The 71,331-nt window shown below is 45.2% G+C and overlaps 2 protein-coding genes and 1 pseudogene across 3 annotated transcripts in view; 1 reads left to right on the top strand and 2 right to left on the bottom strand.

Moving 5' to 3' along the window:
* Positions 1 to 35,959: 35,959 nt before the first annotated feature.
* On the bottom strand, positions 35,960 to 46,458 carry LOC308275077 (polyunsaturated fatty acid lipoxygenase ALOX15-like; the record flags this gene model as incomplete). Its single annotated transcript, XM_080713095.1, has 14 exons — positions 35,960 to 36,139; positions 36,232 to 36,399; positions 36,518 to 36,618; positions 37,559 to 37,680; positions 38,719 to 38,888; positions 38,992 to 39,078; positions 40,570 to 40,779; positions 41,990 to 42,133; positions 43,060 to 43,220; positions 43,410 to 43,513; positions 43,612 to 43,734; positions 43,806 to 43,887; positions 44,512 to 44,716; positions 46,324 to 46,458. 14 exons carry the CDS (start codon positions 46,456 to 46,458, stop codon positions 35,960 to 35,962), a joined length of 1,992 nt encoding a protein of 663 aa, XP_080569221.1.
* Positions 46,459 to 53,500: 7,042 nt separating this feature from the next.
* LOC308275599 (protein FAM136A-like) lies at positions 53,501 to 53,832 on the top strand (annotated as a pseudogene). The gene has a single exon. The product of its transcript is annotated as a protein FAM136A-like (transcript).
* A 14,566-nt stretch (positions 53,833 to 68,398) lies between these two features.
* Positions 68,399 to 71,331, bottom strand: part of LOC308275597 (polyunsaturated fatty acid (12S)/(13S)-lipoxygenase, epidermal-type-like) — a gene marked incomplete at both ends in the record, with an annotated part of 7,282 nt that continues 4,349 nt past the window's right edge. The window contains 6 exon segments of the mRNA XM_080713958.1: positions 68,399 to 68,578; positions 68,678 to 68,845; positions 68,929 to 69,028; positions 69,394 to 69,516; positions 69,612 to 69,781; positions 69,952 to 70,038. Of these exon segments, the coding sequence (XP_080570084.1) occupies positions 68,399 to 68,578; positions 68,678 to 68,845; positions 68,929 to 69,028; positions 69,394 to 69,516; positions 69,612 to 69,781; positions 69,952 to 70,038 (828 nt within the window).

Raw genomic sequence — 71,331 nt, 5'->3', positions numbered from 1 at the left:
TCAAAGACCTGGTGGAACTGTCTGGGCCTTCCAGCTGAGACCTATGGAACAATATAAAAATAATGTGTGAAAACAAAGAAAATTAAAGGATTTCTGACAAGTCGCATTTGGTTTTAAGTTTTACTAATTTCTATATGTAAATAAAAGATATATGTTCGTGCAAGAAAAAAAAAATAAAGGACTAAGGAAAGATCACCAATATTTTGGTCCTAGTCCTCTATGGTCAAATACAACACAGGGAATAAATGACGGGACTTCTAAGGGATTTGTAAATTCTGAAAATGCACCCATTCCCCCAAGAAGGGAGACTGTGGAGACCCCAGAGAAGGAGCCACCAACATATACTCTGCAAAAAAGGATCATCCGCGAGGAACATGTCCTCGGTGCTTCAAGAGAAGGCAAGTGGTCAGCAACGCCATGACATGCCCTGTCCTGAGATGGCACGACTGGAAAGGTGAAGTCTCATCAAGTCCCTAAGAGCACCCTGAGGAGCCCTGACTGACCTTAACGACACAGTTGTTAAAAGCATATGTTTGCCAGCTTGGCTTAGAATTTCCAGAAAAACAGTATAACCAGAGGCAAATGTGCTATTTTAAGGGTGACTGAAAGGATCTGTACTAAAGCCATTTATACAATATTCCTACCTTTAAACCTACAAAACAATAAAATATGACACCAAAACTCAAAATCTTCCTCCACCTAAGTCCTTATAAGATGCTGTAACATTAAACTTGTTGTTCTTGAACTTGTACAGGTCCAGGACCATCAAACTTCTACCAAAAAGTGGAAGTTCTTATTTCTGTAAACTCATAGAGAATATGAGGCCTCTTCAAAATCCTACAGACCCAAAACCTGTTTGAGCTAAGTAAAGGATAACATGCTGCATCTTTTTCAAGATTTGTGCCACAAAAGCTTTGCAGCATTAACGTATAATTACTCATGGCCTGTTGCAAATGGGTTGGCTACCTGGCCCCCAACTTGGAATGCTAACAAATAGATGGACAAGGTAATAGGCTATGACAAAACTATTATGGCACGATATCTGGATTACCGTAAGGGATTTTCCATGGAGATGCGCACTGAACCCCCCAAAATGACTTTGAGCCAAAATAACCAGACTCTTTCATCCTTCCAGCTCCAGATGACTACGACCAACCTTGTTACACGGTGCCCTCAATACCCTCATCCAAACTTGCTTCTCTTCACCCCGCCTTGCTGTCCATGCCCTTCACATTTCATCCCTTGTCCATATTTCCCGTAACAGATAAACTAGGGCAACAAAGGAGAGCCTGCTCTTACTTTTGCATTTGGGATGCCAGGAATTTCCTTGGATGTGTTGTTTTAATAGTACCAATAATTCAAAAGCATAACCAGTTATTTATTTATTTATTTAGGTACTGCAGGTGGAACCCAGGGCTTTTCTACCTCCAGGCTATATTATTATACCAATTTTGTAGTTTATTAGGAAACAGGGTCTCACTAAGTTGCTGAGAGCCTGACTAAGTAGCTGAGTCTGGCTTCGAACCTGTGTGGACCTCCTGTTTCATCCTCCCAAGCGCAGGGATTACAAGCGCACACCAACTCGCCCGGCTAGCATAACCAGTTTAATATATAATATGTAACAACAACTGGACAATACTTAATAATCAAATAAAATCGTTGGGAATGAATCCTCATGGAGGGCGTGGCTCCTGCGGTTTCTAACTCCTTTACTTGTTTTCTTCCTCATCCTACTCATTGGGCCATGCATAATCAACATGATTAGGTTGCAAATCAAAAAATTCACTAACCGCTCTATAGATGAGGTTCATCTCTTGCAGACATAGGCCAGTACATCCTCCTCCCAAATGCACAGGACCTCTGAAGCCCCTCACAGTGCCTGCAATGCAGCTCCTAGGCCTTGGCCACAGTCTTCTCTCGGCTCAGGACTTTAATGACAAACTCCAGCTTGCCCTGGAGTCCACAACCACATCGCTCACCTCCCTACAGGACAGGTGACCGCAGTGACCCAGGTTGCCTTACAAAATAGGCAAGCTCAAGACCTTCTTACAGCAGAAACGAGGAAACCTGTCTATTTCCACAGAAAGAATGTTGCTACTACATCAATGAATCTGGTCTGGTGAAACAAAACATACACACCTTAGTCAAGCTGGGCGAGGAGCTGGGAGCAAGATACCTGAGGGCTGACTCTTTCCTTTGCTGGTTTCAACCCCCCTGGCCACTCGGATCCTACCCATAATAGGGCCAGTGATCCTAATCTGTCTCTCTTTACTTTTAGCCCCTTACCTCTTAAGATTCATCTGTTCCTAAGTTGAAGAGAAATCACAAGTGACCATTAGCCAACTCCTGCTACGGCCTGCACCTGCCTGCCGTGGACCCTTGACTCCCTGACCTGGCCTATAGTCCCTAATTATACTCACCCTGGCCAGAAGGAAGTAGTTTGTGAGATGTGGCACCCCCTATCTTCAAAAGGCCGGGATGTTAGGTTGAAGCAGGGACGAGGCTGCCTCCCAGCCCTGAATGTTCGGTTCGCTGATGGGTGTAACTGCCTTTAAACAACAGTGGTCTTAGTGCCTTGGCCGATGCGTACAACCAAACACCGATGTCACCCAGTTCCTGACACAGGCGTTGCCTAGTTCCAATGACTTTGATATGGATCCTTGCTCAGGAAGTAACAACCTACCTGCCCAGAAAGCCCCTAAATCACCACTCTCCCCCGCCCTCAGGAAACAGCCCCACAATAGTTTCAACCTGCCAACCCAAGGTGCACTGGCCCCCCCTTTGGACTAGTGAACCTCACCCGGGAGTGCAGAATAAAGAGTTTCTTGGTTTTTACTTGAACTACTTGGCTCACTCCCTGCGTTGCAACTTCACACAGATAATCCATTGTTTTCCTGTTATCAAGAATTGCCTGATGTTCCTCACCTAGTTCACAGGCCTGGCTGGGCATGATGATACAGCCTGTAATTCCAATACGTGGGACCATGAGACAGGAGGATCACAGGTTCTAGAAAAACCTCAGCAAGTTAAGGAGACCCTGAACTTGCTGCAACTTACTGATAACCTGTTTCAAAATAAAAAATAAAAAGGACGGGGTGTAGCTTGAAGGTAAAATGTCCCTGGGCTCAATCACAGCACCACAAAAAATATAAAAAAGGTAACATTGGCCAGTTAGAGGGGCTCAGGTCAACCGTGGCCTCCCTTATTACAATGAGAGCAAAACGTTCACTATTAAGATGTTGACTGGTGCTTCCGCTGGGGCAAGAACCACTCTGGTTGCTGGGAGTTTCATGTCCAGCCAGGGGGCAGACAGTGAAGGTGTATCGAGCATTTGGGCTGTGACACCTATGGCGCAGCGAGCGCAAGCCGCGGGGTGCTGGCGTGTGTAGAGCAGGAGGTCAGGAATGGTGCCTTGAAGAGCTGACATGGAGGCTGAGAGGAGAGGAGGCAGCCAGTGAGGGACCCGGCCAGCGTTCAGGGCTCTCGGAACAGCCCAGGCAAAGGCCCTGATGGGCACCCCTGAGTATGGCCCCTTTGAAGAACAGAAAGGTGAGAGATGGAGAGAGGGAGCAGATGAGGTTGTGGGGCAGCCAGCTCAGACCGCACTCTCTCAAGGGTGCAGTTGTGTCTTCCCAGGGGAGAGTGAAACACCACTGGGGGACTGCAGGAGGACTGCAGGGTTGAGGCCAGTCTCAGCAACTTAGTGAGATCCTGTTTCAAAATAAAGATGGTTGTGGGTGTAGCTCAGAGGTAAAAATCCCCTAGGTTCAATCCCCAGCACCAAACAACAGCAACAGCAACAACAGTAACAACAACAAAAAACAACAACAACAAAAAACTTCTTAAATCCTCCCCTCAAAAAAAAAATTTCATAAGGGGGGAGAAATTAGAAAAATAATTTCCCAAAGGCTTCGTAGGGGCTGTTCATGAGGAAAAAAAATGGTTGAAGAACATTGTTCCAGAAGAGAAATGTGAAACGGAAAGAGAATGGTTTCCTTGAGCTGTGATGAAGCGCTAAGTCAGGGTGTGAGGTAGGGATCAGGCAGTGAAGTCAACCCTGAGCCCGGCTGTGCTGTCCCTGCAGACCCGCCTTCCCCTTCCCAGCCTGTGTCCTGCAGGCACCTGCCACTGCCCCACTCTTACTTTTCCTTTTTTTTTTTTTTTTTTTTTTTTTGCTTCTCTCCCCCCAGCTTATAATTCCTGCCTAGGCACCTGTCCCTTCTCCCTACCTCCGTCCATCTCTTCTGCCCTCACCACTCAGGTCTCCCCTAGGGCAAATAATAGCCACATCTGTAAAAAGCCATTTCAAGTATGTAGTAGAGTGGGGGATATATTGCTCCACACCTTTTATGATTCCTTTTCTCCTTCCCTATCTTGTTGCTGGGGATTGAACCCAAGGTCATTCTATCCCCGGTCTTATTCTATTTTCTATTTGGAAACAGGGGCTGCAGAGAGCCACTAAGTTGCTGAGCCTGGCTATGAACCTGCGATCCTCCTGTCTCAGCTCCCAAGTCCTGGGGTTACAGGCCTGTACTTATCTTTACAGGCCTACTGCTGATCTTTCTCAAATTTGATTTCAAATCCAAATTGAGTTTATCAACAAAAAGACACTTTACGCTAATGATATAAAGGAACTTAGACAAAAAATTTTAAGTAAATATTGGCAGAAGAATATAAAGCATGCCATTTTTTCCTCCTTAAAAAGTGTGCTGAAACCAGATACACCCAAAGCAACCATGGGAGAATCTCCATATATTTTGATTCTCAAAATTTTCAGGTTGTGGTTCACTTAGAGAGTAGAAATAAAAGGGCAAAGTTGAAGAAGATGGCACTAGCTGGATATATCTGGTCTCCAAGCTTCAGCAAGAGTTTCCATATCTATAACTTTGCCAGTCACCAGGTGGAAAGCTCCAAATTAATGTAATCAAGTGAAGATTTCCAAATGTATATTGATTATCTTTCTGCAACAAGGATTCAATAAAAATTCAACATCATTATTGAATAAAATTTAGAAAAAGCAAACTTGGGAGTTTTATTTCTTCATCTGATAATTTGTAGCCATTTAAAAATAGAATCAGGCCGGGCATGGTGGCGCACGCTTGTAATCCCCACGTTTGGGAGGCAGAGACAAGAAGATCATGCAGGTTCGAAGCCAGCCGCTCTGGCTTAAGAGACCCTGTTTTCAAATACAAAAAAGTATAAAATAGGTCTGGGAGTGTAGCCTGGAGGTAGAAGGGTTTCCAGGAGCCCCAGTACCACCAAAAATAAATAAATAAATAAATAAATAAATAAATAAATAAATAAGCATATATCTGGCAAAAAGGAAATTTTATTCCAATCTGCCTATGGTGTATATTCTTAGGTGTTTCCAGGTAAAAATCTGGCAAGTATTTTCTAGATTTTGGTCTTTATCTGGCAAAACATAATTGCCTGCCCAGGGCACAGGTCTCAGAACAGTCTTTTGCATTCTTTTCAATGTTCCTCAGTCATCAATTGGGCCTGCAAGCCTCTGTCTGGGCTACAGTTTCCAGCTAAAGCTGGGTGAAAGAGCACAGCGATTTCCCTGTGGGTTTCTATGCATCAGAGCTGGCGGTATGTGTGGGGTCTCTGCTCACTCTTTTGCTGGATGGAGCAGGAGGAAGAGGGGGAGGGGCAGACCTGAGTGACCCCAGATGCCCAGACTCTGCCCCAGGGGCCATTTCCTAGCCAGGCTTCCCCGGGCCCTCCAAAGGTGAGTTGGGTTTAAACTCCTGGAGGGTTTCATGGGCTATTCCTGGCAGGAAACAGAGTGGACAGGCCCAGAGGCAGCAACAGGAAGGCTGGATCCAGCCAGAGCAGAATGCTCGGAAGTGAAGGCTAAGTCCTAGCTCAGGCTCTTCCTATATAGGGTCCTTAGGAGAACAGAGGTGTGGCCAGTAGCAGGGCTAGGAGAGTCATGTCCAGGAGAGGGCATGGCTGGTAGGTTAAGACCAGCTATTTTAAAAGTTGCAGCGCAAACAGGGCCCAGTGGTGCATACTTATAATCCCAGGACTAGGAGGCTGAGAGAGGGGCATCACAGTTTCAAGGCCAGTCGCAGCAACTTAGTACAACCCTGTTTGTAAATAAAACTAAAGTAGGGCTGGGGTGTAACTCAAAAGTAGAACGCCCCTGGATTCAGTCCCAAGAAACACACACACACACACACACACACACACACACACTTTGCCAGCACACATACAAAAAAGTACATAAAAAAATAAAAGCACAGCAAAAGGAAAATAAATATTTGTTGAGCTAAGGTGAGGAGCCTTTCTGACTCTGCCATCTGTTTCTAATCCACCGAGAACAATGCTGATAAAGAGTTGATTTGCTGTGAAAAGCTGCATTGTGTATTAGCTAGTGTAGTTCATACTGATTAACAAAGATGACACAAAGTGCAATATCTCACTCAGAGAGAGTGGGAGGAGTGGGAAATTTCTTTCTTTCTAAAAAAATCACAAAATGTACTTCAGGGATCTGGGGACAAATACAACCCCAGAACTAAGATCCTTTCTGTTTTCTTTTCTTCCACATCACAGGGTGTTGTCTTTGGCTTCCTGTTTGAAGCTGAGTAGTGGTCAGAAAACACTGATTATATATTTCAGAAAAGTAAGTCACCTGGGGAAATCTACTCCCAGGGAGGCTGGGGAATGTGGGTAACAGGGCAGCAGGTGGCAGGCTATAATTACAGTGTTGAGAAAGGAGAGACTGGATCTTGGAATGCTTTGTGCCACACACTAGAAAAGAAGAAAATTTTCTCTGTGGTTACTGCCATTATTTTAAATCTAGTAGCTTTTGCTGAAGGGTGCTGAGTATGTGTTCAAGGAATACAGTTGAAGTCTTATAAGCAATTTATCAGCATTTGGTTCAGGGGAGGAGTTGAACATTTGAGAATGATTGATTCTGCCTTTTAGCATTACTTAGATGATAATTTTACCAGAATTAAGGCAAGTAAGTTTTCTCATTTTGAGGATAGAGAGTTGATAAGAGGGAGAACTGGTAAAGTTACAATTTTGTTTAATTGTAAGATGTCATGCTTATTTATTTATTTATTTATTTATTTTTTAGTGGTACTGGGGATGGAACCCAGGGGCTTTCTATCTCTGGGCTATACCCCCTGCCCTATTTTATAATTTATTTGGAAACAGGGTCTAAGTTGCTAAAAGCCTCACTAAGTAGCTGAGGCTGGCTTCGGACCTATGCAATCCTCCTGTCTCAGCCTCCTAAGTGCTAGGATTACAAGTGTGCGCCACCATGCCCAGTTTATGCTTATTTTAATTCATTTCAACATCAGGGGACTTCTAGCCTCCTGCAGGACAAAATGTGAACAATGCTTCTTGCTAAGCCCAAGGTGGGTTTTTCCTTCTGAATGAATGTTGTAGTAGCCAGCTTCTATTACCATTGTGAAATGCCTGATATGACTAACAGATAAAGTGAAGAGCTTTATGTAGTTCACAGTTTTGAAAGTCAATCAAAAATAAAATTAAAGACAAAGAAAGAAAGGAAGCAAGGAAGAAGGAAAGAAAGGCCGCAGAATCTTCCAAGTTCAACTGCACCCCTATTTTGCTATAAGAAGCTTCCGTTTTGTTTTTGGTAGTGGTACCAGGGGTTGAGCCAAGGGCATTCTACCTGTGAGCTACAACCCCAGCCCTTTTAATTTTTACTTTGAAACACTGTCTCACTAAGTTGCTGAGTGTCTTGTTAAGTTGCTGAGACTGGCCTTGAACCTGTGATCCTCCTGTCTCAGTCTCCCAAGTACTAGGATTACTTGTGTGTACCACCACGCCCAGCTCAGTTTCTGTGTGTGGGGGGGCTTTTTTTTGCCAACATCTAAGATAAAAGATCCCAAAGGCCATCTGGGGGAACTGGGCAAGTAGAAATCCAGCCCCAACTCCTAATGATCTAAAATGCTAATCCTGTAAGAAACTCCCTTCTACTTGGAAGGAAATGAAGTGATCACCAAAGGAATGTCCAATGCTTACAGGGACAGAAGGTCATGGTCACAGAGTGAGCCTGGGACTGGCAAGAGCACACTGGACGATGTGTATACATTAGACTTAAGGCCCTGGGTCAGTTCCAGTCCTAAAAGGCAGAGGCCAGGTTGAAATGAAATGTTAAAAATGCTTTCTAGGGAACCATTGGAGGGGAGATGCAGGAGCAGGTGGAGGCTCAGACCAGGACACAGGCTCAGCACCAGGGCAGGCAGTGGGGCAGGGGCTGGGGTAGGAGGAGCTGCACACACCAAGGCCTCCAGAAATGTGTTGGTCAGGACATCCTGTCAGAGGATGGCAATGTCTTGGTCAGGGGATGTCTTGGTCAGGGCATCTTGTCAGAGAATCCTGTCAGGGCATCATCAGCAGAGATGACCCCAGGGGAGCGCTGTGGTGGGCAGGAAACAGCAGCTCTGCTGTCCCCATGCACAAGTCCTTAGCTGGGATCAGCTTGGAGAAAGCCCAGCCAAACCATGAAATCCTCTCTCTCTCCTCCCCTCCCCTCTTCTCTCTCTCCTCTCTCTTCTCCTCTCCTTTTTTCTCTCTCTCCTCTCCTCTTCCTTCCCCTCTTTTTTCTCTCTTCTCATCTCTCTATCCTCTCTCCTCTCTTCCTCTCTCCTCTCTTCCTCTCTTCTCTCTCTTCTCTCTCTCCTCTCCCTTTGCCTCCCCTTTTCTCTCTCCTCTCTTCTTCCTTCCCCTCCTTTTTCTCTCTTCTCTCTCTTCTCCTCTCCTTTCCTTTCCTCTCCCCTCTTCTCTCTCCTCTCTCCTCTTCTCTCTCTCCTTTTCTCTCTCTCCTCTCCCCTCTTCTCTCTCTCCTCTCCCCTCTTCTCTCCCTCCTCTCCCCTCTCTTCCTCTCTTCTCTCTTCTCTCCTCTTCTCTCTCTCCTCTCCTCTCCCTCTCTCCTCTTCTCTCTCTCCTCTCCCCTCTCTTCCTCTCTTCTCTCTCCTCTCCTCTTCTCTCTCTCCTCTCCCCTCTTCTCTCTCCTCTCTCTTCTCCTCTCCTCTCCCTCTCTCCTCTCCCCTCTTCTCTCTCTCCTCTCTCCTCTTCTCTCTCTCCTCTCCTCTCTTCTCTCTCTCCTCTCCTCTCCCCTCTCTTCCCCTCTTCTCTCTCTCCTCTCTCCTCTTCTCTCTCTTTCCTCTTCTCTCCCCTCTCTTTCTCTCTTCTCTCTCTCCCCTCTTCTCTCGCCTCTCCCTCTCTCCTCTCCCTCTCTCCTCTCTCCTCTTCTCTCTCCTCTCCTCTCCCCTCTTCTCTCTCTCCTCTCCTCTCCCTCTCTCCTCTCTTCTCTCTCTCCTCTCCTCTCCCTCTCTCCTCTCTCCTCTCCTCTCTCCTCTCTTCTCTCCTCTCCTCTTCTCTCTCTCCTCTCTCTTCTCCTCTCCTTTTTTCTCTCTCTCCTCTCCTCTTCCTTCCCCTCTTTTTTCTCTCTTCTCATCTCTCTATCCTCTCTCCTCTCTTCCTCTCTCCTCTCTTCCTCTCTTCTCTCTCTTCTCTCTCTCCTCTCCCTTTGCCTCCCCTTTTCTCTCTCCTCTCTTCTTCCTTCCCCTCCTTTTTCTCTCTTCTCTCTCTTCTCCTCTCCTTTCCTTTCCTCTCCCCTCTTCTCTCTCCTCTCTCCTCTTCTCTCTCTCCTTTTCTCTCTCTCCTCTCCCCTCTTCTCTCCCTCCTCTCCCCTCTCTTCCTCTCTTCTCTCTTCTCTCCTCTTCTCTCTCTCCTCTCCTCTCCCTCTCTCCTCTTCTCTCTCTCCTCTCCCCTCTCTTCCTCTCTTCTCTCTCCTCTCCTCTTCTCTCTCTCCTCTCCCCTCTTCTCTCTCTCCTCTCCTCTCCCTCTCTCCTCTTCTCTCTCTCCTCTCCCCTCTCTTCCTCTCTTCTCTCTCCTCTCCTCTTCTCTCTCTCCTCTCCCCTCTTCTCTCTCCTCTCTCTTCTCCTCTCCTCTCCCTCTCTCCTCTCCCCTCTTCTCTCTCTCCTCTCTCCTCTTCTCTCTCTCCTCTCTCCTCTTCTCTCTCTCCTCTCCTCTCCCCTCTCTTCCCCTCTTCTCTCTCCCCTCTCTCCTCTTCTCTCTCTTTCCTCTTCTCTCCCCTCTCTTTCTCTCTTCTCTCTCTCCCCTCTTCTCTCGCCTCTCCCTCTCTCCTCTCCCTCTCTCCTCTCTCCTCTTCTCTCTCCTCTCCTCTCCCCTCTTCTCTCTCTCCTCTCCTCTCCCTCTCTCCTCTCTTCTCTCTCTCCTCTCCCCTCTTCTCTCTCCTCTCTCCTCTTCTCTCTCCTTTTCTCTCTCTCCTCTCTCCTCTTCTCTCTCCTCTCCCCTCTTCTCTCTCTCCTCTCCTCTCCCTCTCTCCTCTCTCCTCTCCTCTCTCCTCTCCTCTCTCCTCTCCTCTCTCCTCTCCTCTCTCCTCTCCTCTCTCCTCTCTCCTCTTCTCTCTCCTTTTCTCTCTCTCTCCTCTTCTCTCTCCTCTCCTCTCCCCTCTTCTCTCTCTCCTCTCCTCTCCCTCTCTCCTCTCTTCTCTCTCTCCTCTCCCCTCTTCTCTCTCTCCTCTCCTCTCCCTCTCTCCTCTCTCCTCTCCTCTCTCCTCTCCTCTCTCCTCTCCTCTCTCCTCTCCTCTTCTCTCTCTCCTCTCTCCTCTTCTCTCTCTTTCCTCTTCTCTCCCCTCTCTTTCTTTCTTCTCTCTCTCCCCTCTTCTCTCTCTCCTCTCTCTTCTCCTCTCCTCTCCCTTCATCTCCCCTCTTCTCTCTCTCTCCTCTCCTCTCTCTCTCTCCTCTCCCCTCTTTTCTCTCTCCTCTCTCTTCTCCTCTCCTCTCCCTCTCTCCTCTCTCCTCTCTCCTCTCCTCTCTCCCCTCCTCTCCCCTCTTCTCTCTCCCCTCTCTCCTCTTCTCTCTCTTTCCTCTTCTCTTCCCTCTCTTTCTCTCTTCTCTCTCTCCTCTCCTCTCCCTCTCTCCTCTCTCCTCTCCCCTCTCCTCTCTCTCCCCTCCTCTCCAGGGTCATTCCACCTCTAAGCCACACCCCTAGTCCTATTATTTTCATTCTTTCTGTCTTAAACAGGGTCTCACTGAGTTGTGGAGGGCCTCACCATGTGGCTGAGGCTGGCTGTGCATCTGCAATCTCCCTATCTGAGCTTCCCAAGTCCTGGGATTAACAGTATGCACCCCACACTCTGCAAGGGAGCCCTGTTTTTAAAAAATCAGGGAAGGTGTATGTAGCTCAGAGGTAGGACGTCCCCTGGTTCTATCCCTAGTACCCTCCCAGTACACAGATGCATGAGCTTTCATCAAAATTAAGTTAGAACATTGCAACCTATGTAGAGCTTCAGCATTGCTGTTGAACATCCTATAAATGTCACTTGAATGCTTGGCCGCTTCCCTCCTGGTGAGAGAGGTAGTTGCGGGCTTCTTGGGACGCTGTGTGCAGGGGTGGAGTTGCTAGCAAGGCACCAGGCCAGCACTCCTTCGTGTTGATGGTTCTTTCTGACATGTGTCTGAGTCTCATTAAGTTTCTGAGGGCTTAACTTCCTTTGCTAGCCTCAAACCTGGGATCCTCCTGTCTCAGCCTCCCAAGTACCGAGATACAGGTGTGAACCACCTCACCTGGCTATCTTGAGTAGATGTAATATCTGGTCTGATTGCGGTGGGATTGGGGCTGCTTTATAAATGGCTGATTTATCGTTTTCATTAGCTGGTGAGTTTCACCTTGCCTTCAGGGGTCTTTTAATTTTTTGAAATGGACTGTAGGTGGAGGCTCTCTGCTTCATTGCCCAGGCTGATTTTGATCCCCTAGACCTCTTTCCTTGACCCCCTAGGTAGCTGGGATTACAGGCAAGCACCACTGTGTCCCATTTGCCTCAGGGATCTTGTGGTCTGTATAAGCTCACATTCTGAGCACCAGCCAGATCTTGTTCTATGAATCAGGCCTCTAGCAGGTCAGCCACTGGTTTCCCATTTTAATTAGTGTCTCAGCTGTATCTACAAGTCTTCAAGCTTTCCATAGCACACCAGGTCATTTAATACCAGGAAACTTGTCTACTAACTGCTACTTAGCTGAAGTGTTGATTATTGCATGACCCACAGATCCTAAGACTTTGCCTTGAGGAGAGGATCATATACTCTTCAGTTGAGGTGGCCTTAGGTGCCACACCCTCCTGGAGACCTCTTCCTGTAGTGCAGAGGCCACATCCACCCTCCAAGAAGGCAAGATAATATCTGCGAGAGGAAATTCAGCTAGATCAGAACCTGGAGTGTTAAAACTTGGGCAGTTGCAACATAGCTGTGTGGTCTTACTTGGGTTGGGAAAGAAATGGTGAGAAGATTAAGATTTTGATAAGGTTGGGCAGTAATATGAGAAGAAGAAAACGAGACTCTCATGAAGGCTCAGGCCAGCAGTTGAAAATGTTGGGTTATTTTAGCCAGAAGGATGTGGATGTATGGGACACAGAAGTGTGCAGTGTCTGCGACTGCACAGAATCAGGTGTGGACCAGTTGTGCTGTTGCCATGACTCCACAGGAGCAACCAAGGAAGGCCTGGGCTGCAGGGTAGTGTGAGAGGGACCGATCCAGAAGGCCTCTGGCTTTCTGTGTTCCTGACACAGGTCATCTGCAGCATGTCCTTGTGCCGCATAAGTCAATAGGGAGAAATACAAGGAATAGCTTGGGAATCTGAACATGGGAACAGAAAAGGCTATTTCAAAGAATCTAACGTTGTTACAGAGGACAAGTTCCACTGTTTGGAAGTTCAGAAACTATTGTTCTCTTATTTGGATACTGGGGATGGGACCCTGAGTCATTCTACCTCCCAGCTGCACCCCCATTCCTTTTCATTTGTTTATTTTTGTTTTGAAACAGGATCTGGCTAGGCTGCTAAGAGTCTTGCTAAATTCCTGAGGCTGGTCTTAAACCTGTAATCCTCTTGTTGTAGTCTCTCAAGTACTGGGATTACAGATGTGTGCCACCATGCCCAGCTCTACACACTTTCTTTAGTCATAGTCTACAAAAAGGAATGTGATAGCAGAGAAATTAGATATTATATCCTATAATAGCCAGTCTTATCAAGTCAAGGATTTGTCTCTTTGTTTAGATAAATGGCAATCGAGGATGATATCATTATGTCTTGGGACAAAGTTTTTCCATCAAGAGACATGTCCCCACTAAAGAGAGAAATATTATATTTTTATGTTCAAACATGTCTTTTGAGTTAAATCTTTTAAGTGTTGGGCATGTTTCAATGAATTACCAAATGTGTTAGAGCAAAGAATGAGGGTTCATCTACATGCTGAATGAGGGTTCATTCTCAAGATAAAACCGAATCCTTTACATTGACATTTAGAGCTGGACATGGTATCACACACCTGTAATCCAAGAACTTGGGAGGCTGAGACACTAGGATCCTAGGTTCAAGACTAGCCTCAGCCACTTAGTCACACTCTCAGGAATCTATCTATCAAGATCCTGTTACAATAGAGAAGAAAGAGAGGAAGAAAGAAAGAGAGGAAGGAAGAAAGAAAGAGAGAGAAAGAGAGAAAGAAAGAGAGAGAAAGAAAGAAAGAAAGAAAGAAAGAAAGAAAGAAAGAAAGAGGGAGGAAGGAGGGAAGGAAGAAAGAAAAGAAAGGAAGAAAAAAAGGAAGAAGACATAACAGATAAATACAATGACATTGGCTGTCTGGGGAAAATAAGGCTGTATACTTATGAGGAATAATAATCCAAGTGTATTGCAGATTTTGCCAGGTGAAGGCAACTGGGTGTTGGGAGTCAGAATGGAGGAAGAGTGAAGTAATTCATGTAAGGGGTATGGGATTGAGGATGGAGTCAGGGTTAAAAACTTAAGAGGAAATCTTGGCTTTATTAGTTTACTTATGGTCCACAGGTCTTAGACTAGTTGGTGTTCTTCTCATCAGATTTTTTAAAACTTCGACTTAACCAAGAGTGGTGGCACACACCTGTAGTCCTAGTACTTGGGAGACTGAGACACAATGATCATAGGTTTGAGGCCAGCCTCAGCAACTTCACAAGACGTGCAACAACCTAATGAGACCTAAATAAAAAACGAAACAGGGCTGGAAATGTGTCTTGGAGGTTGAATGTCCCTGAGTTCAATCTCCAGTACAAAAATAATATTAAAATTTATTTTATTTACTTAACATATTTATGATTTTATTGGTGCATTATAGTCTCATATCATAATTTAAATAATGTTGACAATGACATATATGTACACAGCACTTGATGCCCCCCTCCCCCATTTGCCTGCTTCCCAATTTCAAGTACCCAGACTGATGATGGCATAGTCACATGAATACATATAATTGGTGATAGTATTTTCATTAATAAACTTCAGTCTTGACTTCCGGAAAGATGGTGACTGAGAAAAGCGGGGCTTAAGAGCCCCGCTAACAACCAATCTCCATTACCACAAAATCAGCGCCTTTCATAGCCAGAAAACACCATCACCAGAGAAACAAAAAATCACCAGGCTCCAGAGAGGAGGGGGACTCAGAACGGAGCTCAGAGCCACAGAGGAGATACGCCAGCCTCACGCCCGAGGACGCGGCAGCAGCGCCTTACTGCCGGTGGCAGCGGCGAGATCACTGGATGGCTACGGCTACAGACCAAAGCACTCAACAGCTCACCAGGCTCCAGAGAGAAGTGGCGGACAGCGAGCCGAGGGACTCAGAGTGGAGCTCAAAACCAGAGAAGAAATACGCCAGCCTCATGGCCGAGGGCATGGCAGCAGCACCATATTGCCACCAGCGGCAGCAGCAGCGAATTCACTGAGTCCACTACAGCTCCATCTACGTACTCAAGAACAGTGAGTCAAATTGAGGGCCCCAGAGGAGAAATTCCAGTACTGCACTCCCAGGGACTTGACCCAGTGGGGGAGTGGCGGTGGCAGAGATATCACACCATAGGAGAACGCCCAACCTGGCACCCACATCGTCTAAAGCAGCCTCTATAGACTTCCTGGGTCTGAGACTCTGTGATACAACCCAGTAAAGGAGTAGTGGGATCTGAAATACCACAGACTCAAGACCCAGAGCACCTTAAGTGAAGTCATAGTGACCCAAGGGAAGAACCCAGAGAAGGCACAAACTTCCAAAATCATAGGAAAGAGGAATAACAATGGAGCAATGAATGCCCACAACCCCACAACATCAGAACCCAATAAAACAGAAATTCAGAGATTTCTAGAAGATCAAATCAGGAAAATAACTGTAGAAATAATAGAGGTGTTACGAAAAGAATTCAGAGAGAGCCAAAAAGAGATAAAGAATGCAATTAATGAAGTAAAGGCCTCAATTCAAAGTACAAACAACCGATTAGACCACATGGAGAATAGAATCTCGCTCTTAGAAGATGATCAATCCAAAAATGAACGCATAATTTCTAATCTAGAAAAAATATCTGACAGCAGGAATCTGACATTGAAGAAATATGGGTCCATTTTAAGAGAGCTAACCTAAGAATAATTGGAATAGAGAAGGGAAAAGAAGGTGTAACCAAAGGGATCAACAATGTCTTCAAGGAAGTAATAGAAAAATTTCCAAACAGAGCAAGAAGTCGATACACAGGTCCAGGAAACTTATAGAACTCCCTTTAGACAGGATCGGAGAAGAGGATCCCCACGCCACATAATTGACAAAATGACCAATGTGGAAGCCAAGCAGAGAATCTTTTTTTTTTTTTAAATTTTATTTTATTGGTGCACTGTATTCATACATCATAGTGGGATACAAACTTTTGTAGACATACATGCACACATCGCCCAGTCAGCCCCCACCCGATCCCCACCCCATTCTCTCCCCATCCCTCCTTCCCATGCTTGGCTTAGTGGTTGACATCTAGTATTATAGCAATTTATCCAAAATTAAAAATGATAATCTCACATAACAGTTTCATTTGTCTGATACCAAGCATTTGATGATTTAAAGATAGCATTTCAATATTTCTTTTTGCTTTCTTTCTTACTAGAGCATATTTTTTTCTGTTTTTTTAGGTGAAACTATCATATATTTATATACTTATTTTTCAGAAAAAAATCTATCCTAATATGGAATATGAATTCTAGATACCCAAAACGATCTTGAAAAAGAACAAAGCTAGCAGATATATATTTTCTGATTTCAAACCATATAAAGCTACAATAATTGAAACAGTGTAGTACTGTTCTAAAGGCAGATATATAGACCATTGGAGTTAAATACAAGCCTAGAGCTAAATTCTTCCCTATATTGTCAAGTTATTTTTGACAAGGTTTCCACGAACATTTGGTGGTGGAAATAATAATCTTTTAACTAAATATTGTTGAAAAATAATAATTACATGGAAAAGAATAAAATTGGACCTTTACCTAATCCCATATACAAGTATTAACTCAAAATAGATAAAAGACCTAAATATAAATCTTAAGACTATAAACTTTTAGGAGAAAATCTGGGTCATAAAACCTCACAACATTGAAATTGGCAGTGATTTCTTGGATATGATTTCAATGGCACAGGCAACAGAAGAATATACAAACTCCCTAAAAAATAAAAGAAAATATTGTATATCCAAAGACAATGTAAACAGAGTTAAAAGTTACTAATAGAATTGGATAAAATATTTCCAAATGCTATATCTGAAGGTATATTAATATTCCAACTAGAAATCCTAAAAATTAACAACAATAAAGGCAAACAATACAACTTAGAGATAGGTAAAAGACTAACATAAATAATGAATCTCCACAGATAACCAATCTTAGTTGTCTGTTGGATGGAAACTCTTGTTTCTCTGGTTCTGGTGAGTGTTACCTATTTCTTCTTTGTAGTTAATCTCTTTGAGTATTTTCTCTAGCGCTGGTTTTGAAGACATAAATTCCTTCAGTTTCTGTTTGTCATGGAAGCTTCTTATTTCTCCATCTAATTTGATAGAAAGTTTTGCTGGATAGGAAATTTTTGGCTGGAAGTTGTTTTCTTTCAGAGTTTGGAATATGTTACTCCAAGCCCTTCTGGCTCTCATGACTTGGTTTGGGAAGTCTGGAGTGATTCTAATTGGTTTGCCTCTGAATGTCACTTGGCCCTTTGTTTTTGTTGCCTTTAAGATTCTCTGCTTGGCTTCCACATTGGTCATTTTGACAATTATATGGCGTGGGGATCCTCTTCTCTGATCCTGTCTAAAGGGAGTTCTATAAGTTTCCTGGATCTGTGTATCAACCTCTTGCTCTATATTTGGAAAATTTTCTGCTATTACTTCCTTGAAGAGATTGTTGATCCCTTTGGTATCACTTTCTTTTCCCTCCTCTATTCCAATTATTCTTAGGTTAGCTCTCTTAAGATGGGCCCATATTTCTTCAATGTCAGATTCCTGCTGTTGGATATTTTTTTCTAGATTAGAAACTATGCATTCATTTTTGGATTGCTCATCTTCTAAGAGCGAGATTCTGTTCCCCATGTGGTCTAATCGGTTGTTTGTGCTTTGAATTGAGGCCTTTACTTCATTAATTGCATCCTTTATCTCTTTTTGGCTCTCTCTGAGTTCTTTTCGAAGCACCTCTATTATTTCTACAGTTATTTTCCTGATTTGATCTTCTAGAAATCTCTGATTTTCTGTTTTATCAGGTTCTGATGTTGTGGGGTTGTGCACATTCATTACTCCAGTGTTATTCCTCTTTCCCATGATTTCGGAGGTTTGTGCCTTCTCTGGGTTCTTCCCTTGGGTCACTATGGCTTCACTTAAGGTGCTCTGGATCTCGAGTCTGTATTATCTCAGACCCCACTACTCCTTTACTGGGTTGTATCACAGAGTCTCCGACCCAGGGAGTCGATAGAGGCTGCTTTAAACTATGGGGGGTGCCAGGTTGCACGTTTTCCTATGGTGTGATATCTCTGCCACCACCACTCCCTCACTGGGTCAAGTCCCAGGAGGCCCAATACTGCGATTTCTCCTCTGTGGCCCGCAATTTGACTCACTGTTCTTGAGTACACAGATGTAGCTGTACTGGACTCGGTGAATTCACTGCTGCTGCCGCCGCCGGTGGCAATATGGCGCCGCAGCCATGCCCTCGGCCATGAGGCTGGCGTATTTTTTCTTCTCTGGTTTTGATTTCCACTCTGAATCCCTGCAGCGTGTGCTGAGCTCAGCCACTGGGAGCTTTAAATGCTGTCTGCGCCGAAAGATCCTGCCTGGCTGTTCCGCAGCGGCTCTCCTGGCTTGCTGTCGCCGTCCGCTGAGTTCGCCGCTGCCGCCGGCAGTATGGCGCTGCTGCCGCGTCCTCGGGCGCGTGTGTCTCCTCTGTGGCCCTGAGCTCTGTTTTCAGTCCGCTTTCTCTCTGGAGCCTGGTGGTTTTTTTTGTTTTTCTGGTGATGGTGTTTTCTGGCTATGAAAGGCGCTCTTTTTGTGGTAATGGAGATTGGTTGTTAGCGGGACTCTTAAGCCCCGCTTTTCTCGGTCGCCATCTTCCCGGAAGTCCCAAGCAGAGAATCTTAAAGGCAACAAAAACAAAGGGCCAAGTGACATTCAGAGGCAAACCAATTAGAATCACTCCAGACTTCCCAAACCAAGTCATGAGAGCCAGAAGGGCTTGGAGTAACATATTCCAAACTCTGAAAGAAAACAACTTCCAGCCAAAAATTTCCTACCCAGCAAAACTTTCTATCAAATTAGATGGAGAAATAAGAAGCTTCCATGACAAACAGAAACTGAAGGAATTTATGTCTTCAAAACCAGCGCTAGAGAAAATACTCAAAGAGATTAACTACAAAGAAGAAATAGGTAACACACTCCAGAACTAGAGAAACAAGATTTTCCATTCAACAGACAACTAAGATTGGTTATCTGTGGAGATTCATTATTTATGTTAGTCTTTTATCTATCTCTAAATTGTATTGTTTGCTTTGATTGTTGTTAATTTTTAGGATTTCTAGTTGGAATATTAATATACCTTCAGATATAGCATTTGGAAATATTTTATCCCATTCTATCAGTAACTTTTAACTCTGTTTACATTGTCTTTGGATATACAATTTATTTTTTTTATTTTTTAGGGAGTTTGTATACTCCTCTGTTGCATGTGCCATTGGAATCATATCCAAGAAATCACTGCCAATTTCAATGTTGTGAGGTTTTATGACCCAGATTTTCTTCTAAAAGTTTATAGTCTTAAGATTTATATTTAGGTCTTTTATCTATTTTGAGTTAATATTTGTATATGGGATTAGGTAAGGGTCCAATTTTATTCTTTTTCGTGTAATTATTATTTTTCAACAATATTTAGTTAAAAGATTATTATTTCCTCCACCAAATGTTCGTGGAAACCTTGTCAAAAATAACTTGACAATATAGGGAAGAATTTAGCTCTAGGCTTTTATTTAACTCCAATGGTTTATATATCTGCCTTTAGAACAGTACTACACTGTTTCAATTATTGTAGCTTTATATGGTTTGAAATCAGAAAATATATATCTTCTAGCTCTGTTCTTTTTCGAGATCGTTTTGGGTATCTAGAGTCCATATTCCATATTAGGATAGATTTTTTTCTGAAAAATAAATATATAAATATATGATAGTTTCACCTAAAAAAAAAAGAAAAAAATATTCTCTGGTAAGACAGAAAGCTAAAAGAAATATTGAAATGTTATCTTTAAGTTATCAAAAGCTTGGTATCAGACAAATGAAACTGTTATGTGAGATTATCATTTTTAATTTTGCATAAATTGCTATAATACTAGATGTCAACCACTAAGCCAAGTTGGGAGGGAGGGATGGGGAGAGAATGGGGTGGGGATCGGGTGGGGGCTGACTGGGCAATGTGTGCATGTATGTCTACAAAAGTTTTTTGTATCCCACTATGATGTATGAATACAGTGCACCAATAAAAATTTAAAAAAAAAAAACCTTCAGTCTTCCTCCTCCCCTCCTTTTCCTCCCTGGCCCCACCGCTGTTTCTCCTCCATCATCTGGAGTCCCTCTGGTATCCCAGTTGCTCCTTAGCTTGCACATATTAGAGAAAACATATGACCCTTCACTTTCTGCAATTGGCTAAACTCACTTAACATAATGTTCTCCAGGCCCTTTTAACTTTATTTCTTAGGATAGTATTTGATATACAGAAAAAACTAAGTAGATAATGCAGCATTCCCATGTATTTTAATTCCATAGAAAGTACAGGGATTCACTGCATATCCCACTTACTCTCTCTACAGTTTTATCATTATTAGCATCTTGCTTTAATATTCATTTATTACAATTAGTGAATCAACATTGATACATTATCATTAAGTAAAGACTACAGTCTACGTTATGCTTCACTCTTGGTGTTGTACAGTTCTAAGGAGTTCGACAAAGGTTTAGTGTTAACATCTGTTATAGTATCACTCAGATTAGCTTCACCGCCCACAAAGTCCCTTGTACTCTACCTATTCCTCCTTCTCACCTTCTCCAAGCTCTTGACAATCACTGATCTTTTTTTATTGCCTTTATAGTTTTTTACTGTCCAGAGTGTTATATAGTTGGCATCATGTAGTACTCGTCCTGTTTAGACTGGCTTCTTCCACTTACCAATATGCACTTATTGTTTCTCCATGTCTTTTCATGGCTTGATAGCTTATTCATTTTTTGCTGCGTATTTCATTGTATGGATGTACCACATTTTTTTTATTTGTTCACTCATTGAATGACATTTTGGTTGCTTCCTGTTTTGACAATTATTAATATATTTGAATACATATTCATGTGCAGGTTTTTGTGTTGACATAATAGGTTAAGTACATAGGTCATATGGTAAAGAATATTTAGTTTTTTAAGACACTTTCAAACTGTCTTACACAGGGGCTGTGCTTCTTTGCTTTTCCAACAACCACAAATGAAAATTCCTGTGCTCTACTTGTTTGTCAGCATTTTGTATTGGCCATTTTGGGGGATTTTAGCCATTTTAGTAGGTGCATAGAGATAAATCATTATCATTATTATTGTTATTATTATTATTATTATTATTATTATTATTATTGGAATGGAACTCAGGGCATTCTACCTTTGAGCTACATCCTCAGCTTTTTTTAAATTTTTAATTTGAAACAGGACCTCTCTAAATTGCAAAGGGCCTAAGTAAGTAGCAGCCTCCCAATTACTGGAATTACAAGTGTGTAACACCATGCCCTGCTTCCAGCCATATTTTGGGGGTTTTATTTTGAAACAGGATTTCACTAGGTTGAGGGGAATCTCAGTATTTGCCGAGGCTTTCGTCAAACCTGAGATACTCCTGCTTAGGTCTTCCAGCTACTGGGATTACAGGTATGTGTCAAAATGCCTGTCTTGGGCATCTTTTGATACACATATTTCTGTTTGTATATCTCCAGTGAGGTGTCTTTTTCTGAATTTTTACTTTAATTATTATAACACATATGTGGTAATACAGATATAAAACAGATTTCACCACCTTAACATCTCTAAGTGTACCACTTATTAGTCTTAAGTACATTCATAATATTGTACAATCAGTATCCAGAAAAACATTTTGTCTTTTGGTAGTGGTTCTGGGGATTTAACCTAAGAGCATTCATTCTACCTTTGAGCTATACCCTAGGCCTACTTTATTTAGAAACAGGGTCTTGCTGATTTGGTGATGGTCTTGCTAGATTGGTGAGGCTGCCCTTGAACCTGCAATCCTCCTGTCTCAGACCCCTAAGTACTGGAATTACAGGTTTGCACCACTGTGCTGTGCTCAACTCAGAAGTCTGAACATCTTGCAACACATAAACTTCATTATGCTCTAAAAAGAAGCTCCCTGTTTTCCCCTACCTCACCACCTCCAGCACTGTCCTGCAAGATCTGTAATATCTCTAAAATCTGCCAGACTTGCAAGAGGAAATTCAGCCAAATCAGGACCTGGAGTGTTAAAACTTGAGCAGTTGCAACACATCTGTGTGGTCTTACTTGGGTTGGGAAAGAAATGGTAAGAAGATTAAGATTTTGATAAGGGTGGGCAGTAATAAGAGAAGAAAAAAAAACAAAAGACTCTCATGAGGCCGGTCCCAAACCTCTAATCATCTTGTCTCAGCCTCCCAAGTGATGAGGATTGCGCTTTCATTGATTGTTAATAAGGGCAGTATTAATTACTAATAAAAACAAGCTTTCCACTTAGGCAGAATGATACAATCCCTTTCTCTGTCTCGAAGCTGTCAGCCAAGAGCTGCACACAACATGGACTTTGGTCAGCTGAAAGTGGGCTAGACCAGCTGAACACTAAATGTTAAGACACAGACACCTACACTTAGAGGAAGAATTATATAGACTCTCACAACAGTTTAGACTAAAGTTAAAAGATGAAAAAGCAAGCTATCTTAACCCAATATTAATTACTAATAAAACAAACTAGTTATAGCCCAAACCCCTATACTTTAAAGGACTATAATCTTGTGTCTTTCTCTTTGTTATTATAAAACAAGTTTTCAACACAATAAGTAACTTCCAGCACATGGAGATAAGAAGAAGCTGAGAACCCACCAATGACACATGTGGACAATACATGCTTTAATCTTAAGAATAAAAATAAAAACAAAGACAAATAAGGTTTCTACCATGTAGCCCCTGACCTTGCTGACCAAGTAACACATTTTTATTCATGATGTCAGAACTGTCTGTCTCTGTGAGGATGAACAACGAAGGCTAACAGAAAAGCCTTACACAGCAGGTTTAACTGGCAGGCCTGCAAATACTTTTGGTGAAAAAAGAGGACTATTGGCTAAGCAGGTGGGGCAAAATAATATGATGAATTCTAATTAAAAAATGTTATGTGTTCAGAGACTTCAGTGACTTACTTTCAAGGCACTCCACTGTGTCCCTCTGACATAGTGCTTTCGTTGTTTTGTCTCTTCTTTTTACCTTTGTAATAATAACACTTTGCTTAAGCTCGCAGCAGTGTAGTTCTGGCTATTTTTTCTAAACTAGCTAAGAACAACCCACAGCGACATTTCAAACGGTTGCACAAGTACTAGGATTACAGGTATGTACCACCATGCATGGTTAAGTCTAGGTTAAAAAATATGACGAGAAGGATACCAACTAATCTTAGACCTCTGTATTAGATTAAGTAAAATAATAAAGCCAAGATTTTCATTTAGTTTCTAACCCTAACACCACCCTTAATTCCATACCCCTGACATGAATTACTTCACTGCTCTTGACTTATGATTTCACTTTCTTTGGTACATCCCTTCACCCTTACTTCCAACATCCAGTTGCCTTCACCTGGGCAAATCTGTAGTATACCTGGACTATTATTCCTCATAAGTATATACATATTTTTCCAGACTCTCAATATTATTGTATTTATCTATTATGTTTTTATTTATTTATTGAAGCAGGATCTTGCTAAGTTGCTGAGAATCTCACTATGTGGCTGAGGGTGGTCTTGAACCTGGGATCCTCTTAGCTCAGCCTCCAAGTCCTGGGATTACAGGTGTGCACTATCAGGCCTGGCTCTAAATGCCAATGTAAAATATTTTGTTTTACCTTGAAAATGAACCCTCATTCGGCAGGCAGATGCCCTCTTTCTTAGCTCTAACACATTTGATAATTTATGAACATATGCCCAACACTTAGAAGATCTGACTCAAAGGACCTATGTTTTAAGAGAAAAATATAATGTTGCCTCTTTACTGGGGACATGCCCCCTGACATAAAAACTTTGCTTTTTATTATTAATGATATTTATTTATATCATCCTCATTTGCCATTTATCTAAACAACGAGTCAACTCCTACACTTGGTGAGACTGATTGGCTTCTATAGGATGTAGATTTCTAACTTCTCTGCCCTCACACATTTTTGTAGACTATAACTAAAGAAAGTGTGTAGAACTGGGTATAGTGGCACATGTCTGTAATCTCAATACTTAAGAGACTGAGAAAAAAGGATTGCAGGTTCAAGACCAGCCTCAGGAATTTAGCAAGACTCTCAGCAACCTAGCCAGACCCTATTTCAAAACAAAAAATATAAATAAGTGAAACAGATGCGGGCATAGCTGGGTGATAGAATGACTCTGGGTTCCATGCCCAATACCCAAACAAGAGAACAAAAGTGTCTGAACTCCTCTAATAAAACATGTCCTCTGTAACAACATTAGATGCTTTGAAGACACCTTTTCTCAGTCCCCATGTTCAGATTCCCAAACTATAACTTGTCTTTCTCTATATTAACTTACAAGACACAAGAACACACTGCAGATGACCTGTATCAGGAACCCAGGGAGCCAGAGACCTTCTGGATCAGTCACACTCACACTGACCTGCAGCCCAGGCCTTCCTTGCTTACTCCGAGGCAGTCATGGCAACAGTACAACTGGTCAACCACACCCAATTCTGTGTGGCCTCACACTCTGCATGCTTCTGTGCCTCACTCAGTCAAATCCTTCTCCTGAATAAAATCACCCACCATTTTTAATTGCTGGCCTGACCCTTCATGAGAGTCTTTTTTTTTTCTTCTCCTCATATACAGCCCATCCTTTATCAAAATTTTAATCTTCTTACCATGTCTTTCCCAACCCAAAGAAGACCACACAGCTCTTTTGCAACTGCTCAAGTGTTAACACACTAGGTCCTTATCTGGCTGAACTTCCTCTTGAATACCTTGTAAATATTGCAGAACTTGCTCCCACAGATCTCGCAGAGCGGCACTGGAGGTGGTGAGGGTAGGGGAACAATCAGGAGCTGTTTTTTAGAGGGTAATGGAGCTTCTGTTTTGTAACAGAATCTTGAGCTGGGCATAGCGGCCCACACTTGTAATCCCAGTACTTAGGACACTGAGACTGGAGGATTGAAGATTCAAGACCAGCCTTGCCAATCTAGCAATGCCCCCACCAAATCAAATAGGGCTGAGGTGAAAAGGTAGAATGTGCTTGGGTTATATTTTTAGTACCAGCCCCCCAATTAAAAAAAAGTTTTGAAGATTGATGTAAAATAATCTAAATGTACTTAAGACTAATGTATGGTACACTTAGAGATGTTAAAATGGTAAAATTTGTTTTATATATCTGTTTTACCTCACATATATTATCATAATTAAAATAAAAACTCAAAAAGGACGCCTAATTGAAGAAGATATGCAACCAGAAATTAAGTGTATAAAAAGATGCTCAAGCCAGACCTGGAGGCATATGCCTATAATCCAATTACTTGGAACCTGAGACAGGAAGATTGCAGGGTTGCAGCCAGCCTCGGCAATTTAGTGAGGATCTCAGCAATTTAGTGAAACCTTGCTTCAAAATAAAGAATAAAAAAAAATGTCTGGGTTGTGGCTTAAAGGTAAAATGCCCCTGGGATCAATCCCCAGTAAGAGAGAGAGAGAGAGAGAGAGAGAGAGAGAGAGAGAGAGAGAGAGAGAGAGAGAAGGGGGTTACCAGGCATCATGGTGCATGCTGTAATCACAGTACTTGGAAGGTTGAAATAGGAGGCTTTCAGGTCACCAGTCAGCCTGAATTACTTAAGGAAGCCCTCCACAACCCAGTAAAAAATCCTGTAAAAAAATAAAGCAAAAAAGAGGGCTGGGGATGTAGCTCAGAGATAGAATGCCCCTGGTTCCAATACCTAATACAACAGCAGCAACAACAACAACAACAACAACAACAACAACAATATATTTCTATGTACCTATTAAAATGGCTAAAATCCCCCAAAATGGTCAATACCAAATGCTGACAAGCAGGTACAGCAATGGGAATTTTCATTTGTGGTTGTTGGAAAAGCAAAGAAGCACAGCCCCTGTGTAAGACAGTTTGAAAGTGTCTTACAAAACTAAATATACTTTACCATATGATGTAGGTACTTAATCTATTATGTCAACACATATACATGAGCGTGTATTCAAATTTTATTCATAATTGTTAAAAATGGGAAGCAACCAAAATGTCATTCAGTGAGTAAACAAATAAAAAAACTGTGGTACATCTATACAATGAAATAATAAGCTATCAAGCCATGAAAAGACAAGGCAGGCTGGACGTGGTGGCGCATGCTTGTGATCCCCGCGGTTGGGAGACAGAGACTAGAGGATTGCGCAGGCTCGAAGCCAGCCGCGCTGGCTTAAGAGACCCTGTTTCCGAATAAAAATATTTAAAATAGGTGTATGGGAGTGTAGCCTAGAGGTAGAAGGATTTCCAGGAACCCCAGTACCACCAAAAAAAAAAAAAAAAAAAAGACAAGGCAGATCCTTAAATGCATATTGGTAAGTGAAAGAAGCCAGTCTAAACAGGATGAGTACTAATGATTTCAACTATATGATACTCTGGACAGTAAAAAACTATAAAGGCAATAAAAAAAAGTCAGTGATTGTCAAGAGCGTGGGAGAAGGTGAGAAGGAGGAATAGGTAGAGTGCAAGGGACTTTGTGGGCGGTGAAGCTAATCTGAGTGACACTATCACAGATATTAACACTATGTCTTTGTTGAAGCCCTTACAACTCTACAACACCAAGAGTGAAGCTTAGTGTAGATTATAGCCTTTAATTAGTAATAATGTGCCAATGTTTGTTTGTTTATTTTTTTTTGGGGGGGTGGTACTGGGGTTCCTGGAAGCCCTTCTATCTCCGGGCTACACTTCCAGACCTATTTTATATTTTTTATTTGGAAACAGGGTCTCTTAAGCCAGCGAGGCTGGCTCCAAACCAGCGCGATCCTCCTGTCTCCGCCTCCCAAGCGCGGGGATTACAAGCGTGCGCCACCACACCTGGCCTAATGTTCATTTATTAATTGTAATAAATACATAATACTAATTCAAGATGCTAACAATAATAGAGGAAACTATACAGGGGAGAAGTGGGATATGCAGTAATTCCCTGTACTATCTATGGGATTAAAATATATGGAAATTCTGTACTATCTATTTAGTTTTTCTGTACACCAAATACTGTTCTAAAAAATAAAGTTTGAAGGGTCTGGAAAACATTATGTTTAGTGAAATAATCCAATCACAGAAAGAGTCACATGATTTTCTAATATGCACAAGCTAAGGAACAAGTGGGATACCAGAGGGACTCCAGATGATGGAGGAGAAAACTTAGTTGAGCCGAGAAGGAGGGGGAGGGGAGAAGGAAGACTGAGGTTCATTAGTGGAAATCCTACCATCGGACTATGTGTGTACCTGAGGTTGAACTCAGGGGCATTCAACCTCCAAAACACACCCCCAGCCCTATTTTATTTTTTTATTTGGGTCTCACTAGGTTGCTGAGTGTCTTGCTAAGTGGCTGAGGTTGGCTTCAAACCTGTGATCATCCTGGCTCAGCCTCCCAAATGATGGGGATTGAGCTTTCATTGCTTGTTAATAGGGCAGTATTCATCACTAATAAGAACAAGCTTTGCTACTTAGGCAGATCAATAAAATCCTTTTTTTTTCTGTCTCTAAGTGGTCATCCAAGAGCTACACACAAGGTGGACCTTGATCAGCTGAAAGTGGGCTTGCTAGACCAGCTGAACACTAAATGTTAAAACACAGACACCTATACTTAGAGGAAGAATTATAGAGACTCTCACAACAGTTTAGTCTAAAGTTAAGAGATGAAAAGGCAAGCTATATTATCCCAATATTAATTACTAATAGCACAAACTAGTTATAGCCCAAACCTCTACACTTTAAAAGACTATATAAAACAAGTTTTTAACATAATTAGTAACTTCTAGTACACGTAGATAAGGAGAAGCTGAGAGCTCACCAAGGACACAGGTGGACAATACGTGCTTTCATCTTAGGAGTAAAAATAAAACCAAGGACAAAGATGATTTCTACCATGCAGCCCCTGATCTTACTAACCAAGTAACACATTTTGATCCATTAAGTCAGACCTGTCTGTCCCTGTGAGGATGAATAAATAAGGCTACCAGAAAAGGCTTAAACAGCAGAGTTAGCTAGTGGGCCTGCACCTGCTTTTGGTGGAAGAAGAGGACCATTGGATGAGCAGGTAGGGAGAAAGAAGATAATACATTTTTATAAAAACTATTATGCGTTCAGAGATTTCAGTGTCTTACTTTCCAGGCACTCCACTCGTTCCTTTGTTGTAGTGCTTTGATAGTTATTTCTCTTCTTTCTACCTTATTGTAATAAAAACTTTGCTTAAGTTGAAGCAGTGAAGTTCTGGCTGTTTTTTTTTTTTCTAAAATAGCTAACAACAAGAACCCACAGAGACCTGTCAAACTATCAGTTGGGTGCTAACCATTGGGCTTTCAGAAACGTCAACCTTGCTAAGTCTACTAAAATGGTCTTGGTCTTTTTATCCCTGCTTTTAAATGTTTTATCTACACATATTTGCATGTATAAAATTTCTGTCCTTCAGTTTCATAGAACAAAAGGGCATAAACTCAGTCCAAATGTGGTGCAGGAGCTCAGTGGTCTTGTTTTCTTTCTTTTCCTCCTCTTCCTTTCTGTTGTACAAACCAGGTAAGAGTCATAAAAATGTTGCTTTTAAACACATATTCAGGGGCCTGATATACATTCACTTCCAATTTCTTGACTTCCTAAGCTTTTCATGTTGAAGGTTAACTCTAAACTGTTTCTGTGAAATTGTCTTGTTTTATGTCAGTCCACCCTGTGAAGTTGCTGCCCACGTGAAGGGAACTTTTGGGAAATTGCCTTAACTAGAGTATGTTGGGTTTTTTTTTTCTCCCATATTTGTACTTGATATTTAAAATAAGTGAGTCTTATTTTGTTTTTAAATGGATATAGTCAAAAGAAAATGTCTTTTCTTTGTCTGAAAACCTTTTAGTTCATGTAACTTGTCTTTTTTTTTTTTTTTTTTTTTTTGAGGTACTGGGGATGGAACCCAGGGGCATTCTACCTCCAAGCTACATCCCCAGCCCTATATTTTTTATTCTTTATTTTGAAACAGGGCCTTACTGAGTTCCAAAAGGCTCACTAAGTAGTAGCTGACGTTGTCCTCGAACCGTGATTTTCCCATCTCAGCCTCCCAAATGCTGGGATTACAAGCGTGCACCACCATGCCCGGTTTGTAACTTAAGTCTTTAACAAATAAGATTAAAATGGTTGGTAAACTAAAAGAATGAGATCTCATTAAAAGATAACAGATTTTTTTCAGGTCAGTCAATTGGGATTATATTTTCTGTTCCTATTTGATGTTTAAATTGCAATGTTATTTTTTTTCCCAATTTTAAAAGTACTGACTATGAGGCAGACATGGCGACACACACTTGTAATCCGAGTACTTGGGAGGCTGAGACGGGAGGATTGAGGGTTCGCAGGCAGCCTCAGCTACTTAGTAAGACCCTCTGCAATTTAGTGAGACTTTGTTTCAAAATAAAAAATAAATAAAATATAGGCTGGGGATATAGCCTCAAGGTAAAATGCCTCTGGGAACCACCCCCAGTACTACAAAAAAGAAAGAAAGAAAGAAATAGTACTGACTATACTATGGTTAAAATTGTTTAGCAATGAAAGCCACAAGGATCCCTTTTCCTGGGCCCCACTTTACCTTGTATGCACTCAGACATGCCTCTGTGGGCATGTCTGATTTCTTTTCATAGTTGGGCTTTTATCCCCATCCAAGCCATGGAACATTCTCCCTGATGCAAGTTAATAAAGGACAGGACTAATTTAAAACCCTATTTCATAATAAAAATAAAATAGGGCTAGAGTTGTAACTTAGAAGTAGAACCCCTCTCCCTAGTAACACACACACACACACACACACACACACACACACACACACACACATTTTTCCTATGAAAATTTCATCTTCTGGGTTTTTTTTGTTGTTGTTTGTTGGTTTTTTTTTTTTTTTTTTTTTTTTTTTGCACCAGGAGTAGGACCAGGGGTTTTTCTACCTCTGGACTATACTCCCAGACCTATTTTATATTTTATTTGGAAACAGGGTCTCACTAAGTTGCTGAGATCCTCACTCAGTAGCTGAGGCTGGCTTCGAACCTGTGCAATCCTCCTGTCTCAGCCTCCCAAGCGCTGGGATTACAAGTGTGCACCACCAAGCCCAGCTTCATCGTCTGTTTTTAAGAGCCAGCATCAGACGAGACTGACCTTGCACCTGCTGTTTTCTAGGGCTTTTGATTCCACATTTTCCACAGGACTAGAGCAATATATTGGGGAAGGCTTATTTTTAAATTTCTCAGGTCAAAGGGAATGGAGTCAGGACCGTGCAGGAGAGGGACGCTGAGGCTAACTGTAGCCTCAGTACCAATAGTAGACGGAGGCAAAACTCATCCTCCTAGCCTCCTCTTCACGCTTTCCCTCAGTTCCCCATAGCGTCCCTCGAGAAGCTGCTTCCCAGAGATGTATGAAGACCTGTGCAGTACAAGAAGGGGATTGTGGCGGTCATGGAGGACTCACTCAGCTCTCCCTTTAGGAGAAACTACAGTAGGATGGCAGGTTCAAGACCACCCTCACAGCTTAGCAAGACTCCCAGCAACCTAGAGACATCCTGTTTCAAAACAAAAAAATAAAATCATGCTGGGGGTATAGCTTGGAGGTAGAATGCTCCTGGGTCCAATATCCCCAGTACCACAAGAAAGAGAGGAGGAAAAAGGAGGAGGAAGAGGAGGAGGAGGAGAAGAAGGAGAGAGAAAGAGACTTTCAGGTGAGGCCGGCTGGTCCCAGCCAAGGACTTATGCATGGGGACAGCAGAGCTGCTACTTCCTGCCCAGCGCAACACTCCCTGGGGTCATCTCTGCTCTGGGTGCCTGTGACAGGATGCCCTGACCAAGATACTCCCTGGAGGCCTTGGTGCTTGGTGTGCGTGGCTTCTCCTACCCAGCTCCCCCCGACCCCAGTGCCTGGCCAGCATCATGGTCTCAGCCTCCACCTGCTCCTGCACCTCCCCACAATGTTTCCCTAGAAAGTCATTTGAACATTTCATTCCACCCTCTCCTCTGCCTTTCAGGACTGAAACGGACCCAAGGCCTTGAGTGTAATGTATACCCATCATCCAGTATGCTCTTGCCAGATCCCAGACCTACGCCATGACCTTCTGTCCCTGCAAGCATCATAACATTCCCTTGGCAATCAATTCATTTCCTTCCAAGTAGGAAAGTGTTCCTTATAGGATCCACACAATTAAATTATTAGGATTTGGGGCTGGATTTCTACTTGCCCAGTTCTACCAGGTGGGCTTTGGGGTCTTTAATCTTAGATATTGGAAAAAAAAAAACCACAGAAACTGTGCCTGGCATGGTGGTACACACAAGTAATCCTAGTACATGGGAGATTGAGACAGAAGGATCACAAGTTTAAGGCCAGCCTCAGCAAGACATTCAGACTTAAGGAGATACTGTTTCAAACTAAAATAAATAAATAAATAAATAAATAAATAAATAAATAATAAACAAACAAACTAACAAATAAATAAATAAAAAGAGCTATGGTGAAGCTGAGAGGTAGAATGCCCTGGGTTCAATCCTGGTACCACTACCAAAAAACAAAAAGGAAGCTTCTTATAGCTAGTAAAATAGGGGAGTAGTTGAACTTGGAAGATTCTGCAGTCTTTTTTCTTTCTTTCTTTCTTCCTTTCTCTCTTTAATTAATTTTACTTTTGATTGACTTTCAAAACTGTGAACTACATAAAGCTCTTCACTTTATCTGTTAGCCATAGCAGGCATTTCATGATGGTAATAGAAGCTGGCTACTACAACATTCATTCAGAAGGAAAAACCCATCCTGGGCTTAGCAAGAAGCGTTGTTCAACTTTTGTCCTGCAGGAGGCTAGAAGTCCCCTAACACTGGAATGAATTAAAATAAGCATGACACCTGGCAATTAAATATAATTGTAATGTCGCCAGTTCTCCCTCTTATCGATGCACCATCCTCAGAAAGAGAAAATCGACTAGCTTTAATTCTGGTAAAATTATCATCTGAGTAATGCTAAAAGCTATAATCAGTCATTCTCGAATGGTAGCTCCTTCCCTGAACCAGATGCTGATAAGTCACATATGAAACTTCAGCTGTATTCCTTGAACACATACTCGGCACTCTTCAGCAGAAGTTACTAGATTAAAAATAATGGCAGACCGGGCGCGGTGGCGCACGCTTGTAATTCCCGCACTTGGGAGGCGGAGACAGGAGGATCGCGCAGGTTTGAAGCCAGACGTGCTGGCTTAAGAGACCCTGTTTCCAAATAAAAATATAAGATAGGTCTGGGAGTGTAGCCCAGATGTAGAAGGGCTTCCAGGAACCCCAGTACCACCAAAAATCAAAACAAAACAAAACAAAAATAATGGCAGTAAATCGGGTATGGTGGTGCACATTTGTAATCCCAGAACTTGGGAGGCTGAGACAGGAGGATCACACAGCCTCAGCTACTTAGTGAGGCTCTCAGCAACTTAGTGAGACCCTGTTTCCCAATAAAATATAAAATAGGTCCGGGAGTATAACCCGGAGGTAGAAAAGCCTCTGGGTTCCACCCTCAGTACCACACACACACACACACACACACACACACACACACACACACACACTAATAATAATAATGGCAGTAACAACAAAGGAAATTTTCTTCTTTTTGAATGCATGGAGCAAAGCATTTCAAAACCCAGTCTCTCCTTTCACAACATTGTATTTCTGGCCTGTCACCTGCTGCCCTGTTACCCACATTCCCCAGCCTCTGTTCAGAGTAGATTTCCCCAGGTGACTTACTTTTCTGAACTATATAATCAGTTTTCTGACCACTACTCAGCTTCAAACACGAAGCCAAGGACAAAACGCTGTGATATGGATGTAAAGAAAACAGAAAGGACCTCAGTCCTTGTATTGTAGAGTCCTCAGATCCCTAAAGTACATTTTTAGAAAGAAAGAAATTTCCCACTCCTCCCACTCTTTCTGAGTGAGATATTGCACTTTGGGTCTTCTTTGTTAAGCAGTATAACCTACACTGACTAATATACAATACAGCTTTTCACAGCAAATTAACTTTTTACCAGAATCGCTCCCAATGTATTAGAAACAAATGGCAGAGTCAGAAAGGCTCCTCACCTTAGCTCAACAAACATTTATTTTTCTTTTGTTGTGTTTTTATGTTTTGTATGCACTTTGGGGTATTGTGCTAGCATATTGTGTGTGTGCGCGTGTGCGCGTGTGTGTGTTTCTTGGGGTTGAATCCAAGGGCATTCTACGTTTGAATTACACCCAGGTCCCATTTTGTTTTTTATTTTAAAACAGGGTCTCATCTGGGGTCACTCAGGTCTGCACCTCCTCCTCCATCCACAGCAAAAGAGCAAGCAGAGACCCCACACATACCCTCGGTTCTGATTCATGGAAACCCAAAGGGAAAACCCTGTGCTCTTTCACCAGCTCTAGCTGGAAACTGTAGCCAAGACTGAAGTTCCCAGGCTCAAAGATGACTGAGGAACATTGGAAAGAATGCAAAGGACTGTTCCGAGAACTGTGCACTGGGTGGACAATTATATTTTGCCAGATAAAGACCAAAATCGAGAGAATATTTGCAAGATTTTTACCTGAAAACACTTAAGAATATACACAATAGGCAGACTGAAATAAACTTTCCTTCTCGACAGATATATGCTTATTCTATTGCTGGTGCTGTCATAACTGTGTTTATTCGCAAAAATTTCCCTTAAGCCATTTCAACAAGAGTTTGTTATTATCTACTGTATTGGAATGAACTCAGAATAATGAGGCTATCTGTGCTATTTGTTTTAGTTTATTTGTGCTAGGAGTTGAACCCCAGGGCATTCTACCTCTTAACTACACCCTAGCCCTAGAGTATTGTAGCATTTTATTTTATTTTTTTTAATTTATTTTTTATTGGTGCAATGTATTCATACATCATAGTGGTATAAAGAAAATACTTTTGTAGACATACATGCACATCTCGCCCAGTTAGCCCCTACCACGATCCCCACCCCATTCCCTCCCCATCCCTCCTTCACACGCTTGGCTTACTGGTTGACATCTAGTATTATAGCAATTTATACAATATTAACATTGATAATCTCACATAACAGTTTCATTTGTCTGGTACCAAACTTTTGATGACTTAAAGATAACATTTCAATATTTCTTTTTGCTTTCTTTCTTACCAGAGAATATTTTTTTCTTTTTTTTTTAGGTGAAACTATCATACATTTATTTATTTATTTTTCAGAAAAAATCTATCCTGATATGGAATATGGACTCTAGATACCCAAAACAGTCTCAAAGAAGAACAAAGCTAGAAGATGTATATTTTCTGATTTCAAACCATATAAAGCTACAATAATTGAAACAGTGTAGTACTGTTCTAAAGGCAGATATATAAACCATTGGAGCTAATTAAAAGCCTAGAGATAAATTCTTCCATACATTGTCAAGTTATTTTTGACAAGGTTTCCATGAACTTTTGGTGGAGCATTTTATTTTTTATTTTGAAACAGAGTCTCACTAAGTTGCCGAGGCTGGCCACAAAACTGAGATCCTTCTCTCTTAGCCTCCCAAATACTGGGATTGCAGGTGCATACCACCACACCTGGCTATCATTCTTCATCATATGTTATAATTTTATTTACTTCGTGTTTATCATAAAATAGATATTAGTTAGGATATGTCTTCTGTGAGAAGTTGGATTTACTCACTGAAGGTAATGTAGCTCTCCATCTATGACCTCACTTTTTCTCCTGTAACTTCATGTCTTGGTTTTCTCCCTGAAAAACTTCTTGTAATAAACCCAAAGCTCAGCCTGGTGTGGTGGCACATGCTTGCAATCCCAGTACTTGGGAGGCTGAGACAGGAGGACCACAAGTGCAAGGCTGTAGGCTCCTCTCCTCACCGAGCTGGCATCCCCATCCATAGGGAGGAATTTCAGCTTTATTTAAGGTGTGAACACTAAAGTTCCCCTGTCTTTGTCTAGATTTTTCTAGATTCCACCATTACACTCTACCCTGCCTCTCAGCTATGCATTTCCAATCCTTCCGCCAAGAATCAGACCACCTCTCCCCCATGTCTGCTGTGGAATTAAATAGAATCAGGGGCAAGAGGCAAATTTGTTCATATATAAAGGAAACACTTGGTTTATATATACCGTTTCTGTTTGTAAATGGCCACAGATTATCTGATGAAGAAATAAACCCCTCAAGTTTGCTTTTCCTAAATTTTATTCAGATACAGAAAGTGAATTTTTATTGAATCCTCGTTGCACAAGGATAATCAAGATACATTTGGAAATCTTCAGTTGATTATATTAATTTGGAGCTTTCCACCTGGTGATCCGCAAAGTTACAGATATGGACCCTCTGGCTGAAGCGTGGAGACCAACTATCTGCAGCCAGTGCCATCTTCTTCAACTTGGCCCATTCATTCCCACTTTCTAAGCGAACCCCGACATGAAAATCTTGAGAGTCCAAGCACTTAGAGGCTCTCCCGTGGTTGCTTTGGGTGTGTCTAGCTTCACGACACGAGTTAAAATCCTATTCTGTTTCAAGGAGAAAAATTGTATGTTTTATATTCTTCTGACAATATTTTACTTAAAATCCCTTTGGTCTAAGTTCCTTTCTATCATTAGTGCAAAGAATCTTTTTGTTGTTAAACTTAATTTAGGTTCAAATTGAAATTTGGGCAAGATAAACAGCCGGGCACGGGGCACACATCACAGGACTCGGAAGCTGAGCCGAGGATCGCAGGTTCAATACCAGGCTCGGCAACTTAGTGAGGCTCTCTGAAACCCTGTTTCCAAACAAAAAATAGGATAGGACTGGGGGTAGAATGCTCTTGAGTTCAATCCCCAGCACCACGGTAAAGGAAGGAGGAGGGAGGGAATCATAAAAGGTGTGGGGCAATATGTCCCCCGCCCTACTGTGTACTTGAAGTGGTTTTTACAGATGTGGCTATTGTGTGCACTGGGGGAGACCTGAGCAGTGAGGGAGGAGGAGAGGGAGGAGGGCGGAGGGACAGGCGCCCAGGTGGTGCATCTAGAATAAATGTGTTCACTATGGGAAGGAGACTCTTTGCAGCGGGACCTGGGGGAGGGAGGCCTTGGGTGGCACGGGTTGTGGGTGACTTGGGACACTCATATGGCCACACTGTTTTCCACCAGGCTGGGCCGCAGGTACTCGTAGGGTATGTCCAGGCTTTCGTTTCGCATCTCGATTTCCTTATCCAGGACGGCCAGCTCCTCCCTGAACTTCTTCAGCACAGCCTTGGGCTCAGAGCCTGAAAAGTACTCCTCCTCATGCTGGCCCAGAGGCACCTAGGATGGACGGGAGAAGAGCTGCACCCTACGGTGCCAGTTTGGGGCTGCACGTCCCCCTCTTCTCGGGACCCTGGGCACCTGGCTCTCACCATAACGGGCTGGCGTCTGCCCAGCTGCCAAGTGATGGCCATCTGGAGAGTGGACTGACTGATGTCGGGCAGCGAGGCCATCACCGTCTTCATTGTTGCATCCTTGCTGGTGGGCGGGGGCAGCCGCATGGTGCAGGGCGCATTGGGGACCCAAGAGTACCAGTCCAGCTGTGGAGGGGCAGGGACTGGGGTCAAGACCGGCCGAGCATGAAAGCCCCTTGGCCACCTGCACGCGGCGCCTCCCGTGCAGGCCACATGCTCCCAGCCGCCTCCCCCTGGCAGGTACCTGGCCCAGGTGGATGGAGGAGTGCTGGCCGGTGCAGGTGAAGATGCACACGGTGACAAAGTGACAAGCCTGGGCCAGAGACTGCAGAGAGGAGGGAAACCCTAGGAGAGTGGGGAGTTAGAGCCGTGAGGCCAGGCACAGGAGCTGAGCTGAGACACCCAGAGAGAACGAGGGCGGAGCAGATGCCAGATCCCGGTGTGGTGGTGCACGCCAGTGAGCCCAGTACTCGAGAGGCTGAGGACCGCAGGTTCAAGGCCAGTCGTGCACCTTGGAGAGACGCTTAGCAACTCAGCAAGGCCTTGTTTCAAAATAAAAAATAAAAGGACCAGGGGTCTGACTCAGAGGTGTAATACCCTGGGTTAAATCTTCAGTGGCAAAAATCAACAAAATGGAAGGGGATATGAAGAGGTGTGAGGGTGGAGTGTGGTGGAGCATGTCCATCCCTGCAATCCAAGCACCTGGGAGGCTAAGAGTAAAGGACAATGGATTTGAGACCATCCTCAGCAACCTAGAAAGACCCTCCGTGACTTAAAGAGATCCTATTTCAAAATACAGAATTAAAAGAGCCGCAGGTGTAGCTTGGATATAAAACACTCCTGGGTTCAATCCCAGTGTCACAAAAAGAAAGAAGAAAAGCAGGGTGCCAGAAACTCTCAGCAACTTGTGGAAACTGACATCTGAGCATCCCAAGCTTTTGGCTGGGGTTGGGGTGGGGTAAAGGAGGAGCGCCCCGGGAGAGCCCCAACCAGTGGGGCTAGAGCTGGCTCTCAAGAGACAGGGTGTCATCTCCCCCAGGTGTTCAGCTGTCTGGGCTGCGTCACGTCGGCGGCCACAGTGGGGAGATTTACACCACAGAAATGGGCAGAGGCCACCAGTCGGGCTCTTGTTCTGGAGAGCCACATGGTACGCACAAGCCCTGTTCCCACTGCTCTTGGGAGTTTTTAGGGGGTTGGAGGTGCTTTCAGAAGATTCTATCAAAGCAGAAGGCATCCTGAGGAGAGCTCTAGAGCCTGTGTCTTAGTTCTCAGAGACCCCTGTTACCTCGGTCCTGGGCCCCCAGCAGCCCAACCTCGGTGATCTCCCGACACCAGCTCTGCAGCTCGTGGTCCTCCCTCACAGCCGCGTCCGTCTGGTAGTAGAGGCTCACCATTCCTTCCACGTACCTGTGGGCAGGAGTGAGCGCGGGAGAGCTGAAGCCTGTGTGCCTGGTTCACGTGGCCAGGCCGGGGCATCAGCCCAGCCAAGACGCAGCCCACAGCCCGCCTGTTCCTCTAGCTGCCATTGCCACTACCGCTGCTGTTGCTCCTCCTCCTCCTCCTCCTCCTCCTCCTCCTCCTCTCCTCCTCTCCTCCTCTCCTCCTCCTCCTCCTCCCCTCCTCCTCCTCTCATCTCCTCTCCTCCTCCCCTCCTCCTCCTCTCATCTCCTCTCCTCCTCCTCTTCCTCTCCTCCTCCTCCCCTCCTCCTCCTCTCATCTCCTCTCCTCCTCCTCCTCCTCTCCTCCTCCTCCCCTCCTCCTCCTCCTCCTCTCCTCCTCCTCCTCCTCCTCCTCTTCTCATCTCATCTCCTCCTCCTCCTCCTTCTCTCCTCCTCCTCCCCTCCTCCTCCTCTCATCTCCTCTCCTCCTCCTCCTCCTCCTCCTCCTCTCCTCCTCCTCCTCCTCCTCTCCTCCTCCTCCCCTCCTCCTCCTCCTCCTCCTCTCCTCCTCCTCCTCTCATCTCATCTCCTCCTCCTCCTCCTTCTCTCCTCCTCCTCCCCTCCTCCTCCTCCTTCTCTCCTCCTTCTCCCCTCCTCCTCCTCCTCCTCCTCCTCTCCTCCTCCTCCTCCTCTCATCTCCTCTTCTCCTCTTCCTCCTCCTTCTCATCTCCTCTCCTCCTCTTCCTCCTCCTTCTCATTTCCTCTCCTCCTCCTCCTCCTCCTCCTCCTCTCCTCCTCTTTCTTTCTTTCTCTTCTTTTTGGTACTAGGAATTGACTCCAGGGGTATTCTATCTCCAAGCTATACCCCCAGCCCTTTTTATTTATTGTGAAACAGATTCTCACTAAGTTGTTGAAGGTCCCACTAATTTGCTGAGGCTGACCTCTTGTGATACTCCTGCCTCAGTCTCCCAAGTACTGGGATTACAGGTGTGTGCCACCGCACCCCTCATCTCCTTGCCTTCTTCTCCACCTTACCTCAAGGGCCCCGTCTTCCCACTGGCCTTACCGATAGAGGATTTCCCAGAGCCGCAGGGCATCTTGGGCATAGAAGCAAGACTTGACGTCCAGGAGCCCCCGCTCAGCCAGGTCATCAGGGGGACAGAGTGAGCTGTAGGTCAGAAGGGCCCCTGCTCGCTTGAGCAGCTCCACGTGGCCGCCCCCACCTGAGCTCACCACCTGAGGAGCGAGGACCAAGGGCGTCAGCCACAGGCACAAAGAGCGGCCCTGATCACAGAGCTGGAGGGAGAGCCAACCGAGATCGCCCCTCCCTTCCCGGTACCTGGTCGAAAATTCCAGAGTCAGAGACCAGCCCATTCCTGGCCCGGAGGTTAATTTCCATGGTGTATCTCAGGTGAGGAATTATAAGCTGGGGGAGAGAAGCAAGGAAAAGTAAGACTGGGGCGGTGGCAGGTGCCTGCAGGACACAGGCTGGGAAGGGGCAGGCGGGTCTGCAGGGACAGCGCAGCCGGGCTCAGGGTTGACTTCACTGCCTGATCCCTACCTCACACCCTGACTTAGCACTTCATCACAGCTCAAGGAAATCATTCTCTTTCCCTTTCACATTCTTTTCATGAGTCCAGACCAATGTTCTCCAACCATTTTTCTTTTCATGAACAGTCCCTAAGGATCCTTGGGACTTTCTTTTTCCTAATCCCCCCCCCATGGAATATTTTTTGGGGAAGGAGCATTTAGGATGTTTTGTTTTTGTTTTTGCTATTGCTGTTGTTTGCTGGGGATTGAACCTAGGGGATTTTTACCTCTGAGATACACCCACAACCATCTTTATTTTGAAACAGGATCTCACTAAGTTGCTGAGACTGGCCTCAACCCTGCAGTCCTCCTGCAGTCCCCCAGTGGTGTTTCACTCTCCCCTGGGAAGACACAACTGCACCCCTGAGAGGGTGCGGTCTGAGCTGGCTGCCCCAGGACCTCATCTGCTCCCTCTCTCCATCTCTCACCTTTCTGTTCTTCAAAGGGCCATGCTCAGGGGCGCATCTCAGGACCTTTGCCCGGGCTGTTGCGTGAGCCCTGAACGCTGGCCCGGCCCCTCACTGGCTGCCTCCCTCCTCTCAGCCTCCACGTCAGCTCTTCAAGGCACCATTCCTGACCTCCTGCTCTACACACGCCAGCACCCCACGGCTTGCGCTCCCTGTGCCATAGGTGTCACAGCCCAAATTCTCGATACACCTTCACTGTCTGCCCCCTGACTGGACATGAAACTCCCAACAGCCAGAGTGGTTCTGGCCCCAGAGGGAGCACCAGTCAACGTCTTAATGATGAACATTTTGCTCTCATTGTAATAAGGGAGGCCATGGTTGACCTGAGCGCCTCTAACTGGCCAGTGTTATCTTTTTGTGTGTGTGTGCTGGGATTGAACCCAGGGCCATTCTACCTTTCTGTTACACCCCAGTCTCACTATTTTGCAGCAAGTTGAACGTCTCCTTAACTTGCTGAGGCTGTCCTAGAACCTGTGATCCTCCTGTCTCATCCTTCCAAGTATTGGAATTACAGGCGTGCATCATAATGCCCAGCCAGGTGAACCCTTCAGTGACTAGATAGAAAGATTTTTCACATTATTTCTGTGGATTCCTCTGATTCAATGAAATTTTAGTCATTTGCATGTACTATTTATGTACCATATGGACATCTGTGCTTTATACATGAAAAAGGAATTTTGCACCCCTTTCCCAGGAATCGTTCTCAGTTCCCTGGGAGTCAGAGGTGCTACCACCCACTGAGGAGCCGCCAGGCCACCTGCCCTCCCTCACACTCCTGGCCCCTGGGTGCTTCGTGCCAGAGGTGGCAGTGTGCGTCAGGGCGGGGAGAGCGGCAGGCCAGGGGAAGGGAAGTGGGTTACCTTGAAGATGGGATGAACGGACGGAAGGCTCCTCATGGTGGCCACTGCAAACACCTCGGCCATCAAGTGTCCCCGCAGAAGATGGGACTGCAGCTCGTGAAGCTGGAAGTCCGAGCTGCGGACCCAGCATTTGGCCAGGAGCCAGGCCATCAGCGGATCCGTGGGCACGAAGAGCGGCGGAGGGGCCGATCCGATCCTCGGCAGCTGGAGCTGGACAAGGGCGAGAGCGGGAAGGGAGGGCTGCGAGGGGCTGGGCCAGGCGTCCTGTGCTGCCCTGGCTCTGCACCTTAACCTCTCTTCCTCCGCCAAGTTGTTAAAATGTTTACTGGTGCATTGCAATTACACACCAGCGTGAGATTCAAAGGGATGCGGCCACACATGCAGGCAGCCCTTGCTGCGTTTCCTCCACATCCCGCCCCACTCCTTGCTAGAGAGGTTGGTAGTGACGCCTCCATGTAGGGACGTACAATTATTTGAAATATTTCTTTCCTCGGTCTTCTTTTGGTCCTCCCACCTCCCTTTTCTGACCCCTTCCACTATTTTGCCCTATCTGTCCGCGTTTGACTGGCATCCCTTTTGTTTCCTATGGCCATTCTAGTTTCGACATGTGACAGAAAACTTACAGTCCTTGACTCTCTGAGACTGGCTGGTCTCACTCAGCATAATGTTCTCTAGTGCCCTCCACTTTCCTGCAAATGACATAATTTCTTCTTCTTTAAGTCTGAGTAGCATTCCACTGTGTGTTCACACCAGGTTTTCTTTACCCATCCGCTGATGGACACCTGGATTGGCTCCAAACTTTAGCACTGTGAATTGTGCTGTTGTAGACATGGTATGCATAAATCACTACAGCATTCTAACTTCAGTCTGGGGGAGAGGTAACTGGGGATCAAACGCAGGAGCTCTCAACCTCCGAGTTACACCCCCAGCCCAGCACTTTTGTGTTTGTTTTGTTTTGAAACAGGGGCCCCATAGACTGCTGGCAGTCTCCCTACATTGCTGAGGCTGGTCGCAAACCCGTGGCCCTTCTGTCTCAGCTCCCAGTGCAGGGATTACAGGGGTGCACCACCACACCTCGCCTAACTTTGGTTCTTTTGTTTCTGCTCTGTGGCCTCTTCTGCAGCTCTGTGCCTGCCTCTCCCTTTCCCTGCCCTGGAGCCCCCTGGACCTCCCTCTGCACTCCGTCCATGCCTGTGGCTGCTGTGCGCTCGGGGCCCAGAGTGTCAGCGTGAGACTGGAATCCCGACGCTCAGCACCCCCAGGCGGCACCTGCATACGGCTGCCTGCCAAGGTGCCACGGGTCCTTCACCACAGCCCTCGCCAGCGTCCTCGTTCTCAGCTCAGCCTGGGAGCCTCCCCTGCCACACTCCAGCCCACCGCCTGCGGCCCCTCGAGGAGCAGAAGTCCTCCGCCCGCTCACCTGGATGGCCATGGGCAAGAGCTGCCCATCAGGCTGCAGCTTCAGCATGACCAGAGGGGCGGCCAGGTGCTGCTGGCTGCAGCTGATGACGTTGGCCTTGATCCCATCCAGCAGAGAGAAGTCCGCTTCAAACAGGGTGCCGCCCTGGGGGAGAGGCCAGGCTCCCTCAGCGGCTGCTCCTCCCGCCCTGGCTCGCCTGCTCTGCGCAGGCAGTGGGTCACCTGCTCGTTATTTCACAGAATTCTGGGTGGGGGCTGCTGGGGATTGAACCCAAGAACATTCTGCCCTGAACTACACCTCCACCCCACTTTTGAGGGCTCTCTTTCATTTTGGCTTTGTTTTGCTTTGTTGTTGTTGTTTGTTTGTTGTAAGTGTGTGGTACTGGGGACTAAACCCAGGGGCATTCTACCCCCAAGCTGCACCCCCAGCCCTATTTTATTTTTATTTTGAAACACAGTCTTGCAAGGTTACTGATAATCTCACTATTTGCCAAGACTGTCCTCAAGCCTGTGATCCTCCTGTCTCAGCCTACCAAGTACTGGGATTACAGGAAAGTGCCAACACACCTGGCTGGTTTGAATACTTGTTTGTGTGCCCAGATTGTATGTGTGTGTTCTACCACTGAGCTACACTCCCAACCTTTTATTTATTTATTTTAAACAAGGTCTTGCTAAATTGCTGAGGGACCTCATTAAGTTGCTGGGGCTGGCCTCAAACCTGAGATCCCCCCGTCTGAGCCTCCCAAGTACTGGAATGACAGGTGTGTGCGCCACCATGTCTGGCTTTGGCCCCGATTTTCTTACTCTGCATCCTCCCTGACTCCTTAGCATCAAGGCCCAGCCACGTTTCTTTACTTTGACACTGTCTCTATGAAGTGTCCCACCTTTACACCCTCACAAGATGCTATTCTCACATGGAGAAGAAGCCTGGACCAGTCCTTGATCAACATCGCTCAGGATTTCTCTGTAGGATTCCTTCTAGCCAACCACAGTGAGCCGGCCCACAGTGGACCTTACAGCAGTGTCGCCCATGCTAACACCACAGCCTACCCAGGGCTCTGACGTCCATACCTGCAGCTCCTCCTCCAGCTGGGCCTGCAGTTCCTCCATCCCTGTAGGGAAAACGAGGCGGGCAGGAAGGCGGATGGAGCGCCTCAGCAGCATGGGGTTGGCGCCATTGAGAAACTGGTACCCAAAGAAGGCATCCTCCTTCCAGGACCGCTGTACTCTCTCTGGGGATGGCAAATGCTCAAGGTGTGTGATCTGAGCTCCTGGTCCTTCTAACCCCCCCAAACTGTCCCTGCTTCATCCCAGCCCGGTAACCCAGGCCTCTGGCTTCTCAATCCTGTTTCTTCCTATTTCCCCCTGGGTGGGGTCGAGGGAAAGGGTCCTGGGAGGAGTGCCAGGGTAGAGAGACTGACCAGCCAGCTTGCCATAGCCACACCACACAAGCCGGTTAAAATCCTCCAGGTCATCCCAGTTGGTCAACAAATTCACAAATCTTTTGACAGTGAGGTCTGTCAGCCTTTGGGGAAGAGTGGGACAGTTATTCTTAGAGTAAAACATCACTGAGAGGGGTCCAGCACATTGACCTGCACTAGACCAGCACACCCCGGCTCTCACCCCACGGCCAGCGAGGCTTCAAAGTCGATTTTCTTGTTCTCCAGAAACCGCTCATCTGCGGGGAGGTCAGATAAACTGGCCCCAGCCACATTCAGGATCAGGCCAGCCTTCCAGTTGCCCCACCTGTGAGGGAGAGATGGAATCTGGCGGGTGCTCCCAGGGCCAGCAGCTCCCTGAGGAGGGGCGGGGCTCACCGGTACAGCTTCCTTCTCTCCTCCAACTCCTCTTCCCTGTGTTTCTTGAACAGGCCTTGAGTGTCTCCAACCATCGTGCAGCCTGGAAGTGCGGGAGGGGCGCGTGTGGATCTGCTGAGGGCTCGCCCTGTCCCTGCCAGGCAGCCCTCGCGGTGGCTCTGGGGGCTGGCCAATCCCCCAGTCCATGCCCTTAATGAGCTTCACCAGGCGCCAGGGCCAGCACCCTTTGTCATTTTTTATTTTCCTTGGACTGGAGATTGAACCAGGGACATTTCAGCTAAACCCCCAGACTTTTTATTTTTATTTTTTGAGGCTGGCCTTGAAATACAATCCTCCTGTCTCAGCCTCCCAAGCACTAGGATTACAGGTGTGCACCACTGCCTTTGGCTTGGGCTGTACATTTATTTATTTGTTATTCATTCATTCATTCTATCATTCACTGTTACTAAAGATAGAACTCAGGAGCATTCTACCTCTAAGCTACACCCCAACCCTATTTTTTATTCAGAAACAACATCTAAGTTGCTGAGGCTGACCTCTAACCTGCAATCCTCAGGTCTCTGACTCCCTAATGCTGGGATTACAAGTGTGCGCCACCAAGCCCGCCCGCCCGGCTAACCCTTGGGTGTGAGGACTCCCAAAGAGCCCCGCCCGCGGGTCCCAGCCCACACCTGCCGCCCTGCCTCTGCCCCGCTCCTGGGCTCACCTGTGCCCTCGGGGATGCTCAGGACAGAGTGGCCCTGCACCCAGCGGTAACAGGGGAACCTGTACTCGGCCCCTCCATCCCCCGGGCCCTGCACGGAGATCCAGTTGCAGAACCAGGCGTCGTCCTGCAGGAGGTGCCATTTGCGCAGCTTCACAAACAGCAGCGACCCGAGGTACTCGGCCACGTCCACCTGGAATTCCTGCTCCTGGGGGACCACGGAGGCTCAGCATCAGAGGGGCGGTGGGGGGGCGGGGCGCTCGGGCGGCCCCGCTGCCCTCCCCCACGCCCTATTGCAGGGTCTAGGAGACAGGGGCCCTGGGGCGGCGGCCCAGTCTGGTTCTGGGTGGTCTGGCGCCTCGGCCCAGAGCGAGCCCTGGGACGGAAGAGGGCGGTGCTCGCCTCCCTCCAGCGCCCCCTCCTGCAGTCTCGGGGGCTCTGCACGCTGCCCTGTGACCACTGCAGCTCACCGGGAGTGGGAGGCGCTGCGGGCCCAGACCTGGAGGGAGCGGAGCACCAGGCAGAGGCCGGGGAGCAGAGGGGAAGGGAGCGCAGCGGCCTGGCCTGGAGCCCAGAGCGCCCGGGTGGGAGGCGGTGGGCCCGAGGCTTAGGCCAGGGCTTTGGATTTGGTCCTGGGAGCAGGCAGGAGCCATGCAAAGGTTTTAAGGCTAGGGATGTCCTGTGGATGGAGAAGTGCTCTGGCTTCTGAGGGTGCAGAGCAGAGGCGGGGAGGGTGAAGCTGGGCGGCAAGGGTTGGAGGACTTCGGGTCCCTGGCAGAGCTGCGCAGGGGGTGGGAAGGGGCGCTGGCTCAACGGAGGCAGAGACAGAGGAGGCACAAGATGCCTGGGAGAGGAGAGGCTGGGAGGGGACACGGGGCCTTCTGCATGCTCCTTTGCAGTGTCTGCTGAGGGGGCACAGCTGGATATGGGGTCTGGAGGAAACCTGGACGGGCGATGTAAATTTGAGGCCAGTGGCAGAAAAAGTAACAGGACCAGGTAAAACACCAAGTAGATACAAATAGCAAAACTGGGCCTCCCTCCCCATGCGGGGCTCCTCCTGCCCTTCCCTGGTTCCACCTCACCTCAGGGGATAATGCTCCCCCAAATCAGAGATCCAGCAACAATAGACAACATTTGAAACAGCAGCTCTTATTTTTTATAGTATTGGACATTGAACCCAGGGGCATTGTCCAGCCAAGCTACAGCCTCAGGCCCCATTTTTACATTTTTTTTTTGGAACAGTGTTTTGCTAGATTGATGGATCTCACTATTTTGGGGGGCTGTCCTTGAACTTCCAATCTTACTGTCTCAGCCTCACAAATTTTGGGATTACAGACTTAAGCCACCATGTCAGGCTGAAAAATACTTTCACAATGGGTTGCAGCTGTAATGGGGACCCACACCACTAATCCTAGTGTTTGGGAGCCCGAGACAGGAGGATCACAGGTTTGAGATCAGCCTCAGCAATTCAGCAAGACCCTCGGCAATTTAGTGAGATCCTGTTTCAAAATAAAAAATACAACAGGTTGGGAAAGGTAGGGGTGGCTCAGAGGTAGGATGCTCCTGGATTCAATCCCCGGTACCAACACAACAAAAAATAGAGGCATTCTGGTGATCGCTGGGCTTGGTGAGATCTGTGGAGTGAGAAAGAGCAGGAGTGTTCCCTCAATTGCCAGGAGGCCAGGTGGCAGGACAGCCACCCAAAGATCTCTGAGGTCTCAGAGGCTTTGCAGGGTGGGCTGGGGCGTGTCTCCTACCAGGTGTGTATGGTGTGGGTCTGGGGTGCAGCACCCCAGCCCATTCGGTGAAGCTCACCTGGTTTCGGCAGGGCCTGAGCAGCGCCCCGAGCGCCGCCTCCCCGTGCTCACCGACCAACCACAGCTGCACCTCATTCATGGAGCCCGCGAAGACCGAGGCCCCGGTGGACACGCGGATGCGGTAGACACCCATCTTGCACAAAGAAGTCTTGCGTCTTCTGATAAGCAGAAGGGTTGACGCGCTAAATAAAGGAGCTGGAGACCCCGCCCTCTCGAAGTCCCTCTTGGGGTCAGGTGTAGGTGGCCTGTCTTCCACCAACCCTGCCTGGGGGTGCCAAGGGCCCTGTTTGTTACACCAACCCCAAGCTGGGCCCCAGTCCGGAAAGGTGGAGCCCTGCCTGGAGGGGACAGGGGAAAAAGCCATTAATTTGGTGGGAGGAGGACAGAAGGGGGAAGCAGAGGAGGATTGGAACAGAAAATAATCAAGAAGGACTCAACACCCAGTTCATCAAAAAAATGCAGGGCATGATGGCACACTAATATCAGGACGTGGTGTCAAAATAAGAATTAAAAATAGGGCTGGAGGTGTATCTCAGAGGTAGAATGCTGCTGGGTTCAATGTCCAATACTACCACAAAAATAAATAAACAAATAAATAAAATAGAGCTGGGGCTGTAACTCAGCTCAGAGGAAGAATGACCCTGGATGAAATCCCCACTACCCCACACACACGAAATCCCATGAGTGAGAGGAATGTGCCCTAGATGGCAGACTCTGGGGGGTAAGCTTAGATGGCAAGGAAGACCCCATTACCTGAACAAGTACACACACACACACACACACACACACACACACACACACACACACACAGAAGTTGCTTCACCCACACCAAAGGAAATGCTGGGGTTTATAGGAAGAAGGTACATTTGAGCTATGGAATTAATTCAACCAGTGTTGTACTCTCTGTCTTCCCTGGGACCCACCACATGGGAACACCCTTTAATGGAAATTGACATCAATCCAACTGTGTGGAGAGCTGGCAGAACTGTGAGATGGGCCCTAACCTCGAAACCGGTGGGAAACCTGTGGACAGTCACCTTCCCCAGCAAAAACAATATCCCCTAGGCCTGAGGCAAATCAGGGCTGTTGCCCATTGTAAATCACCAGTTAAGCTTGGGCTTATTAGGAGAATGTGTCAGTCCTTATATCACCCCATCTTGGGTGTGAGGAGGTGAAATGATAAATGGCTCCAGGAGCAGGATCTCAGGCTTATCAGTGAGGCAGTGGGCCCTCCACCCAATGGTTCCTAACCTTAGACATCCCGATACAGATTCCCAGTGGAACTCAGTGCTACTCTGTGCTGCATGTAAAAGATGCTCTCTTCTGCATCCCTCTCCATACAGATAGCCAGCTACTTTTTGCCCTTGAGGACCCCAGGATGCCAGTTAACTTGGAGGGTGCTGCCTCGGGGGATTAGGGACAGCCTGCCCATGTTTGGGCAGGCCTTGGCTAAGGACTGGAGGATTGGAATCAACCCCAGGCCAAGCTCCTCTCATATGTAGAAGACCTGCTGCTGGCCTCTTTCTCTCTAGGTGGCTATAAGGAGGCAATGAGACCTTAATTTCCTGGCTCATAGAGGTGATAAAGTTTCAAGAGAAAAGGCTGAAATTATCCTGGCATGGTGACACATGCTTGTCCTCCCAGTTTATGGGAGGCTGAGACAGAAGAATCACAGGTTCACAACCAGCCTCAGCTACTTATCGAGGCTGTCCAAAACTTGACGAAGTCCTGTTCCACAGTAAAGAAGAAAAAAAGGTTAGGGGTGTATAGCTCGGAGATAGAATGTCCCTGGGCTCAATCCTCATTACCACAAAATAAAAAGGCTCGACTTTGTGAGGTCCAAATTACTTACTTGAGGATCATACTGGGAGGGGACTCGTGCTCTTTTGGGAGAGAGAGAGAGAGAGAGAGAGAGAGAGAGAGAGAGAGAGAAAGGGGGAGGGTAGAGAAAGAGAGAGAGAGAGAGAGAGAGAGAGAGAGAGAGAGAGTCAGAGTCCCACATTTGGTTCCCCTCTCCCCAGTACCACAGGACAACTTGCGGGCATTTTGGGGAGAGGCAGGTGGCTGCCACCTATGGATCCCGGGCTATGAGGAAATAACACAACCCTTGTACAAACTCCTTAAAGAATACCAGGAGTGTCCAACTCTCTCAGAATGCTTCCTCAAACCAAAACAGGCATTTGAAAGCTTAAAACTCCTGGTCAAGGCATCAGTCCTCAGACTGCCTACACGAGATAAGTTAATTTGTATATCTCTGATAAGAGGAGGTGGCATTGGGAGTGCAGACGCAAGACAAGGGAAGACCAGCAGCCAGAGCTCATTCTCAGCAAAGAGCCTGACCCCATAGCTCTGGCTTGGCCAGCCGGCTTACACTTGATGGCCTCAGTGGGGACCTTAGTTTCTGAGGCCCCGAAACTAACTCTAGGGAGACGCCTCACAGTATGAACCCTCATGATGTCTGGAGCCTATTGGAGTCTAAAGAGCACCTATGGCTCTCAGATAGCCTTATCCTTAAATACCAGGCAATCTTTTTGATGGTTCTGATGTATCTTTAAAAAAAAATGTATGACTCTCAGTCCATTCACCTATTGTGAATTTGTTTTATGCTCAGATAGAATTACTCTGGATACTGCTGGGGCCTGCAGGCTGGAGCCACCTGTAGAATTCTGATAAAGAAGCACCCAGCCATTGCTCCTCTAAACTTATAAAAGATTTTCTACACCAGATAAGCAATGGGCCCATTTGCATTAATTTTCTTTTCTCTGTTGGAGCCTCACAGCTGAGAGCTGCCCCCTGACTGTGTCCAGCTAGAGCAGCACCATACCTGTGGGTGCTTGCCTTGAGGCAAGTTATTCCAATCCCCACCTCTGCTCTCTATAGTCTTAATTTCTGGATTCACATAGGAGAAAATGGACTAAACCCATCTTCCTTCTGTATGATCAAGCCCAAGTCAGCTAAACAGGTCCAACCTTACATTTCATTGGTCTTGGCCGTACAGAATGAGGAATCCAAAATCACAAATTTTAACCAACAATCCTTCTGGTTTTTTGTTTGTTTGTTTTTGTTGTTTTTTGTGTGTGATACTGAGGGTGGAATCCAGAAGCTTTTCTAGCTTCGGGCTATACTCCCAGACCTATTTTATACTTTATTTGAAAACAGGGTCTCACTAAGTTGCTGAGAGCCTCACTCAGTAGCTGAGGCTGGCTTCGAACCTGTGTGATCCTCCTGTCTCAGCCTCCCAAGCGCGGGAATTACAAGTGTGTGCCACCACGCCCAGCTCCCCTTCTGGTTTTTAATGGCTATACTCATAATACTTATAGTATGGCATAGAGTTCAGAAAACCCCATTTCAATCTCACTTATTGTTCTAGGACATTGTCTTCATGTAGGACTAGTGTCATGTAACCTTAACTGTAGTCATGCTACAAGTAGCCCAACTTCAACCACAGAGATGAACCTATCCTCAGGTTGGTCAGTCTTTTAATTTCTCTTATTCCACCATTCCCAAAGGATTTCAGGGGCACTGCAAATTCAGAATGATTTTACCATTTCCACTGTTGTCAGTCCATCCATGGGTCACATTCCCTACCTCTGACTGTCATGGCAATTTCCACCTCTGGTCCCCAGGTCTTCTTGCAGGGTTCTTGGTTACTTTAGTGGCCATCTCTGGACTAGTGGTGGACTTGTATCCAAATGAGTCAGTTGACCTGCCTAATCACCAAAACTGTTAAGAACACATCAGAACCTTGACATCAATAAAGAACTAGGTGAGGAACATCAGGCAACTCTTGATAACAGGGCAATAACTGATCATCTGTGTAAGGTTGCGACACAGGGAATGAGGCAAGTAGTTCAAGTAAAAACCAAGAGGTACTTTTTTTTTTTTGGTGGTACTGGGGTTCCTGGAAGCTCTTCTACCTCCGGGCTACACTCCCAGACCTATTTTTACATTTTTATTTGGAAACAGGGTCTCCTAAGCCAGCGCGCCGCTGGCTTCGAACCTGCGCGATCCTCCTGTCTCCGCCTCCCAAGCACAGGGATTACAAGCGTGTGCCACCACGCTCGGCCCAAGAGGTGCTTTATTCTACACTCCCGGGTGAGGTTCACTGATCTAAAGGTGGGGCCAGTGCACCTAAGGTCGGCAGGTTGAAACTATTTATGGGCCTGTTTTCTGAGGACAGGAGAGAGCAGGGAGTTGGGGGCTTTCTGGGCAGGAAGGATGTTGAATTTTAAGCAGTGATCCATATCGAAGTTCTTGTAACTGGGCAACGCCTATGTCAGGAACTGGATGACATAGGTCTTTGTGGTTGTACGCATCAGTCAGGACTGTTAGGCCACTGTTGTTTAACTGCAGTTACATGCATCAGTCAACTGGAACTTTCAGGCATGGAGGACTGCCAACATACCTGCTCCAACCTAACATCCCGGCCTTTTGGTAGTAGGGGGTGCCAAAATCTCACAAACTACTCCCTGCTGGCCAGGTCGGGGGGAGTGTAGGGGGATATAGGCCAGGACAGCGGGTCAGGGGTCCACAGACAGGCAGGTGTAGGCTGTAGCAGTAGTAGGTTAATGGTCACATGCAATATCTCTGCAACTTAGGAGCAGATGAATCTTAAGAGACAAGGAGCTAAAAAAAGAGAGAGACAGGTTAAGAACACTGGCCCTATCATTGGTAGGATATAAGTGGCCAGGGGGGTTGAAACCAGCCAATGAAAGAGTCAGCCCTCAGGTGTCTTACTCACAGCTTGGCTAAGGTATGTGCATTTTGTTTCACCAGAAAAGATTAATTGATGTAGTAACAACATTCTTTCTGTGGAAATAGACAGGTTCCCTTGTTTCTGCTCTAAGAAGGTCTTGAGCTTGCCTATTTTGTAAGGCAACCTGGGTCACTGCGGTCACCTGTCCTGTAGGGAGGTGAGCGATGTGGTTGTGGACTCCAGGGCAAGCTGGAGTTTGTCATTAAAGTCCTGAGCCGAGAGAAGACTGTGGCCAAGGCCTAGGAGCTGCATTGCAGGCACTGTGAGGGGCTTCAGAGGTCCTGTGCATTTGGGAGGAGGATGTACTGGCCTATGTCTGCAAGAGATGAACCTCATCTATAGAGCGGTTAGTGAATTTTTTGATTTGCAACCTAATCATGTTGACTATGCATGGCCCAATGAGTAGGATGAGGAAGAAAACGAGTAAAGGAGTTAGAAACCACAGGAGCCATGCCCTCCATGAGGATTCATTCCCAACAATTTTATTTGATTATTGAGTATTGTCCAGTTGTTGTTACATATTATATATTAAACTGGTTATGCTAGCCGGGCGAGTTGGTGTGCGCTTGTAATCCCTGCGCTTGGGAGGATGAAACAGGAGGTCCACACAGGTTCGAAGCCAGACTCAGCTACTTAGTCAGGCTCTCAGCAACTTAGTGAGACCCTGTTTCCTAATAAACTACAAAATTGGTATAATAATATAGCCTGGAGGTAGAAAAGCCCTGGGTTCCACCTGCAGTACCTAAATAAATAAATAAATAACTGGTTATGCTTTTGAATTATTGGTACTATTAAAACAACACATCCAAGGAAATTCCTGGCATCCCAAATGCAAAAGTAAGAGCAGGCTCTCCTTTGTTGCCCTAGTTTATCTGTTAAGGGAAATATGGACAAGGGATGAAATGTGAAGGGCATGGACAGCAAGGCGGGGTGAAGAGAAGCAAGTTTGGATGAGGGTATTGAGGGCACCGTGTAACAAGGTTGGTCGTAGTCATCTGGAGCTGGAAGGATGAAAGAGTCTGGTTATTTTGGCTCAAAGTCATTTTGGGGGGTTCAGTGCGCATCTCCATGGAAAATCCCTTACGGTAATCCAGATATCACGCCATAATAGTTTTGTCATAGCCTATTACCTTGTCCATCTATTTGTTAGCATTCCAAGTTGGGGGCCAGGTAGCCAACCCATTTGCAACAGGCCATGAGTAATTATACGTTAATGCTGCAAAGCTTTTGTGGCACAAATCTTGAAAAAGATCCAGCATGTTATCCTTTATTTAGCTCAAACAGGTTTTTGGTCTTTAGGATTTTGAATAGGCCTCATATTCTCTATGAGATTACAGAAATAAGAACTTCCACTTTTTGGTAGAAGTCTGATGGTCCTGGACCTGTACAAGTTCAAGAACAACAAGTTTAATGTTACAGCATCTTATAAGGACTTAGGTGGAGGAAGATTTTGAGTTTTGGTGTCATATTTTATTGTTTTGTAGGTTTAAAGGTAGGAATATTGTATAAATGGCTTTAGTACAGATCCTTTCAGTCACCCTTAAAATAGCACATTTGCCTCTGGTTATACTGTTTTTCTGGAAATTCTAAGCCAAGCTGGCAAACATATGCTTTTAACAACTGTGTCGTTAAGGTCAGTCAGGGCTCCTCAGGGTGCTCTTAGGGACTTGGTGAGACTTCACCTTTCCAGTCGTGCCATCTGTCAGGACAGGGCATGTCATGGCGTTGCTGACCATTTGCCTTCTCTTGAAGCACAGAGGACATGTTCCTCCTGGATGATCCTTTTTTGCAGAGTATATGTTGGTGGCTCCTTCTCTGGGGTCTCCACAGTCTCCCTTCTTGGGGGAATGGGTGCATTTTCAGAATTTACAAATCCCTTAGAAGTCCCGTCATTTATTCCCTGTGTTGTATTTGACCATAGAGGACTAGGACCAAAATATTGGTGGTCTTTCCTTAGTCCTTTATTTTTTTGCACAAACATTATATCTTTTATTTACATATAGAAATTAGTAAAACTTAAAACCAAATGCGACTTGTCAGAAATCCTTTAATTTTCTTTGTTTTCACACATTATTTTTATATTGTTCCATTGGTCTCAGCTGGAAGGCCCAGACAGTTCCACCAGGTCTTTGAAGCAGCCGATGCAGGAGATGGAGCAGTCGCATAGCTCTTCTGGGAAACCACAAAGCAGAATTAACAGGAAAGAAGATGGTCATAGTGGAATTAAGTCTGTACATTTGGGGAACACAAATATTAAAATTTTATAGTCCATGTGGCAGCGAGGGGCAGAACGTGCGCGGATCCCAAGTGGGCACCGGCACAGTGCAGCGTGGGATCGCCATGATGGACCGGCAGCAGCTCAGGTACGGGAGGTGATGGGCTTCATGTTGAAGAGTATGGAGAGAGAGAACACCCAAAGATGCAGGGCCTCTTGTTCCATTGCAATGCCAACTGCTGTGAAGACAGCCAGGCATCCATGCAGCAAGTGCCCCAGTGCATAGAGCATGACCATGCGCCCCTGGCTCAAGTCCACGGCCTGGTGAGCAGTGAGTTGGAGAAGTTCCAGGACCGCCCGGCCTGGTGTACCATGCACTGCAGTGACAAAGCCCAAGATCCGATGGATGCAGGGAGTAAGGAGTTTCAGGTGAAGCGTCAGCTGGACAGTTGTGTGACTAGTGTGTGATGACCACACGCACCTCATCCCAACTATGACCAAGAAGATGAAGGAATCTCTCATCCATTGGGAAATGAAGTCTTTGCCTGTGGTTATTGGGGATCTATTTAAAAAGAGGAAAGGGAATTTTAATCTTTTAAGCAATTTTATATATGGAGAAACTAAGGGTGGCAACAAGCTTAGGCATATGTCTTTTGCCCCTAGGCACTGGTTCCTTTGTGTTTTGTCCTTGAAAGTGAAATTGAAAACACTGGTGCTAAAATTTATGTGAAAGAGCACAAGAGAGTTTCTAAAGCCTAAGTTTCATGTAGCAATGCTGACTAGGCAGTAGGGATCTCCCTCATGAGCCAGAGAATTCAAAACATCAAATGGAGCCGAGCATGGTGGCACACGCTTGTAATCCCCACGATTGGGAGGCAGAGACAGGAGGAGCGCGCAGGTTCGAAGCCAGCCACACTGGCTTAAGAGACCCTGTTTCCACATAAAAATATAAAAATAGGTCTGGGAGTGTAGCCTGGAGGTAGAAGGGTTTCCAGGAACCCCAGTACCACCCCCCAAAAAAAATCAAATGGTATTTAACAATACAGATCCCTACAGGGTTATACGTTCCTGCAACCTGCCTATGATCTGATATAGTTTGAGAAAAGATACTTCTGTTAGTTAGTTAGTTTGTTTGTTGTTTCCCAACCTCCTGTTGGCAAGAAGTGTTGCCATACCATTTTCCATAAGCTGTCAAACAAAATCCAGGAAGACACTAATTTAGAAGGGAGAAAATCATTTTCAGGTCTTCATTTTTCTTGGAGTAGATTTAAGATGTGGAGTTGGAAGAGACAATGATGTGAATAAGAACTTTGAAATTTCCTTGAGTTTATCCTTTGCTGGTAATCAAGATGTGGATTCTTACTGCATTTCAGCTGGAGACCACTGCAAAATCATGAGAAGCAAAGTCACAGTGAAGAGCAGGGCCCTCCTCACTGGCATGTGGGCTCTCAGGCTTTCTGCAGCAGAGGGACAGGGCAATCTTAATGACACTTTTCTCTTGGAGAAAAGAGCTTTGTATTGTGAATATATATGTAAAAATACCATTATATGGGAATAAACAATGAAGTAGAAACTGCTGGCTAGTTAAGAGTTTTATGAACTGCTGGACTTGGAAAACCCTGGTTTTCATGGAACATACAAGAATAAAAGCCTAAACCCAGCATGGGTTACTTGGCCCTCTGAGTAACAGGGGCTTATTGAGATAACCCCCTGGCATCCAGAAGGTCAAAACACAAGCACTCAAGATGGTATGAGCCGACTCCTTTAGAGCAAAGGAGGAGCTCACATACCCCACCTTTTACCAAATACCAATTTTGCCTGGGGCTTTTGAAACGTGCTGTGTTCCTGCCCCAGCATAGCACCTTACCTTTTGCATAAGGACTCTGCTGGTTTTTAATTTTACCAATTTATTACTTGAAATTATATAGCCTGCTTGCTGTGTCAAGGCCGTGATAATTTTCCCAGTGGTTTGGTTTTAAAGTTTCATGCTCTCCCCACTATTGTGTTTCTTTCCTGTATCCAGGTGGTGAACATATCACTTCCTCATTGTGCTTCTCCTTGTTATTTGTAAAATAAAATTTTTAAGATGTCCAGAAAAGGAAGTTACGGTCCATTTTGTAAAACTTTCCCCAAGGCAGGCCACTGTGGTAGGAAGGCCATCACAGCAATGTGTATTTCCAGTGGCAAAGAAAAACCTTTAAAAGCAATGAACATTGTATTTGGAAACATTTCATGAGCTTCAAATGAGTGGAAACAGCCATATTTCCTGCAGAAGGGGTGTTCGTGCTGAGCAGAGCGGGTGCTGGAGGAGGGAGTGTTCAGTGGGGGCAGGCCAAGAAGCAGAGGGTGGCATCATCAGAGTCACGTTTTTGAGAGATGAATAGAGGGGCTGGTCTGTAAAACTGGAGGGACAGAGTGGGACGGAAATGCAGATGGAAAAAGGCCTGGATATAGGGGACCTCGGACCATTTGCTGGCTTGATTACAAAATTACCGAGGTCAGTGGGTATATCAAAATCCATTTTGGAGCCACTGTAACCCACTGTCCAACTGAAAGAAGACATACCAAGAGGGATAATGGATCTGGCTTAGAATTTAGAGTTCCCATGTCCAACCCTTAGGCCCAGAGGCAAGAGCAAAGGACCAGCAGCCCAGTCGTTTGCTTGGGCCTATGGATGGAGATCCTGTGGGTGGAGGGGACATCTCCCAAACCAGCCTAGTTCCGGAGCCTTGTGGGGAGACCATCTCTGACACAGATGAGGTTTGTGGACAAAAAGGCCCGGAATGGCTGCCCAAAATAGAAACAAGTAGGGACTTACCACTGCTGTTGCATAGCTGGGGAAAGAAGAGGTCTGAGGGTCCTGGCACAAGGAGGGAGAGGAGGGCACCCCAGACCGTCCCACATGGCCAAGTGTGGTACTCACTCCTCCCAGGTTTAGGCACCAAATGTAAAGTTGTGATGCAGGGAAGGAGGCAAGTAAAAACCAAGAGGCGCTTTATTAAGCAGTGCTGGGCAAGGTTCACCAGCCCAAAGGTGAGGGTTGAAACTGTCCATGGGGCTGTTTTCTGAGGGAAGGGGAGAGTGGGAAGCTGGGGACTTTCCAGGCAGGTAGGTTGTTATGTCTTAAGCAGGCATCCAAAGGGATATCTTGGAACCGGGCTCCATCTGTGTCAGGAACTGGCTGACATAGGTGTTTGTGGTTGTATGCATTGGCCAGGGCAGTCAGGCCACTGTTGTTTAACTGTGTTACATGCCTCAGCCAACTGGAACTCTGGGGGGGGGGGGGAGCTGCCAACAACTTTCTCTGACCTAACAATCTGCTTTTACCTCATCACATGGGATGGCAGGAATTTCCTGTTTTGTGTATTCCTGATAATTTTAAAAAAAACTAGTTTAAATTCTGCAATGCAAGAAAAACTAGACAATATTCAGCCATCTCAAGGAACCTTTGGGTATGGATTCTCCTGAATAGCATACCTTCTACCTATTCTTACTCCTTTACTTAATTTCCTCTTCATTCTACTTCTTGGGCCATGGCTACTAAATCTTGTAGTCAGATTGGTTTCTAACAGAACTTCAGAAGCTATCATACTTCAGATGGTGCTGCAGATGAAACCACAGATGCACATCTGTCTGTAGGCCCATGACCCGTAACTCACTTTCTGACCAGATAATTGCTAAACTCTGAGGACAAGCTGATGGCCTCAATCAAGCCTTCAAAACCTCAAAGGTGGTCTCAGTGAAGCTGGAGCCACACCCAGCGATGCAGAGTTCTGCCTGGCTAGATAGCAGAAGGTGTCCTTGAAGATTACTGTGTGAAAACTGGTCTACTTTTTCTTCTTTAAGCTTTTTCCCCATGAAGTTGCTTTTATATTTACACATAAAGGCTTCTCTTTTATATAACGCAGTGAAACCTCTAACTACTTATGTGATTGTGAGAGTCATAATAAAGTCAGAGTGACAAGCAGCCCTCTTCTTGCCTGTGGGTGTTTCTCAATCAAAGGTCACCCATCTCCAAGAAGATGGATGAGTAGAGTGTACATGGACCATAACACTACCAGAGCTCTGGACAGTGGTGAGGATTTGAAATGTCTGTAAGTCTGACTCCGCACAGGAGGAGTTACATGCATGCACTCTCAAGGCTGGGGCCCCCATCTCCTCCTTTCAATATTAAAGTAGTCAGACGACTTTGACCCTCCCCCATTTTCTTGCCTATGCAGCTAATAAGAAATGGAGGAACTGACCTGGCACTAACTGCCAGTAAAAATGCAAAAGTAGCTGACAGATCCTTGTGTTGCACTGGGGCAGAGAGATTACACACGCCCTTCCTACTACAACCCAGTGCTTCTCCCTCCGCTTTTCTCTGTGGCCTACCTTGTATGAGGGCTGTGTGCTCCACATGCTGTTACAAAGCAGGCTGTCTGTACCTGCATTTGGAGAATAAAGACAGGAAAGCAGGACATTGGCCTGTTGGTATAGCAACCCAGATAAGGAAGACAAGGTGGGTCATAGTAAAACACAAACAAACAAACAAACAAACAAACAAAAACTAAAACATTACAAAAAACCACATATTAGTCTAAGTTACAAAGAGTAGTTTAGGATCAAGACTGTAAAAAATAAATTTCTAAAATTGCATTTCTAATTCCACGTTCTATCCTTTAACAAGTACTTCTCAGTTACTTACAGTGAAGGGAAAAAGATACAAAAAGAAACTAGAATATAGAGTAATCACCCTCTTCTGTGGTTTCAATGTCCAAGGTCTGTTACCCATAGTTAACAACAATCTGAAAATATTAAATAGGAAACTCCAGAAATAATTCATGCTTTTAATATTTGTATTACATTTTACTGTTATAGCTATACTTTGTAATAATAATTATTATTATTTGTTGTTAATAGCTTAATATGCCTACTTTATAAATTAAACTTTATCCTAGGTATGTATGTATAGGAAAAAAATAGTGTATAAATACGGTTGGGTAATATTTGTGGTTTCAGGTATCCATGGAATGTGTTTCCTATGGATATGGAAAAACTACTATACACTTTTAAGTCTGCAAGAAGGATTGATCTATTTTGATATCATTATTAAAGACAAAATCTTCTTTGATATTTTATAATAATTCCTTTATTTTTTTATTCATACCAGATAACAAATTTTTTATTAAACATTCCTCCAACTTACTAATTCTTTAAGAAAAGATTTCTTGTGTATCCCATTCATACAGTACTTGCATGTGAACGACTCACTATTCTATCCCTTCATTGTGGAACCAGTATAGGAAGGGATTTGAGGAAGGAAACATCAAGAAAGGCAGAAGCCCAGGATACTACAGGAACACGAATTGGAATTTTTGAAGGCCTAAAATAGCCTTGTTAAATTTATTCATTCATAAGAGTTAGTGACAAAATAATTGAAAAGACCTTTGGTGCTAGACTAGGTTTAGATTAATGTATATAATAACAGAAGTGATTATCCCAGAATTATTATCTATAATAAAATGTGATAGATTTGTTGGCAAAGCTTATTAAAAACTCAAAACCAAAAGCAAACCAGGCCTTCTGCAAAGCACCTACAAGACTATTTCTTTGAAAGAAAATAATAATTTATACTTCAGCTACAACCATTCTTTAGAAACTCATATATATTTGAAATGTCATGCAGGATAACTCCTTAAGAGCATTCTGTTAGACTAATCTCATGATAACATTTGCCTAATATCATTGGGTAATACTATCAAAGTGGACTAAATCAAATTAAATATTCCATTTCTAGATACATAATTTTTCAGAAGGATGAAGTATTTTCACTGTACTGAACAGAGTAGTGATAATGACTTTGCTATTCAAAACAGGGGATCCTGAGTAGCTTAAATCTAGTAAGACAGAATCTTACAAAATAAATTTTCCTGACAACCAGTATTTTCAGGATTTCTCTACACCTTCAGAATGTTGAAAATTTCAGAAATTTTAGTTCTAACATTCCTTCGAAATCTAAAAATAATAATCTCATTTTTTAGAATAAAAAGACCATGCTTATTTTTATTACCCAGAGTACAAGTTTCCTACCCATACTTTCCCAAACTCACCATTGTAGAAGATGCTCCTATTCGCACCAATCTTTTCACTGTTCTGTGAACAACCCACCTTCCTCCATTTTCTGGGCCAGGCCATTCTCCTTCATGAATTCTGCTCCTTCTCTAGCTTCCTTTTCAGGTGTGACCAGATGCTATGTTTTCAGAAAGACCTTCCCAGTTCATTTGATCAAAAATAGTTTCCCCACCCCCACCAACAGCCACTATCAAGTTCTTAACTCTTTTCTCCTGTTCCTTGCAAAACTAACACTACTGTTTTCCATGTATATTACTTTATTCAATTATTGTCTGACTTTTTCAATAGTCCTAAATTCTATAAGAGGAGAGACTAGCTAATTGCTACATGAAGAAGCGTAGACACAAAATAAGTGCTCAATAAATTTTGTGATGTGGATGAGTGGGGAAAAAAAACTAAAAGAAAAACTAAAACCTATTTAAAACCTATTTAAGGCCTGAAATTTGGGCGGGTGGAGAGTGGTTCAGTCAGACTCTCCATCGTGTGGTCCTGGAGGTGTGGTGCTATTATCTCTGTGTGTATTAAAAATCTACTTAAACATGACAACTAGAGCTTTCCCTGACTCTTTACTTCTATATTATTTGAGGAAAAGCACCCTAACCGTTTCACGCTCATCTTGCTACATCTCTTCCTCACTTCCTGCTGCTCCCAAATGAGCTGGGACACATGTTTCCAGAATCCACCAGCTGCTCCCCCAGAGAGATCCTGGGAAAATCTGTCCATCCTTCTAAATTCTGATGAGACCCTGCTCTCCAGTGAACCCTTCCCTGTCAGTTCTGTTCCTCTCCCCGCCACCACCCAGGATACTCAGCTTCCTATGTTACTGCACAGGTAGTACCCTTCTTATGTCTGGGTTCCCCACCATGTGCGCCACTCCAGGACAGAGACCACCTCCCCATCCTTCTCTCTTTGTTTCCCCTGTGTTTAGTACCCTGTCAGGGCTTATGGTGCCAGGGAGCATTTGCTGAAACACTGACCTGAAAAATCAGTCACAAATAAACCCTTTCTCCTGGGGAGACAAAGGTAAACAAGTATTATGCAATAAAAATAATAAATTGTAAAAACAAAACAACATAAAATCTTTGATGGCACCATAGCATGGAGTCTATAGACCTGGTAAAATCAATGAAGTCAGCCGGGCATGGTGGGGCACGCTCCTAATCCTAGTACTTACGAAGCTGAGAGGGGAGGATCACAGGTTCAGAGAAGGCCTCAGGAAGTAGTGAAACTCTCATCAACCTGCTCCAATGAGTTCTGACCCCAAGTTTAACCAAACCAATGTGAACTTGTGCAAAGAGGGACCAGATTGGGAAATGCCTCCAAACCGTCTCACTAGTGCCTGCTCCAGGACACAGCCCAGTGGAAGGGGAGCCCACCATAGGCCCAGGCTGCAAGGTGCTCTCAGGGTACTCTGCTGCCAGGATGGTGGAATCTGTGGACAGAGCAGCTCTTCTCCCTCCCTCACCTATCAGAATCAGCAGAGCTTCCTGGCACACACTAGTCTCACAAATCTTAAACTGAACAAGACAGGAGTCAAGGATTGATTCAGATGATCACAGTGTAACCCTACCAGATGCAGCCTGTTAAGAGTAGAGGGAATAACTAACCACACCGAGGAAACAGAAGCCACAGCACTTAGCGCAGAAGACTCCTTCCTGAAAATCTACGGATAGACCAAGTCTGCTCAGTGACATCTGTTGTTATTTTCTCTTTTTTTCTTTTTTTTTTTTTTTAAAGTTTTTCCTGTTGTTATTCTTAGGATATCTTCTTTTCTTTTTTGCTGTACTAGGGACAGAACCCAAGGACAGTCTACCTCCGAGCTACCCCTGCAGTCCTATTTTTTATTTTTAGTTTTTGAAAGAGGGTCTCACATTGCTGGGCATGGTGGCGGATGCTGGTATCCCAGCATTCGGGAGGCTGAGACAGGAGGATTGCAGTTCAAGGACAGCCTCGGCTACTACTTAGTGAGGCCCTTTGCAACTCAGTGAGACCCTGTTTCAAAATAAAGAATAAAAAATAGGGCTGGGGGTGTAGATCGGAGGTAGAATGCCCCTGGGTTTCATCCCAGTACTGAAGAAAAAAAGAAACAAAGATGAAAAAGAGAAGGAAGGAAGGAAGGAAGGGAGAGAGAGAGAAAGGAGGGAGGGAGAGAGGAAGGGAGGGAGGGAGGGAGGGAGGAAGGCTGTCTTACTGAGTTGCAAAAGGCCTAAGTAGCTGAGGCTGTCCAAGAGCCATGAACCTCTGCTCTCTGGCTCTGGTCTCTGTTATTTTCAGGCCCTCAGCTTTGCCCTTTCAGCCCTTGGCTCTGTGCTCTCTGGGCATGGGCTCTGTGCTTTTAGGCCCTTGGCTCTGTGCTTTTGGGGCCTGTGCTCTGAGCTTTCAGGCCCTCGGCTCTGCACCTTCTGACCCTAGGCCCTGTGCCTTCAAGCCCTGGGCATGCACCTCCTACCCGCCCCTGGTGGAGGGTGTCCAGTTTAATCTCAGAGTGACCCCCTGTGACCATGTGCTGGTAGTTCACCCTGGGCACTATGGGCCTTTCCTGTGTCTGTAGCTTATAACCAATAACTGCAGGGGTGATCCTCCAGATTTTAGCATTCAGGGTCCCTGCCGCTATTCTAAGCAGTTGTCCATTCCCTTCCCCTCATCCCCACAGATGTTTAAAATGTGCCCTTTGGTGTCTAAGGGAACAATGTTTTGTTTCCTGGTGGGACATGCTACCATTCTTTTCATGTCAATCATTTCAAGTTGAAAGAAAAACCAAATACCTGAAATGTAGATATAGTGAGATATTTAAAAATTATAATTAAGTCTATTTTCGCAAAATAGACTTAAGGTAAAACTTACCATCTTAACCATTTTAAAGTGTCCAGTGTTTTAGGTGTAGCCCTGAGGTAGAAAGGCCCCTGGGTTCCATCCCCGGTACCACCAGAAAACAAAAAAAAAAAAAGGCAATCCTAGTATCACATCTTGAGAATAAAATACTGTACTGTTGAGTCCCTTATCAATGGGAAGTGTTGATGAGCCTGGCATGGTGGCCTGCACCTGTAACCTCAGTACTTGGGATGCTGAGATAGGAGGACTACACGTTAGAGATCAGTCTCAGCAGTGTAGGAAGACTCTCTTTCAAAATAAATAAATAGGCTGAGGATGATAATAAATAGAGAGCAGTAACTTTAGCAAACATCTAACCTTCCAAGCTTTAAGAGCAGACAGGGAGATTAGCTCAGTACAGATCCCGGGGAGCACTGACGACCAGGGTGCTAGAGCACCTCTCTGCCTCTACCCGGAGGTGTCTGAGGCCACTCGGAGAGCCACAACTCCATGATGTTTCTACAACTACTGCACACAGACCCTGTGTGGCCACTGCCCCTGCATCCGTCAAAGTCAGTCGTGGGCTTTGGCTCCGCTGGGATGTCAGCGTTCCTAAGAGCTTGCTTGCCACTCTCTTTCTTTTCTTTTCTTTTTTTTTCTTTCTTTCTTTCTTTCTTTCTTTTTTTTTTTTTTTTTTTTTTTTTTTTTGGTGGTACTGGGGCCCTGGAAGCCCTTCTACCTCTGGGATACATTCCCACGGGCTATACTCCCAGACCTATTTTTTAACTTTTTTATGTGGAAACAGGGTCTCTTAAGCCAGCATGGCTGGCTCCGAACCAGTGCCATCCTCCTGTCTCCACCTCCTAAGCGCGGGAATTACAAGCGTGTGCCACCACTCCCGGCTCCCACTCTCTTTCTGACAAGAAGAGCAGACCAGAGAACTTCCCCAGTCATAATTTTGTTCAGTCCTCAAGTTCAATAGGTCACAATAAATCTAGGAAACAAAAATGCAAAGGGCCACAATAGATGATTTCTATTGAGTGTTGAATATATATTTCCTTTGGGGAGTCTATTGAGGAAGTGTCTACCAGTACCTGTATGGTAGAATGTTGGCCCTATGCCCTCTTCTGGTAGTTTCAAACGGTTTTAATTTCTCAGTCTTTGATTCATCTTAGTTGATTCTCATGCAGGGTGATTCCATTCCTCTACATATAGATAACCAGTTTCACAACATCCTTTGTTAAAAGGCTGTATTTTCTCCTGAATATGTTTTTGGTACCTTTATAAAAAATATTCAGGTTATAAACTTGATCCTTTCTTCTGAGTCTTTCCTTCTGCTCTATTGGTGTATATGTCTGTTTTGGTGCTAATACTGTGCTATTTTTATTGACTATCATTTTGTGGTATATTTTGAAACCAGGTATTGTGATGGTAGAATTTTCTGGGTCTTTTGTTTTTCATATAAAATTGATGACTGATTTCTCTAGATCTGCAAAGAATGATTGTGGTATTATAATAGAGATTACATTGAATATGTAGATTACTTTTGGTAGTGTGGACATTTTGATTGTATTTATTCTGCCTATCCAAGAGCATGGGAGGTCTTTCCATCTCTGAAGATCTTCAATTTCTCTCTTTAGTGCTCTATACTTTTCATTGCAGAGGTCTTTTTCTGCGGCAGACTGGCTCAGCCAGGCACAATAAATCTGGCACTGAGTCCGCGCAAGACCGAGTTTCTCAGAAAGATGGGCAAAGGCTTCAGTTGCAGTTCTGCAGCCACTTATCTGCAGTGATTTTTTCTCTTTTTATGAAATAAACTCCTTTAAGTTCCTATTCACGGCACTAAAAGTGGAGATTCCTCTCTGGGAAAGAATCCGACATGGACAAATGCCTCTAGTGAAATTGACACTTTATTATAAGAACCCAGAAAATTGATATCCTTCACCAGTGAGATTAATAGTAAAGAAGAAGAAGAAGAAGAAGAAGAAGAAGAAGAAGAAGAAGAAGAAGAAGAAGAAGAAGAAGAAGTGTAATCACCACAAAACAATAGTGAAGGACATGTAAACAAAGTAAAAAGACACTAGTTCTGCATTCAAGATTAGCTCTGGAATTTGTGACCAAATCCAGCCCCTTGTCTTTGAGCCCCGTGCCCTTTCAGACAGGTGGCTCCAAAGGGCAAATTCCAGAAGACACAGGCACGCCCAGGGCTTGGAGAAGACAGCCTCTCATGGAATTTCCTTTAACTCTTTTCGGAACTTTCCATTCCTAGGGCTTAGTCCATATGGCAGGCATGGGGAGATATGGCAATCCAGGGGGATGCAATGGAGGTCTCCCAGGTTTCGTCCACATTGCCATCTAAAGTCTGAAAGCTTAAACAAGCTCACAACACAGTTTAGCAGATAAACACCAAAAAGTAACATGAAGTTTTTAGATTTAGTTGTCAGATGTACTTCTCTAGCTGCTGAGCACTTTTCCTCAAACGATAAGCTTATTAGAAGCCTATTCCTCTTTTAATAATCCATTTTCCTATCACAAACCCTCTGCAACTTCCTTTTCTTTTCTGATTACTCTGATTCTCTCTTTCCCATTTGGGACAATCTTAGGATAAGCTCTTCTTCATACAAAATGCTTTCTTATTCTCAAAATATTTCCTTTCTTTCACACCTACACATTTATTATATCTGTCCTTTATTCTGACATATTCATTTCTTAACCACGTGGCGCCTGCCTCCCTGTCTCGGGCAGCGCACATACTGGGTGTAAAGGTCAAGAATCTTCCTAGCCTTTCGGCTCTATTGTATCGGGTAGTATTGGCTGCTCATCAACTAGGCTGCTTTCAAGTCACACACAAAGTTTATCTTCTCTGTATCTAAGCCGGATCACAAGGAGAGGGGGTAAACAGAGGCATGGTTGCCTCCCTTGCAAGTTTTTAGGGCTAATGACCTCAGCTGACTCTTAAGGCTTTTACTATAGGTTAATGATTAGAATGAAGGTCAGAGATAGAGGGGAAATCTGCATTTGTAATTGCTGTAACTGGAATGCTTCCACAGCATCTGAATTCTGACTAGATTTTATTACCATTTGAGCAAAGCCGAGGGCGTTTAGAGGCTTAGACAAATTACTGGAAATTTTATTTTCCACGGACTCACTTTTTCTCACAGTCCTGATCTTACTTCACCGGAGCAATTCGTGTGGAAAGTTAAAAGAATCATTACCAAAAGAATAGTAGCTATGAAAGAATATCTAAGAGTGGGGGAGTACTTTGGCCAGAGACAACAATTCCCCTCGGGGCTCTGCTTCCTTTAAGGTTAGCCAATTTCTTGCGTGGGGATCACACGCAGGTGCTGAGGAAGAGGGGGCATTTTACCTCCTTGGTTAAATTTCTCCTTATGCATTTTATCCTTTGTGAGGTTATTTTGAATGAAATTGTTTTCTGGATTTCTTTCTAAGTGGAGTTATGATTGGTGTTTAGGAATGCTAATGGTTTTCACAAGTTGATTTTGTATGTAGCTACTTTGCTAAAATTATTTGTAACCTCTGGCAATCTTCTGAGTGGATCTTTTGGGTCTTCTAAGTAGAATTCTGTCATTAGTAAACAAAGATTTTCAGTTCTTTCCCTATTTGTATTCCTTTGATTCTTTTCTCTGGGCTTACCACTGAGGTAGAGATTCAAGCACTATGTTGCATAGGAGTGGTGATAGTGAGCAACCTTGTCTTGTTCCTGATCTTAAGCAAAATTCTGTTTGTTTTTCCCGTTCATAATGATGCTGGCTGTGCATTTATCATATCTCGCCTGTATGATTCTGAGGCAGGTTCCTTCTCTATCCCTAATTTCTTTAATATTTTTATGATGAGAGGGTGTTGGATTTTGTGAAATGCTTTTTCTGCACCTACTGAGATAATTATATGTCATTAGCTCTATTAAGGTGATGGATCACAAGTATCGATTTGCACATGTTTAGCCAGCCTTGCACCCCTGCCATGAAGTTCACTTGGTCATTGTGCACTATTTTCATGATGTAGTTTTGAATGCTAATTGCTAATATTTTATTAATAATTTTTCATCTATGTTCATAAATGGCATTAATCTGTAATTTTTTTCTCATGGAATCTCTATTTGGTTTGGGGAGTAAAGTGATGCTGGTTTCATAGAATGAGTGGTAGAATTTCTTCATTTTCTATTGCATGGAATAATTTGAGGAGCATTGGAACTAGTTCTTCTATAAAGATCTTGTAGAATTGACTGAGCCTGTCTGGGCCTGGACTTTCCTCTGATGAGAGACTTTCATTGCTGTTTGGATCTCTGCCTCCTACTAGACTATCTAGGTTTTTTCTGTTCTCTTGGTTCACTTTATGTAGTTGGAATTGCAACTTTACTTTAAAGTTCACTTTATGTAGTAGGAATTGCAACTTTCTTCTGTGTTTTCCAGATTATTGGCATAATAATTATTCGCAAAATATTTTCTAGTAGTGTTTTAGATTTATAAGTTATCTGTGGTGACATCTCCATTTTCATCTCTTATCCTAGAAATTTGGGTCTATTCTCTCTTTTTCTTTCACTGGCTAAGAATTTACCAATTTTATTTAATCAGTTCAAAAAAATCACCTTTTGTCGTATTGATATTCTGATTCTTCATTAACTTCTCCTCACTTTTGATTGAGTCCTGCCTTCTGGCTTTGGAGTTAGTCTGATGCTGTTCTCCAAGACACTGAGGTGCAGTGTTAGAGTGCTAATCTGACGTCCCTTTGCTCTTCTTATGTGGGTCTCAGTGCCCTCAGTTTTCCACTCTACGCTTCCTCTGTATGGCCCATAGTCTTTGGTAGGTTTTCCCTCTTTTCATTTGATTCCAGAAATTGTTTAACTTCTCCCTGAACACATCACTACTTAGCCCTTCCCCAATTCAAACCCATCCCTCCCTCTCCTCCTCCTGTTTGGCTTGTTTGTGAATGTGCATCCTGGACAGCAGGGTATTTTCCACTTCTCCCCTCCCACCTCCCTCAGTCCTCCTCTATGTTTTCTCCTTCTTTGTCTAGAGCTCCTCCTATGATCCTTTTTCTCCCTAACATCTGCCTTTTTGGGAGAAGATCCGATTTGATTTACTTTTGTGACTGGTTAATATCACTTAGCATAATGTTTTCCAGTTCCAACCATTTCTCAACAAATAACATAAGTTTGTTTTCCTTTATGGCTGAGTAAAATTTCATCATGTACATAGCCCATAGTTCTGTAACCCATTCCTCGGTTGATAGTCATCTAACCTGTTCCATAGTTTGGCAATTGTGAATTGTGTAGGTAAGAACATAGATAGACATGCATTAGTTTGGTAGTTTAGTTTTCATTATTTTAGGTAGAAGTGGTATTGTTGGATCATAAGATAGGTTCATTACAGGTGATATGTCTGATGTTAAGGTATCAATGTAGCTTTTTCTGTCGTGTGTGTGTGTGTGTGTGTGTGTGTGTGTGTGTGTGTGTGTTTCTAGGGTTTCAACAAAAAGGCAGCCTGCCTCTGAGCTAAACCCCCAGGCCAATTTTATTTTTATTTTGAAACAGGGTCTCACAGCCCAGCATGGTGACACAGGCCTGTAGTCCCACACTTGGGAGGCAGAGACAGCATGATCCCAGATTTCAGGACAACCTCAACAAGCAGGAGCCTCTCAACAATCTAGCAAAAACTTTTTCATAAATAAAAATAAAAAATAGTTCTAGTGGTGTGGCTTGAAGGTAGAATGGCTCTTGGTTCAATTCCAAGTACCAAAAAAAAAAAGAAGGAAGGAAGGAAGGAAGGAAGGAAAGAAAGAAAGAAAGAAAGAAAGAAAGAAAGAAAGAAAGAAAGAAAGAAAGAAAGAAAGAAAGAAGAAAGGTAAAAAAAGAAGATAAATAATTCAGGTGTCTTTTCACACTTCACTCAGCACATATATACCTTCACTATTTAATCAGACCTGCCCTTTTGTACATAAAGTGGATCCTTTGGGGAAGAGAAGCAGAGAGGGATGGGAGGCTGAGGATGCCACCGAAGGAGGGCAGCGTAGAAGATTCTGGGCTCCACCCTGCAGAGCGCAGCTCTGAGGACAGCGCTGAACAGCTTGGGCATCTGTCCAGCAAGGGTGTGCACAAAGAGGACAGGGGGACTCAGGGCTGTAGGCACAGTGAGCTTGGGCACAGGTGGGGAAGCCCTTTCAGATGGTCACACTGTTTTCCACCACGCTGGGCCTCAGGTACTCATAGGGCAGGTCCAGGCCTGCATTTCGCAGCTCAATCTCCTGGTCCATGGCAGCCAGCTCCTCCTGGAATCGCTCCAGCACCATCTGGGGTCCATCACCTGAGAAGTACTTCTCCTTATGCTTCCCCAAGGCCACCTGAGGGGCAGGACAAGGGGGCTCAGCTCATGAGCCTCTCATCTGAGCTGCCCCCCTCCTTAGGCTGCAGCCTCCCCAGGATCCCCACGTCGCTCTCACCATGACGGGCTGGCGTCTGCCAAGGAACTTGGTGAAAGTCTTTTGTATTCGGGCCTGCTGGAGGTCAGGCAGGGACTCCACTACGTCCTTCTCCGTCACGTCCTTGGAGACGGGTGGGGGCTTCCGCATGGTGCACGGGCCATTGGGGACCCAGGAGTACCAGTCCAGCTGCAGTAGGAAAGGCGCTCAGAAGCCCAGGCATGGGAGCCCACCTCCTACACCCCAGGGGCCCCGGGGGTGTCTCCTGGTACCTGGCCCAGGTGGGCAGAAGCATGCTGAGCAGTGCAGGTGAAGATGCACATGGTGACCAAGTGACAGAGCTGATCCCGGGACTCTAGGGAGACCGGGAACCTGGGTGAAATGAGAATGATCATTGGAGACCGGGACAGGAGGCCGATCTCGCTCGGGAAAGACAGTCCTAGGCAAATAAAAGAAGTTGCTCCAGGGCCGGGCTCTAGACTCTCCGGTCACAGAAGGCGCACACAGGTGTGCAGCTCTTGGGATGTGCCTTGGAGCTGTGGGGAGGACAGGGACGAGAAGGAACGCCCAGAGCAGCCCAATGCGATGGTGACCCTGTGCTGGAGAGGAGAGGACTTCTGCCCTCTGGGCAGGTCTGGGAAGTCCCTGCTCCTCAAGAAAGGACATCTTAGCATGTTGTGAAATGAGGGCTGCTCCAGATGGGGGGAGACACAAGTCATGGGAATGCCCATGCCTACCCCCGGTCCTGGGCTCCCTGCAGTCCAACCTCGGTGATCTCTCTGCACCAGGCCTGCAGCTCCGGGTCATGCTTCACGGCCGCGTCACTCTTGTAGAAGAGCTTGACCAGCCCTTCCACGTACCTGCTCAGGGGAAGAATGTGCTCAGGTTCAGGCAGCCAAGGAAGGACCTTCTGGACCAAGCCCCCCTCGTTCTCTCGCTCTCTGCGCCCCCTCACCTGCTGATGATCCCCCACAGCCTGAGGGCGTCTTGCCCATAGAAACAAGACTGCACATCCAGGAGTCCACGGTCAGCCAGGTCGTAGGGAGGGCAGAAGGAGCGGTAGGTCAGGCGAGCTGCGGCTCTCTGGAGAATGTCCACGTGGCCCCCACTACCTGTGCTCACCACCTGCGGACAAGCCCAGCCAGGTGAGGGAGGAAGGGCTGAGGAGCAGGAGGCTAATCAGGTGCCAGGTGGGTCAGGGGGAGGCCTTTGGTGGAGGACAAGGTGAGGGAAATGATCCCTGGGACCCTCCCGACATCCAACCCTCCTCCCTCTTTGCCCATCCCTTTCCATACCAGGTCAAAAATTCCAAACTTAGAAACAAGATTATTGCGGGCCAGGATGTTGATCTCCATGGTGTAGCGGAAGTGGGGAATCAGGATCTGATCACAAGGAAAAGACATCGGCAAGTAAGGGGGATCCCAGAAGCCATAAGGAGAGAGGAAACCAAAGGAAAGAAGAAAGGTGTGTGTGTGTGTGTGTGTGTGTGTGTGTGTGTGTGTGTGTGTAGACAGAGACAGAGAGGAGCACACCTTTAGGCCCAGCATTTGGGAGGCTGAGACAAGAGGATCACAGATTAATGGCCAGCTACAGCAATTTAGCCAGACTCAAGAGTGATTTAGCAAAACTCTTTTCCTAAGTTAAGAAAAAAATAGGGCTGGAATGTGGATTCGAGTAGACCGTGCCTGGGTTCAATCACCATCACCAAGTTTTTAAAAAATGAGGAGGCCTGAGGGAAAGAGTGCGTCTCTCTGAGACTAGAAAGCAGTCCATGGTACTGGCTTGGGTGAGGTTAAGATGTGGGAGAAGAGAGAGAGAAATATCTCTATCTTCTCAGGGCCAAGTGTGCTGGCGCACTTATAACTGCAGTACCCGTGAGGCTGAGTCAGCCAGCCTCTGTACTTAGTGAGGCCCTGTGTCAAGATAAAGAATAAAACAGGGCTGAGGGTGTAGTTCAGAGGTAGAACGCCCCAAGTTCCACTCCCAGTACACTCAACACAAACTATTATACATATATGTATAATGTATATATGTGTGTTTATATTTATGTCCATACATATGCATACATACATATCACCTCGGGATCTTCAGGTCAAGGTTTTAGGGGTTCTCATTGCCCAGTTTCATGTGCTTTGTCAGCACGTTAGGACTCCCCAGTCTCACACCACAAAAGTGAGCGAGTGAGACCCTTCTCTCCTGGCTCCCCAGGGCGTCCTGCAATTTCTCTCTCGCCTTCATCCTTGTAATCCCCCACTGCCTCCGTCCTAGTAATGTTTTTCTGTGTCTCTCGCACAAGCACGCTCAGTGTTGCATAGGCTGGAGGAGACCCCTCCCTGAGGCCCACGCCCCCCAGCCCCCACCTCAGTTTCTGCTCAGCCCACAGCAGGGAGGCTCCCGGCCCCCCACTCCTGGAGATGGCTCTGGTCCATGTATTAACCAGTGACTTCCATACTGACAAACCCAGACATCCCTTCTTCGTGACCATGTTCTCCTCTCAGCAGCATTTGAGATGATGTCCCGCCTCCCTCTCGAAGCACTTTCTGCTCCTGGCTGCCACAATCACACTTTCTTGTCCCCATCTCAGTGGATGTCCCTTCTCTCGTTCCTTTTCTCATTCCACTTTCTCCTCCCAATTTCTAATGGATGGAGGACCTAGAATTACATCACAGGCCAAA

This window comes from Muscardinus avellanarius, assembly GCF_963383645.1.
Source record: "Muscardinus avellanarius genome assembly, chromosome: 16".
NCBI lineage: Eukaryota > Metazoa > Chordata > Mammalia > Rodentia > Gliridae > Muscardinus > Muscardinus avellanarius.
The sequence above is the reverse complement of the archived record's forward strand: the minus strand, read 5'-3'. Positions and strand labels throughout refer to the sequence as shown.